Consider the following 72089-nt stretch of genomic DNA (forward strand, 5'->3'; position numbering starts at 1 on the left):
GCATGCAAACAGTCAGGAGGCGTGGCTGTATCGTCCACATACTCAGCGTCTCCAGTTACCTGAAAATAGTTATGAACTTCGACAAATTAACACCTTGAAACACCTCTTGGGAACTTGACAAAAAACTTCATTGCCGCCAACAATGGCAATGAAGTATTAAGGCCAACAATAAACGGACCTCTTGTAACTTGCCTAAACATTTACCGTTGGGTCGCAATCCTTGGACATTCTATTTTGACAAATAATTTATATCCTGGGACCTATTTTAGCTATGTCATCCAGCTGATAACTAAAATCAATGCTCACAAATGATACATTTATAAGCTTGCACAGCATTATTAACGAATTGAAAGAAAAAAACATGCATACTCCAGAGTTCAGACACTTGTACATAGTAAATGTAAGAATCAGAATGACACTTCAGATGAAAATGTAATTGTTAAAAAATACAGCATGGATTTCTTGCCAAATTGAAAATTATACGAGTTCATGGTCTCAAGAAAAACCTGGAGTCTTGATGAGAGATGAATCTCAGGTAAACCCACAGCGGTGCCTAGTTTCGTTATATCATAATTCTGACTTGCTGTAGGAAATGGCCTGCAGAAAGACTGTACGGCCGACAGATAGGACAATGGTACAGTTTCCTTGAAGGATTGTTCCCCCTCCATTTGATGTGAAACCCACAGGCAAAACTTGAAAAAGAAACTTAATGTTAATGATCTCCGGAATTCCACCATTCCACCAGGTGCACCATCTTTAATCACAATGTCTTCTCTCAGTTCTCTCAGAGCATCTTGGATAAGACCCTGACCCCAAATTTTTCCAGTAAGTAGCACTTCAGTTTTCGATGCACTTAGAGAAACAGGAGCCACCCCACCATAAACAATGGAGGCATCGGCAACTGCCCAACTACCTTCAGTAGTCTTTTCGAGGAAAACACGCATTCCAGCATTTACTAGGGCAATATCATCTTCCCTCCGATGAGCTTGCTTGAATTCTTTAACATACTCATACTGTCTAGTCCATGGTAAAAAAATCGAGAGTAAAATCTCATTGCTAGCCAGATCTACTTTGCGGTACCCTAAAAAGAAATCTTTTGCGTTGACTGTTCTGATGTTTCCACTGCAGTCAATCACTTGAAACCTTGCTCCAGCAGCCATCCATAGTGGGTTTAAATCTGATATTGGACTAGCAGTACAGATATTTCCACCAACAGATGCAACATTTCTAATTTGTTTTCCAGCAAACCATTTTATTTGTTCAACAAAAGCTCTACAAGCCGAAGTTTCATGACAAGCACGTTCTGCAGACACCTTTTTAAGAAACTTGTGGAGATCACTTAACCTTATAGCAGCACCAATCTCCAATCCGTCATCCTTGACATTTAAATTGTTAAGCTCAGGTACATGAGCAACAGAAACTAAGGCCTGGTACTTGAGACCCTTTAGCTTCATCTCAATTCCTACTTCCGTGTTACCAATTACAAACTTTGCATCAGGATATTTTGACTTCAAATCCAACACATGTTGGAGTCTGAGGGCGCGATACCACTTAATCCCACCAAATCCAGTCAAACTCAACGGCTTTAATTTCCTCAGTAGAAGCTCCGGAGGGAAAATATGTTCTTTCTCCCGGTAGGAGCTACCATCTATCTCATTGTACGAAACAGGCTTATAAATGCTGTTACAATTTTCAGAGTCTGGCGTACAGTTATCATCATTTATTACCTTCGTTCCACAAGAACATGGCTTCCCAGTAGAGGGGCAAATAAATTCACTCCCTGAAGGACTTTCTGAAGAACAAGGCTTTCCATTATCAACGTACAAGATGTTATCAGTTTTAGCAAAGACTCTAAATGCATCAATAATTGGCCTGTACCCTGTGCAACGACATAAATTTCCACCAAGGCTCTCCTCTATTTGTTCTTCACTGGGACATCCCCGATTCGACCTCAATAATGCATACATGGACATGATAAAACCTGGAGTACAAAATCCACATTGTGATCCATGAGAGCGCGCCATTGTCTCCTGCGGTTCAGTTCAGTGTTCAATATGATTCATCAGCTTTAACTTTTATTTCAATAAGAATTACAACCAGTGATGTAAAATATTATTAAACCTGGACAGGGTGCAAGCCTTGTCGACGGTTCCCAATGCCCTCTACAGTAATGACATGCATTCCTTCTACAGAATAAAGAGGAGTCAAGCATGCATTTACTGCACTGTGTCTGCAGTTTGCATAAGGAGAGAAAATTAGGATATGGAAATTTATTTTCGATGAAGGTGTCAAGCATCAGCTTGATGATATTATATGATTGGTCGGGATTCTCTCATTTCTACTAAATTGCTAGCAGCAAATAACACTTACGTTGTGAATGTGCAAGTTGTGCATATTAGTTGTACTTAATATGATTCCTTGTTGGACATGGGGATAAGTTACAGAAGGAAACGAGGGTAATAAAAAGCTGTTACGATATCAGTTCACTCACACAGTGTACTTTTGAAATTGACAGTTCCGTATGTAAAATTAAAGAAGTATCAGTTCACTCACACAGTCTTCTTTGATAATTGATCAAAATAAGAAACCATCACTGTACAAGCCCCACAACCACCTTCGCCACAGCCAAGCTTGGTTCCTGTCAGACCTATATCTGGAGTCCAGATAAAAGAAGTATCCAGACATGTTAATACAAGGACATCAGATCATTTATACAGCAAACAGAAAACATCTTTGTTTCAGATTTAGGGCGTGAAACCGTAAAATAGGATTTATCCCAGCATCCCGTGCATTCATCTCAATATATAATATGATACTTCTACCATTACACTAATAGTTCACTGAAAAAGCTTTAGCCTTTAGGATGATCATATTGTTAGAGATATATCTAGAAGCTAACTAAGCATGCCTTTCTTCATAATGAAACTGTACCATGATCTACAACTACGTTCCCAACGGTGCTAACTCAATAATTCCAATTCATCAACAATACAATAGCAACAACTCAAGATTGAAGTCCTTATCCAATCATGGGACTTATAGTCACCGAGTATGAGTCAATGTCAATATAATAAATGATGTACCTTGGATGGACCCTCTAAAAACATGAATGTATTCTTGGCTTAAAGGTCAAATGTTCATTGTGATTATCCCACAATATGTTCAGACAAGCAATTAAAGAAGATGCCATGTTAAAGTAAATAGCACTCGTCACTTGCACTATATTATTTAATATAAGAACCAAGAAATTGACTTTCTTCAGCTCAAATCAAGAATGACCCAGTACTATAACTTATCTAATTAGCCCGACAAAAATCAAAAAATACATCATCAAGCAAAATTTCAAAAGTGGGCAGTTAGTTACCTCTGAGATATTCAAGAAGTGTAAAGTGAGCTAATCCATTGGGAAGTATTCTACGAACACCATTAACATAAATAATTGCTTCCTGTTTTGACTCGTCGACACTACCACTTATTACTAAATCATCTTCATCAGTTTTCAACGATCCCATCGTCTGGATTCAAAATCAAAATCACACCAAACAAGTTTGTTTTGGTTTGTGAGTATCTGCTGCTACTCCTCTTTAATAGAACTAAGCGGCACCGCTAATTTTGGTTTCTAATCAGAAGAGAAATGAATCAAGAAGCTCAGAAAGGGAAGTAGGAATATACTGCACGGAAATGATTTGCTGATGTACATCAGATTCAGTTTATTATTAGTAAAAGGGTCGGTTATTTGAATAAATCCATTATTGACAGTGATGTAATACTTTTCTTTTTCTTTTTTATGGATAGCAGGTGGCATTTATCACAAGGGGGTTTGTTGTGAACATCAGAAGATGTTCGCCTGTTGGGGACTTCTCTGAGGGAAACAACGGCATCGTTGATAGAGCTAGCTGTTGTGTTGTGACCATTAGTTAAGCGCTCGTGTATACAAGGCACGATTCTCCAAAATAGGCTATATGTATGGGATGCGAGTGATTCTAGACCAGGAAAAATAAATAGATAAAAAAATTCGGGAATGATGAACACCGGTGAAGCACCGAGACATCAGCACAGGTGTCATGTCCGTGTTATATGTAAGTCGGATACGGGATGTGTATGAGATATCGGACATCCACACGACACACGTGTAAAAATTTATACTCCATTTTATCAGTTAAGTAATCTAGTCTCGCGAAAATTAGTATATAATAGTTAATTCTTCTACACGGGGGATAACCTAACGACGGCGTTTTTTTCATGTATTTGTGTGATTAATATATTTGATATATTATAACATTATAATCTTAGTATATAAAAATTATTTCATTGATATATAAACGTATCCTTATCCTGATGATTTTGAATTCTGCTGGTCCATGCGTTAGTGTCAGTGCTTTCTAGGATAACTCTTTTGGAGTAAATGGTGGGTCCCCTACCACTTTTAAGCAAAGGTTGTGAAATAAGTGTTTTTTGACATTGTATATACTATCAAACCTTACGAGAACTGAGTGAAAAGATTGTTACTTGGACTATGAGGAAATAAAAGGAGCACCCTAAACAGCTAATAATCTGCTCGTTGAAGTGAAATCAATCCTACAAATTGAAAAATTAAAAAAACCATATAAAGTGTTCAATCTTGTTTAAATTTATTATTTAAAACTAATAGGCTCGTGATATAATAAAAAAATCGATAAATACTTGGGCAACTAAGGATCAGCCCAAATCAATTATTATTTCAGCATCTGATCTTCAACCTCCTAGACTTCACTCTAGCATACGCTTTCATATGAAAGATTATCTAAAAGTGTTTGGGGTAAAGGGGGTGTTTCCCTTACCCATGGTGGCATCAAATTAGCTCTTTTCGATGGACTCATTCATTTCGAAAGAATGTGTTGAGCATCAAACTTATTTCATAGCCCTTGCTCTAAAGACATTGTAATTCATATATTCTTCATCACTCTGATGTGTTACATTACATCGTTTAGAACATTAGTTTCATTATACCATGTATCCGCCTTTTGAATAGGAAAATGATTTTTATTATGATTCTGAGTTGTTATAACTTCATCATCGTTTCAAGGATTTCCTAAGGTTGATTATCTTCAGAATCATCATATTCATTACTTGGTAAAGGCATAGTTCTGGCTTTGTTGCTAAAATTCTTCTTATTCATTACTGGGTTAGGGAAGTTTTGGCTTTGATCCATGTATTTTCAAGTTATCCACACCTTTGTGAAGTTCATGGCTGATTCATCCCTTTTTTGAAAATCTTCAATCATTTTTCCTTGAAGTCTTCTATCATGGTACACATGTGTTCACAAACACATAAAGAAATATGATTAGAAGCGTAACTATCCTCCTATTCTTGTGATTATTCTCTTATATACCTTCCACAAGGTTGTTCCTATGCATGAGAATAACCAAAAGAACTCGTGGAATATTGAAAATCACCAAAGGATTATACCTCTATTATGAATGGTAGTTGTTGTAAGAATGAGATTGAAAACCATACTGATTATCATTATTACATAATTGATCTTGTGTATCGTACATGTTATTTCCGAAAGGAAACTTGACTACACCTAAGAGAGAGAAAATAAATATAATAAAATCTAACTAAAATCTAAAAATAAAAACGAAGGTGAAACTTACCACATGTTTGCAGATTTTTCACCTGCTTTTGAAAAGTGGCGAACACCTTGAACGAGTTTCCAAGACCACCGGAACAAAAACAAACAAACTAAAAGCCTAAAAACACTAATGAAATATATTTTAAAACACTAAAATGAGCTAAAATAAATAACAAATCAATTAGCAGCTGCTCCCTAACGACGCTTAAATTTGATGGGTGTCATGAGCGCAACAAATTACTTCATTTATTTCTCACTGATACTGACAACTAATATATCGTTAGTTCTGTTCGTTCTCACAAGGATTTATGTAATTGAGATGTCATTCGGATTAGAAAGATAAGAATGAATGCAATTACTAAGAGAATTGAAATAAAAGACTATAAGAATAAAATATGATCAGAAAGTCATTTGCCGTTTGTTACAGCATTGCCCGGCTGAAACTGAAAAGGAGAGGGTGCCAAGTATACCACCTAATTTCATTTGGAAATTTGCATCGACAAAAACCAATAAAATCACCATGTCAAACTAAAGGTTCGTGTACCTGATTGTGTATAAAGTTTTTCTCTTTTTTTTGCACAATTAATATGTATAGACCAAAGGTCCGTGTACCTGTTTGTGTAGAAGAATTCTTTGACGATTTCTAAAATCAATATCCAAGATCAATCTAGTCGTATCTGAATTAAGAGGTTCTAAATTCTAACAAGTATAAAACTTGCACTTTAGAGTTTTTTCTCTTTCTCTTCCACAATCAGTATGTATAGAACAAAGGTTCGTCTACCTGATTGTTTAGTAGAGTTCTTGGACGATCTCAAAAATCAATATCAAAGATCAATCTGTCGTATCCGGATTTAAAGGATACGAATTCTAACAAGTATGAAACTTGCAATCTATCTTTCAAATAATAAGGACTTAGAATATCTAGATTGATCATATACTCCATGTGTTATTCCTATAAAGATAAACAATATAACGCGAAAAAGCAAAACACATGACACTATAAATTTTGTTAACGAGGAAAATTATTGTTAGAGCATTGATTGGTCGAACTCACAAGTGTTGATATCTCAAGTTTTTTGTCAAATTTATTTGATCAAAACTATATCTTGATTTCTAGTCTACATTTGGCCAAGTCTCGGATTAAGATAGAAGTGTGTAGTTGAGTACCATACATCACTACTTTCTACCGTTTGAATGCGAAGATCAACAAAAGCTTTTGGATAACTTCTTTTAAAAAAAAGGTAAGTGAAGACTGAACCACCTATTACTCAAGTTTTCACCTTTCTATCTATGAGATAATGTCGCGTGACTAATTTAGAACTACATGCATAATAGAAATTTCGAGTCAAGTTTATCTTGATTAATTGTTCTCGAAATATGTTAAGCTTAAGAACATTTGTCCATACTTGATAAATTTGGTTAATAACAACTTATTGTTTATGACCTAGATTATGATTCGAGATTTAATCATTTGAAAATAGCCTGGAACAGTGATATGTGTCATTGATGTTATTCGGGAATGTTTCGAGTCGATTATTAGAGAGATATAGAACTACTGTAAATGTGGATACAGAACAGTATGCATACCAGTTCACATAATGAGACAACTGTTATAAGTCGGAGCTGCAATACATGTACCCAGTACACGTACCGGCATATCTATGGTTTGGCAGTGACTTTTTGGTACGTATACCCGGTATCCGTACCATAGAAAGTCCGTTGACTCGTAAACCAGGACGGTAGTATGCAAACCATAAAAGATCTGTAGGTTTCCAAACCGGAAAGGTAGCATACGCAGTATGCAAACCGGAAAACATTTGTGGATTCCTGAACCCATTTTTTGTCTTAAGGGTATACAAACTCGGTACACGTACCAAGTTATCAAATATAGGTAGGGATCGGTTCTACCATGACTCCCATCAATAGCTAGGATCGGTTCTACCATGTATCCTAAAATATGTAAGGATTGGTTCTACCAAGGTTCTCAACATAAGTGAAGATCGGTTCTACCGCATATCCCAAACTAGGTAAAGATCGGTTCTACCGTAACTCTCAAAATAAGTCAAGATCGATTCTGCCGAAGTTATTACCTAGATTCGAATTAGTCATCTAATGGATATTCAGGGAAAACCGGACCAAAAAGCCTATTGATTTCCTTTCGATTATGAAATAAGTTTCATATATGTACTTCGTTTAAACATATATAATATAATCGAACATAGTTTCCTAGGATGAAATCACACTTATATCCAATACACAATTAAGTAACGAGTTACATAGGTTATGTCGATGTCACATTTACGAAGTTCAAAAGATAAACGTTATACTTCGTAATCAAATAGTGATCCTTGATACTTTGAACATGCTAATTACCAAGTCCGATACTAGAGAATTAAATATAACCTCACATGTTATGTTTTCAATCTTAAATGACTTGAAAGCAACGATAGAATGTAAACAAGTCAAGTCAGTATCACAATACCTCAAGTGGAAGGATGATATATTTGTTGTAGTCGATGCGTCTTCACGATCTTCAGGTCTTCAGAGTAATACTTGTATGTCTTAACATTCGTAGACTTTCAAGTCTAACCTAAAAGAAGTTGGTCTCTAGTACATTTAATCAAGCGACTCTAATTGAGTTTTGATACTAAAATATGACAACCAAAATTGACATATTAATGCTTGATGGTCAACCGAGCAATCCTCTAACATTGGGAGTTAGATTACTGGTAAGTATTGGACTCGATGGTCGTCCAATAAAATTATTGATGTTTATCAGAATTATCATAAATCTGAAACCTTAATTTTGGAGAACTCTTATCCAGGAGATGGAGAGTTGTTCAATGTGGGTGGAAAAATATCGACCAACCAATGGGTATAATGACCTGTTGTTGGTGGTGGAGATACCGGCAGTGTATGGAGAATTGTCCAAATGGTGGAAAAGGATTCACCAAAATATGGAGAAATATCCAAGATATAGATAATTATCCAAAATAATCAAGAAGTGTGGGACCAACCGGCCATGATGGCCAAGTGGACCGTGTGGTCATGGTGGTGTACGGTCCACCATGTTAGACATGCGTCCGTTCTTGGGAATTTAGGCGTTTTTGTTGGACACTTGTGCAATATTATGGATTATTATAAAAGTTTGATCTTGACTGAAACTGTCATTTTTTTTTGCATGAACGAGCAAGTAAGACTTTGCTCACACGTCCAATTTTTTAGAATATTAAAATAATAATATTTCAATACTTATTGGCGTAACTCGTGGGACTAGTTTTTTTTTTTTTTTTTAAGAATTGAGCAATATTTGAAGAAATATGGAAAACTAAGAGTTTGCATGAATGTGGAAATAAAGAGATGTGGATAACAATAATGAAATCAAGAGATGTGGATAATAATAATAAAATAAAATAAAAGAAGTGGAGAGGCATGGGACTAGCCAAAGTCGTGGCATAGCCTGCCGGTGGTCTTGTCCCATGCGCCTCTTTCTTTCTTTTTTATTTTTCTTTCCTATTTTGCATAGATCTTCAAGTATCCTCATTCGTCCATATTTTTGGGTGCTTGTTCGTGCATTATTACTAAGTACACTCGCACCATTTTCTCGAGGCTTACTCGGTGGTGGCCAATATGTTAGAGCATTGCTCGGTCGAACTCGCATGCGTTGCTATCTCAAGCATGTTTGTCAATGTTAGTGATCAAGACTATAAGTCTTGATTTCTAGTCTATTATAGATAAGTCTCAGACTAGGATAGAAAGTGTAGTTGATCTCAAGGACTTCATGGAGATTCATCATACAAGTAGAAGAACTACTCAAGGAACCGGTGGAACTTCTCGACAAAAAGGTATGTGAAGACTTGAACTTATCTGTCACTCAAAAGTCTATCTCCTACTCTTTGAGACAAGAAGCCGTATGATATATATATATATATAGACTTGGATTATACATATTGGTATTTCGAGCCGAGTATACCTCGCCTATCTATATCTCGAAATATGTGTTGGTAAGATTTTCGCTTCGATCAAGTTTATCTTTACCATGTGACGAAAGTCATGATATGTTTCAATCATCTTGAAAATTTCTTTGACGAGAAATGATGTAACAACTATATAACATCCTCTAAGAATGTTTCAATGATTGAAATGAGAGTTTAGATTACATAACCAATGGTGGACATAATTATTGTTTTGGAAACACATTTATGTATAAGTCCTATTCATTGAACCAAAGTTTGCAAACTTTGTTGATCAAGACAACCGGAAGAATGGCATGAACCAAGTCCGCGAACTGCCGAAGTTCTTAAAATCGAGAATTTATGCTGGAGTTGACAAACTACTTGCGTGAAGCTAAGTCCGCGAACTCAGTCCGCAAACCCAGTCCGCAAACCGTCGAAGTTCTCAGACCCGAGAATTTTTGTCGGAGCTTGTAAACTTTGCCCGGTAGCTTAAGTCCGCGAACCTAGTCTGCGAACTTGAGAAGGTTATATATCTGAAGATGATTTCTGAACTTAAACTTAAAACACTAAGGAATGCAGTTTGTAAACTTAAAACACTAAGGAATGCAGGTTATATATCTGAAGATGATTTCTGAACTTAAACTTAAAACACTAAGGAATGCAGTTTGTAAACCGTGGCTATAAAAGTTCATTAACCGATTCAAGTGAATCAAATCATCTTTGCTTCAATTGTGTCTTGTGTAGTGATGTATTTTCAAAGTTGTTGTAGTAAAAAGGTTCGTTGAGACTTGTGAAGGAAGATTATTTTAGACTTAATTTTAAATAAAAATATAGGAAACTTAAATAAAAGTGATATGAAAAATATGGAGAAGACTGGGGCTATGGATTCCACTAATTACCAATATCAAAGTGATTTTATATTCTATAATTATAATTATGCAAATCCTTCATTCAAATTGATTCTAAATATTGCAAAAGCTGATTTGTTTTAGAAATAACAATTGTAAATCGAAAGTATGGGACATCAAAACCCTAGGCTAGCATGCTCCATCAATTGAAATAACAATTGTTTAACAAAAACCATTTTTTTCTATTTATTTATCAAGGCAAATAATCATATAATAATTGCATAAATTAAATAAAATAGAGATTACCACATTTTATTGGCGAAATAGCTTCCTCCGTCGCCCCAGAGGATGGGTTTAACTCATCATTGTATAAACTTGCTCAAAGTATTGATTCATGCTCAAAATTTGTTTACAAAGATGAAATGGAGAGAAAATAATGAAAAATCGGGTATTTTCAACGTTTATAATTGTTGCAAAACACTGTTACAAAGAACGATAAAAGAGAACTGTTGTTGTTGTCTCTCTGCGACCCTCACGTGTCTGTCGTTGTCACTGTTGATAAACGACTGTCTTCGTCAGTCTGTTCTTCGTGTTCTTCAGTTCTGCAGCAGCAGAAATGGTGTTCTATGCAACTCGATTTTTCGGCTCTGTGATGCTCTCTAACTCTCGCAAACTCTCCAGCCCTCCTCGCATCAACTCCATTCACTTATTTATACCCAACAGCACCGAGATATTCCTGAGTGAATGCGAATAATCCCGTAATAATTATGTTTATCTTCCACGGTCTGTTATGAGAATAATCTTCCTTTTTTTAGCTTCATCACGCGTCTGCATGGTTTTGAAATACTCCAACACACTCAGTAAACAATCAAAACAACTTCAAGTCCCTCCAGCCACACGCAGAATTCCCAAAGATAACTCTAAAAATCTCGATAACTCATGTACGTGCATATGCCTTGTTCCTTCTCACTGAGAATCCATCCAATTTCGTTTGACGAAATCACCCATATCCAGCCTGTTAATGCTAGTCGCGTCATCCCAGCAAATCCCATCCATCGACTCTATGTGTAACATGTCCAAAATCCGATCGAAAATTCTGCAGTTTACTGCTCCATTTTCCGCCAAATTTCGAAATTTGAATTTGAAGAAGATGGGTGATGTGGACAAAAATGGGCTACGCATAACCTTGGGTGTCCCTTAGCCAAATCTGGGGTCCGTATAGCAAATGTCCTCCAGGGGTCCAAATAGCATTTTTTGAGCAACTTTTTCCACACAAGTGTATTTCTCCAAAAACACCTACACAAACATAAAAACACCATAATAAGTAAAAAATCAAGCGCTAGCAATAGAGACACTGAGGACAATTCATACACAAAAATGTGTCTATCAAATACCCCAAAACTTATTATTTGCTAGTCCTCAAGCAAATATAAAATAGAAATAAAATCCTAACTCACTGTCGCAGGCATCGTCGATTGCATTTAGCATATGCAATAAGCCTTTAAACCCCTAGGTGTCCCTAGTGGCGGAGTGTTGTCTCCGGAGGGCTTACCAGAGGTATACCCACAAAACCTTTATACTCCAGACCCTAGCTATCTACACAGAACCTTGGAAGGCACTAAATAATCTCCTTGGTTGGCATACTTATTGACTACAGGAGGAAGTACCCTGATGCGAAATTCCAATTGTTGTACACGAGTTTGCACTCAAGCATACTAAAATTCATATGAAGTGACAGAGCTCTACTCAGATAGTCGCACTATGGACATCAATATCCGGAGTCAAAACTAATCACATGGATAGATCAAGAAGATGGATATAGAAAAACATAGATGGTTTTGATGTTTACTAGGTGAACGGTGTTTCTCATATCTGTCTGAAGGCCTCCGCCAAAATGAACCTATCCTAATGGACTGAGATACCGGTCTGACTAATATCAGCACACTGGCATATACAAGGGTACCAGTGGTTGATAATCCTAACTCTAGGTCAACACAACTGGCATATACAAGGGTACCAGTGGTCGACTTTATTGAATTTATTCCAGTTGGTCTAATGGTCTGGTTTTTTTTTTTTTTTTGTATATCAATCACTCTACTTCACCCTAGCATTGGTAACAACTTGAATCGTGAGCCCCACCTAATCACTTAGAGAAACATAGTTTAAAAACAAAACAAAATAAAAACAGAAGTGAAAAGGACTCAACGAGATATGGTGAAACTATCATGTTATTTCTAACACCTGAGCTCTGTGTTTTTATGAATAGACTCTTTAGATGTTGTCATCTAGTCAGATTGGTTCCTCAACTCCTATAACCAAAATGCTTCCATCCACTTAGATTGGTTAGTGCCATCCTTAATAGGCATAAATTTCTAGGCTCTGGAGTTTATTTATTGCAACTAAAAGCTAACAAAAAGTTTCTTCCCCACCCCCAAACTTAAATCTAACATTGTCCTCAATGTTTCTAATGAAAAAGAAATACCAAACAGTAAAGTAACATGAGGAATTAGTAAAGAGAGAAGTCGGAAAGATAGTACCTGGGTGAAGAGAGAAATCAAAAACTAATATACAACAACATACAATCGCCTCGATGGTCAATCAAGGGTAAACAGGGTCCTCCAGAGGGACCTCCTCAATATCATCTGTAGGAAAGGGCTCTAAAAAGGGTTTCAATCTCTGACCGTTAACCTTTGAAGAACTACTACCATCTGGTGTCTCGATCTCAACAGCTCCATGAGAAAAGACAGTGCGAACAATAAAAGGACCCGTCCACCGAGAACGTAACTCCCAGGGAAAAGATGCAAGCGGGTATCATACAGAAGAACTTTTTGACCTGGAGAAAATGACTTTCTTAAGATATTTATATCATGCACAAGTTTCATTTTGTTCTTGTACTCCTTAGCACTATCGTATGCATCTCTACGAATCTCTTCCAACTCATTGAGCTGGAGTTTCCTATGGGCTCCTGCCTTGTCAAGTGAAAAATTTAGCTGCTTAACAGCCCAATAAGCTCTATGTTCTAACTAAACAGGTAAGTGACATGCCTTGCCATACACAAGTCGATAAGGTGACATTCCAATGGGGGTCTTAAACGCAGTTCGGTAAGCCCATAAGGCATCAGTAAGCCTAGACGACCAGTCTTTCCGATTAGGATTAACTGTTTTCTCTAATATACGTTTTATCTCCCTATTGGAAACTTCTACCTAACCACTAGTCTGTGGATTATACGGGGTAGCTACCTTATGTGTAATACCATATTTCTTCATCAAAAGCCTAAAAGGCCCATTACAAAAGTGCGACCCTCCATCACTAATTTAGCTCGCGGTGTACCAAAACGTGTAAGTATATTATTTTTCAAGAACTCAATCACAACCCTATGGTCATTGGTTTTACACGCAGCCGCCTCAATCCACTTAAAGACATAGTCTACAGCGACAAGGATGTATAAGATACCAAAAGAATTAGGAAACGGACCCATAAAGTCAATACCCCACACATCAAATACCTCCACAACTAAAATAGGGTTCAAGGGCATCATGTTCCTACAGGAAATGGTTCCCAATTTCTGGCAACGTTCACAAGTCACACAGTAACTGTGGGAGTCTTTAAACAACGAAGGCCAATAGAATCCACACTGCAATATCTTAGCAGCAGTTTTCCTAGCACTAAAGTGACCCCCACAAGCATGATCATGACAAAAGGAAATAATACTGGACTGGTCACTCTCAGGTATACATCTCCTAATAATCTGGTCTGGACAATACTTAAACAAATAAGGATCATCCCAAAAGAAGTGCTTAACCTCCGCTAAAAACCTAGAACGATCTTGTTTACCCCAATGTTGGGGCATCCGACCGGTAACAAAATAGTTCACTATATTCGCATACTAAGGTAATTGGGTAACAAAGAAAAATTGTTCATCAGGAAAGCTATCCCTTATAGGAAAGGAATCATTAGTGGAACTAACAACTAGCCTAGACAAGTGGTCTTCTACAACATTTTCGGCACCCTTTTTGTCTCTAATGTCTGGAGAAAACTCTTGCAACAAAAGGATCCACCTAATCAATCTAGGTTTTGTATCCTTCTTAGACAAAAGATATTTCAAAGCAGCATGATCAGTATATATGATGATCTTAGAACCTAAGAGATAGGGTCTAAACTTGTCTAAGGCAAACACAATGGCTAACGGTTCCTTCTCAGTAGTGGTATAGTTCAACTGGGCATCATTCAGAGTTTTGCTAGCATAGTAAATCACATGAAGTAATTTGTTTTCTCGCTGACCTAGCACAACACCAATAGCATAATCTGAAGCATCACACATGATCTCAAAGGGTAGGTTCCAGTTGGGTGCCTAGACTATGGGGGCGGTAGTGAGTAAATTCTTAAGCTTCTCAAAAGCCTCTAAACAAGCATCATCAAAGACAAACTTAACATCTTTTGCAAGCAAATTGCAAAGAGGTCTAGAAATTAAGCTAAAATCCTTAATGAATCGACGATAAAAACCTGCATGCCCTAAGAATGACCTAATATCTCTTACGGTTTTTGGGACCTGTAAAGTCTTAATCAGGTCAACTTTGGCTTTATCTACCTCTATACCCTTAGAAGATACGATATGCCCTAAAACAATTCCTGAACGAACCATGAAGTCACATTTCTCCCAATTAAGCACTAAATTCTTTTCCTTACACCTAGTCAACACTAGTGACAAATGATGCAAGCACTCATCGAAAGACGAACCAAACACTGAAAAATCATCCATAAAGACCTCTAAGAACCGTTCTACCATGTCAAAAAATATGCTCATCATGCAACGCTGAAAAGTCGCAGGGGCATTACAAATCCCAAAAGGCATGCGTCTATACGCAAAGGTACCAAAGGGATAGGTAAAAGTTGTTTTCTCCTGGTCTTTTGGGGCAATAACGATCTGATTATATCCAGAATAGCCATCTAAAAAGCAGTAGTGACTATGTCCAGCTAATCTCTCTAGCATCTGGTCGATGAAGGGAAGGGGAAAGTGGTCCTTCCTAGTGACCTTGTTCAATTTCCTATAGTCAATACAAACACGCCAACCTGTGGTCACTCGGGTCGGGATTAACTCATTGTTATCATTCTGGACTACAGTAATACCGGATTTCTTGGGAACAACCTGAACGGGGCTGACCCACTTACTGTCTGAAATGGGGTATATAATGCCTGCATCTAACAACTTAAGGACCTCGTTTCGAACTACCTCTTTCATATTAGGGTTTAGTCGACGTTGCATCTCCCTAGAAGGTTTGGTATCACTCTCTAAATAGATCTGATGCATACAAACAGTGGGACTTATACCCTTAATGTCAGCTATGGTCCACCCTAAAGCTTCCTTGTTGTTTTGAAGGACGGTTACTAGCCTACTTTCCTGGTCACTATCCAAGACGGAAGAAATAATCACAGGTAAAGTCTCAGACGGGCCTAAAAACCTATATTTCAGGGAATCTGGCAATGGTTTTAGGTCCAACTTAGGAGGCTCTTCTAACGAAGGAACTAGGGTAGACTCAGAAACTGGTGGGGGTTCGACTTTAGGTTTCCATCCATTACTAGTATCTAACAAAGGGGTTGAATCTAACAAAGCATTCACCTCATTAATCACATTATCATCATCAAAATCAATCCCAAAGTGAGCTAGGCATTTCTCTAATGGATCTTCTAACAAAGTGTTTGGTAATGACTCCTCGACTAATGTTCCTATCATGTTCACCTCTTCTATGTTCGAGTCATCTAGTTCGGAGGGTAGCTTACTAATATTAAAAATGTTCAGCTCAATAGTCATATTACCAAAAGACAATTTCATAATACCATTTCGACAGTTAATGATCGCATTGGATGTAGCTAAAAACGGGCGACCTAAAATTACCGGTATCTGGTTCTCTGGGTCAGGGACAGGTTGGGTATCTAGGATAACAAAATCCACTGGATAAATAAACTTGTCAACCTCTATGAGAACATCCTCGATCACACCACGAGGAATTTTAACGGACCTATCAGCTAACTGAAGTGTCATCTGGGTAGGTTTCATCTCACCAAGTCCTAGCTTAAGGTACACATGATATGGTAGTAAGTTCACACTAGCTCCTAAGTCAAGCAACGCTTTCTCAACACGGTATTTACCTATTGTGCAAGAAATGGTAGGGGACCCTGGGTCTTTATACTTAGGAGTAGTGGTATTCTGAATAATAGAACTCACGTGACTAGCTAGAAAGGCTTTCTTCTGGACATTAAGCTTTCGCTTTCGCGTACACATATCCTTGAGAAACTTGGCATAAGAGGGAATCTGCTTAATTGCATCTAGTAGTGGAAGGTTGATAGTTACCTGCTTAAAAACCTCCAATATATCATTAAAATTGGACTCCCTCTTAGTTGGAACTAGCAGCTGTAGGAATGGGGCTCTAGGTACAAAGTCGGGCTCAATATGACCCTCATTGGTCTCTTTAGAGACTCTATCAGTCTCCTCAGTTTCTGGTTCAGAAGGGTGAACTACAACATGTTCACTATCAGGCATGGAAACCTTGTTGTCTATCTCTCTACCACTCCTAAGGATTTTAATAGCATTCACATGATCAGATGGTCTTTCACCTACTTCATTAATTCCTCTAGGGTTGGATTGAGTCTGACTAGGAAACTTACCTCTTTCTCTTAAAGACTCATTTATCTGACTAACCTGGGTTTTCAACTCGGAAATAGCCTGAGAGTTAGCTTGACCTATTCTCTTATTTTCTTCTAAACCTTGAGCAACAGATTGCTGAAACTGCACAGTGTTACGAGTTAACAAAGCAAGAGACTCTTCTAAACTCATAATCTTCTTATCCGAAGGGTTCTGAAACTGTGCCAGAGCTGAAGGATTCTTAGTATATCCAAAACCTGGGGGAACCTGAGCATTACTAGACTGACCTTGATTATGGCCCTTGGACCAAGAAAGGTTTGGATGGTTTCTCCAGCCAGGGTTATAGGTTTCTGAATATGGGTCAAACTTCTGTCGGTTATCAAACCTAGTGTTGTTATAAAGAGCGTTGGCTTGCTCTTCAATAACATGGCCTTCCCAAAAAGGCTCATTTCTTCCACTACTACCACTAGAGTGACCTAATTCTAAGGCTTCTAACCTTTTGGCTATAGATGCTATTTTGGCATCTGACTCATGAGATCCTTCTACCCTATTAACATTTCCTCTACTTAGAAGAATTGTTTTTTGGGGTTCCCTACTATTTTACCATTGTTGGGTCTTATCGTCGATTTCATTCAAAAATGACATCGCTTCATCAACAGTTTTATTCTCAAACCCACATGTGCATAAAGACTCAACCATGGTTGTTGTTGAATAATCTAAACCCTCGTAGAGGATCTGAACTAACCTAACCTTCTCCAAACCATGATGAGGACATTGAGATATCAAGTCATTGAACCTTTCTAAGTACCTATATAAAGATTCTCCCTCTTGTTGGGCCAAAGTACATATTTGTGTCCTAATAGACGATGTTTTATGCCTTGGAAAAAACTTATGTATAAAGGCAGAAGTAAGTTGGTCATAGGTTTCAATTGACTCAGAGTCCAAACTATACAACCAAGATTTGGCTTTATCTTTTAAGGAAAAGGGGAATAACCTAAGTTTCAACGCATCATCACTTAGGTTTTTAATTTTTAGAGTACTAGAAACTTCCTCAAATTCCCTAACATGAAAATAGGGGTTCTCATTCTCCTTCCCTAAAAACATTGGGAGCATTTGTAAAGTCCCAGGTTTCAGTTCATAATTTACCTCGGTTTCAGCTAACTTGATACAAGACGGACGAGAGGTCCTAGTTGGGTTTAGCAAAGCTTTCAAAGTTGCCATTTCTGGCACTACCAAAGGACTAGGAGTACTAGGGGTACTTTCCTCACGAAGAGACAGATTCTCAAAACTGAAGTTTCCAAAAACGGGGCTCTCAAAAGAAGAGTCTTCGAGCTCCCCGCCTTCACAAGAAGAACTACTAGGTTTGTCACTAATCAAACGACCTAGAGTGTTTCTTTTCCAATCCCGTTTAAAAACTTCGGGCATACACTAGAAAAACAAAATCAAAAAGAAAAGTCCTAAAACTGAAGGGATGTTCTATGCAAACACAAACAAGGCTGACTCCACCACAGAAAACCTACTGATTTCTATCAGACAAAAAGCATGATGGCTCCACTTAGATTATTTCTAGACCAGCTTCTAATCCTTCGAACGGGAATTCGTTACAATTTAAGCAAACCCCTCTGGAATCAATCCGAGTTAAAGTAAGTTGAATAGAGGCGAGGGAAGCTCGGTGGAGCTTTGATACCCAAGGCCTCACCGGTATTACAAGGCGGCGCAGTCACGCATTCAACTTAAAGTAACCGTCAAGAACTTCGAAGTATGCTTAAAAGAGTAACCAATATCTTTCGAATGACTTTCCTGTTAAGCTCGTTACCCTACCGGTCTTGTTCTAGTCAAAATTTTAGGCTTAGGTTCGTGTTTGGTGTCGTTTTCCTAAGGCGGGCAAGAAGAGAACGGTGATGAAATCCGAACCCTTATCTTGTATGTCCAGTCCTTGCCCTTTACTAGGAAATTAAAGCAGTCGTTTTCAAGTCCTCAACATATATGCATACGAAGGAAAACATTAACTCGCTGACAGGGGATTCGCGAGTGTTTCGAAAAACTTACCTCCTGTACCAGACGGGGGATGAACCTTTGTAGTCGACTCGGGCCACGACTCCTATTTCATGTACGAACCCGAGGGGCCGAGGTGATATCGTAATCACCGTCCTTCTCTGCAAACAGTTTATATATAAACAACCCTTCCGTAGGGTTTAAAAAATAATGTCCCAAAATTTAAAGTCCAAAGTCCAAAAATTCAAAGTGCAAAAAGAAAAAGAAAGTCTAAAAAAAATAAAAATCTACAAAAATAAAAATGTCTCTCTTTTTTTTTAAAAAAAAAATTTCTTCTTTCGCTCCTTTCGCTTTGCCTTTTACTCCAGTCTTTAAGTATTCACCAAAAGCTTTGGAAAAATTTTCTTTCGCTCCAAATTCCAAAATCTGAAAGAAAAAGACAAAAACCCAAAAATGTAAAGAAGAACAAATAAAAATAAAAACCTAAAAAAAAAATCTAAAAACTCTAGCCTAAAGACAAGTTCGCGTCGGCGGCGCCAAAAATTTGATGTATTTTCAAAGTTGTTGTAGTAAAAAGGTTCGTTGAGACTTGTGAAGGAAGATTATTTTAGACTTAATTTTAAATAAAAATATAGAAAACTTAAATAAAAGTGATATGAAAAATATGGAGAAGACTGGGGCTATGGATTCCACTAATTACCAATATCAAAGTGATTTTATATTCTCTAATTATAATTATGCAAATCCTTCATTCAAATTGATTCTAAATATTGCAAAAGCTGATTTGTTTTAGAAATAACAATTGTAAATCGAAAGTATGGGACATCAAAACCCTAGGCTAGCATGCTCCATCAATTGAAATAACAATTGTTTAACAAAAACCATTTTTTTCTATTTATTTATCAAGGAAAATAATCATATAATAATTGCATAAATTAAATAAAATAGAGATTACCACATTTTATTGGCGAAATAGCTTCCTCCGTCGCCCCAGAGGATGGGTTTAACTCATCATTGTATAAACTTGCTCAAAGTATTTATTCATGCTCAAAATTTGTCTACAAAGATGAAATGGAGAGAAAATAATGAAAAATCGGGTATTTGCAACGTTTATAATTGTTGCAAAACACTGTTACAAAGAACGATAAAAGAGAACTGTTGTTGTTGTCTCTCTGCGACCCTCACGTGTCTGTCGTTGTCACTGTTGATAAACGAATGTCTTCGTGTTCTTCAGTTCTGCAGCAGCAGAAATGATGTTCTCTGCAACTCGATTTTTCGGCTCTGTGATGCTCTCTAACTCTCCCAAACTCTCTAGCCCTCCTCGCCTCAACTCCATTCACTTATTTATACCCAACAGCACCGAGATATTCCTGAGTGAATGCGAATAATCCCGTAATAATTATGTTTATCTTCCACGGTCTGTTATGAGAATAATCTTCCTTTTTTTAGCTCCATCACGCGTCTGCATGGTTTTGAAATACTCCAACACACTCAGTAAACAATCAAAACAACTTCAAGTCCCTCCAGCCACACGCAGAATTCCCAAAGATAACTCTAAAAATCTCGAGAATAACTCATGTACGTGCATATGCCCTGTTCCTTCTCACCGAGAATCCATCCAATTTCGTTTGACGAAATCACCCATATCCAGCCTGTTAATGCTAGTCGCGTCATCCCAGCAAATCCCAGCCATCGACTCTCTGTGTAACATGTCCAAAATCCGATCGAAAATTCTGCAGTTTACTGCTCCATTTTCCGCCAAATTTCGAAATTTGAATTTGAAGAAGATGGGTGATGTGGACAAAAATGTGCTACGCATAACCTTGGGTGTCCCTTAGCCAAATTTGGGGTCCGTATAGCAAATGTCCTCCAGAGGTCCAAATAGCATTTATTGAGCAACTTTTTCCACACAAGTGTATTTCTCCAAAAACACCTACACAAACATAAAAACACCATAATAAGTAAAAAATCAAGCGCTAGCAATAGAGACACTGAGGACAATTAAGACACAAAAATGTGTCTATCATGTAGTACATGAGATTTCCTTGCAATTGAACAACTCTTAACTAGTTAATTTTGAAGTCATTTTAACTAGTTATGGTGAAGAAGAACATGGTTGATATGAAATGCTCATATGGCTAACCTTTTGGTTAACTATTGTTGAACCAACAAGTGCATACGTTTGGGTATGGTTAACAAACCTAAAAGCATGCATTGTCAAGTATGTATAACAAGCTAAGTTTTTGATCTAACGGTTGAGAAATATTAGCTTGAATCTAAATCAGGTTTTCATCTAACGGTGAATATTGATTGCTTCGGTACCAAGGTAACCTAATTGTAAACCCTGATTTGAAAGACTATGTAAATGAGACATCTAGTATTGTGCAAAACTAATCCCAATACCTTACGTGTGATACTAGTTTGCGTGCTAGAGTCGATTCTCCTTTAACCTTTGGTTTTCTTCTTCTAAAACCAGGTTAACGACTTAAAGACTTCATTGGGATTGTGAAGCCAGGCCGATACTACTTTTATCGTAGTTGTGTGATCTGATCTTGCATCTTCTATCGTACGAGTACAATCAGATTGATTGGCTTGAGATTGATATCTCCGATAGGCAAGATATAAAAAGTAATCACAAACATCTTTGTCTAATTGTTTGTGATTCCACAACATCTTGTTTCGCTACCATACAATTAAGATTGTTGTGAGGTGATTGATAACTCTAGGTTGTTCTTTGGGAATATAAGACCGGATTATCAATTGGTTCCTGTTCACCTTGATTATTATCAAAAGACGGAACAAAACCTTTAGGGTTTATCTGCGGGAGAGAGATTGATTCTTTGATAGACTTGTCTTTGGGAGACATATTTGTTTATTGTCAAAGCTTGCGATTTTGGGTCGTAGCAACTCTTATTTGTGGGTGAGATCAGCTAAGGGAATCAAGTGCGCAGTTTCCTGCTGGGATCAGAGGTGTAGGGAGTAGAACTGTACCTTGGATCAGTGGGAGACTGGTTGGGGTTCAACTACAGTCCAGTCCGAAGTTAGCTTGGAGTAGGCTAGTGTCTGTAGTGGCTTAATACAGTGTGTGTTCAATTTGGACTAGGTCCCGGGATTTTTCTGCATTTGCGGTCTCTTCGTTAATAAAATTTCTGGTGTCTGTGTTATTTCAATTTCCGCATTATATTGTTTTATCTTTATAATTGAAATAATACAGGTTGTGTGTTAGATCATCAATTAGAGTAATCCAACCTTTGTTTGTTGATTGTCATTGATTGATCCTTGGATATTCGTCTTTGGTACCATCCTTGGTATTCCTTGTGTTTGATTAAAGATTCGTTGATTTCTATTATCTCGAGTAAATCAAAACAAGAGAGAGATATTAACTCCTTGAGATACTTTTACCTAGATTAAGTCTGGCTGTCTAGTTGATTCTCTAAAAAGTATTTCGGAGTTAGTCCATACATATTGCTAAGCAAAATATTGGGTGGTGTTGTTAGACCCCCACTTTTTCAATTGGTATCAGAGCAGGCAAACACGTTTAAGACCTTACAAGTCTGTGTTTGTATCGATCTGACTCTATGGACAGTTGTGATATCTCAGTAAACGTACCACCAGTCTTCGATGGCTCAAACTACCTATGGTGGAAAATTGTTATGCGTACTTTTCTTCAATCACGTGATTTCCAATCATTGGTTTATGTTGTTCATGGTCGGTTTTGGTTCGGTTTCTAGCTAAACCAAAACCGAGATCAATACTATCGGTTTCTAAAAATCTAAACCAAACCAATCCATTAACCATTGGTTCGGTTTTCAAATGGTTCCAGCCGGTTTCGATTTTCCCCAATGGTTTTTGGTTAACCAATAATTATCTCAAACCAAAAATATTACACAAATTTACAGACAAAAAAATCGTAGCTGCCGATAGTATTGGTTTACACAAATTTACAAAAAAAAAAAAATCAAGACTAGTTAAATCTTACTCTAAATCTAGAGATCAAAAGAAGATATATAATATATCTTAATTTAGTTATTAACAAACAAAAAAGAAGGAAAACGGGAAGAAGAAAGTCGAGTAGCAGCAGTGGCTGTTGTAGTTGGGGTGGAGAAGGGAGGCGACTGAGAGAAGGAAAAAGAGAAAGAGGAAGAGTATCATAATAAAATATTAGATTTAGGGTTCCCATTTATCTTCTAAATCAATGGGTAGAATATTATACTTGTAAATCAACGGTAGAAACTAAGTTTAAAAATTAATCGATTTTCCAATGGTTTTTGGTTCGGTTTTAGAGGTCAAATCAAACCAAAACCAACACTATCGGTTTTCCACTTTCTACACCATAACCAATCCATTAGTAAATGGTTCAGTTTGGTTTCTTCATAATTGGTCTGGTTCGGTCTGGTTCCAGTGGAAAACCGAAACCATGTTCAGCCCTACATATATTGTTATTGAGTCACTTGCTGCAAAGCAAAACTCCGACGGTTTGAATGCCATCATGCATGCCATCACCCCAGATCTTCTACACCATGTGGCTTCATGCTTCACGTCTAAAGATGCTTGGGATACTTTAGAAACTGTATTTTAAGGTAACCCCAGCGTAAAGGAAGCTAGGCTTCAAAACCTTAACTCCGAATAGGAAAGCCTTCATATGGCAGAAGAAGAGTCATTTGATGAATTTTATCACAAAATGTCTGAAATTGTTAATGCATCACGTGCATTGGGTAGGACAATTCTTGAAAGGGAAATTGTGATAAATATTCTCAGATCACTGCCATCTGAATACGAATCTAAAAAACATGTCATCGTTGAGGGAAATAACCTTGATACTCTTTTGCGAAATACGCTTGTCGGAAAGCTCAAATTTTTTGATCGCGAACTAAAATCAAGAGATAAACATCACTCGTCTAGTAGTCATGTTACTACTCCTGATGGAAAATATCATTTTCCTAAAGTGATTGATAATAAAAATGATAATTGCTTTGTTTCTACGCTGTCTCGGTTTATACAACAGCTTAAGAAAATTCTTAGACAAAGTAAAAAAAAGTCTCAAAAAGAAGTTTGATCAACCAAAAAGGAGGATAAGAGAGTTCAGAAAAATTGTACTAGCGAAACTGGTCTTGTGTGTTGTAAAAGTGTTCATACTTCCAAAGGTCCAGATACTGAGGTGAATAAGATAACTAAAGCATGGATGAATACTCTTGATTATTGTCCTGAGGATGAAATTTGTGATTGTTCTCTTAATCTCTTTGATGAAATCACAATCGTGATTCTTATACGACATGTCGAATAACTCCGACTGTGTCTCATAAGCCGTGTCAGCAAATGTCACCCGATTATGTATAACTCTCCAGTCATCTTGACACCAAGGGTGATACAGAAAAACACAAGATGCTACCAAAACTCTCGATTTCCTTGTGTAAAAATCAAGATCATCTTAGCATGAACGATCAAAAGCAGTCCTGCACTGCTAAACACTATGTGCAGAAGAAGAAGAAGAAATCTCTTGTGAAATCTTTTTTTCCTCAAAAAATGATTTCTAGAACGGTGCAGGATTTGCACAAATCAACAATCAAGTTCTTCAAAACTGTGATTAAAAGGGAAAAGAATGATGTGCATAACTTTTCTTTCCTAAAGAATAAGTAAAAACTTGGATTAACAAATAATTCCCCCCCTCACGAGATATATCCCAGTCCTATATTGAATTGGAATTATTATGATTTGTAATCTTGTTGTTCATGATTCTTACGTCTATCCCTCTTAGGCAAGAATCATGATTTTCGAGAGGGTTGTGTTGGAATGTGTCTGTTAAATCTCTAGGAGTGTTCGGTTTTTGTTTTCTTGTACCGTTTTTGTATGGTTTCTGACTCTTTAAAAGACTTTTTGTGGAGATAACCGAATTCTGTTAGGGTTTGGTAAAAGGTCTTTTTTGGAAATTCTTCATCTTCATTCCTTTAAAATGAAGTTTCTCCTCTTCTGGATGGTTGATTAAGATTTTTGATTGTTGTTGTAGTAAATAGGATTTGTTTCAGACTTGTGAAGGAAATGGAATTTTTAGAAAAAAAAATTATATATACAAAAATATTAACAATGGGTGCGAGAGGTAACCAAGACACTAGATTCCACTATTATGCAAAATTGAATGATAAATATTTCAAAACTCTATTCAATTCTTAAGTCCTCTTTTATCTTTAATTCACTATCAATCATACAGATTCTCAAAACATTATTTGTAAACCTTAAGCATAGATTATCAAGAGATTAAACCAAGCATAACCTATCAAACTGAATAACAAATAATTAAGACAATCATTCGAATAATTTAAAACTCTGCAAAAGCAGCGATTAGGTGAATTAAATGAAATAGTTACCCATTTATGTTGCGTGAATAGCTTCCTCCATTTCCTTGGTTACGAGGGAATTAGCCGCTCATCATGTTGGAAAACCTCTCAAAATATATCATTGATGCTCAAAAATGGTTTACAAATGATGAGAATATGAGAAATACAATAAAACCGGGTTTGTAACAATTATATTTGTTACAAACCAGAGAACTACGACCCTCAGTGACAAAATAAGACTGTCGCAGCTGTGTCGCAAACTCTGTAGAAAATAAGTCTGCCTGATGTACGACCCACAGTTGTGAGTCATTATTACTGTAGAAAAACGACTGCTGGTGCAGGTCCGTTCTTCGTGTTCTTCATGTTCATCAGCAGCAGCAGCAGCAGAAACCGAGTTTGGGAAAACTCGAATTTCTTCTTCTCTGGCTCTCCTCAGCCCCCCAAACTCTCGACACCTTTCCCAAACTGTTTTGCCTTGTATTTATAGTGAATTGGAGCCAAAAATCCGACCATTGATTGCATATATTCTCCATTTAATCCAAATAAAATTTCCATTTTTTATCCCATGCACGCGTTAAATTTGATCCTGCACGATCCCATTCGACTTATTCATGCCTCAACACTCTTCCAACGCCAGCAGAACTCCCCGATGCACACAAGAACTTCAATTTTGCTCGTGTTACAGTACACGTGCTCTGTTTTGGGTGTGTGAATCATACCGAAAATTCCAACCAAATTTGATCGATCATGTCACCCATACTATGTTCCTTAACCTATATCACATCTCTATACCAAATTTCAGCCATTGAATCGACCCAGTCACCCATAACCCCTTCATTTTAACGATTGAAATTCTGCCAGAACTGTTTAGAAATTTCCCGCCAAAATCGTTTCAAATGGGGAAGAAACTGGTAGTCCCCTATCCAGAGTAGGGGTGTGAATAGCAGCTGCCTTGGGGGTGACCTTGGGGTGCCCCTTAGTAATTAGGTTACCCCTTATCCAAAAGCGAGAGTCCGAATAACACTTGTCCTCCGGGTGCCAAAATCAACTTTTCGAGCCGAATTTTCCAAAAATGTTTATTTCCTAAAATACATAAAAACACAATATTAGTACAAAAATAGAGTTCCAACAATACGGACATTGAGGACAAATTAGACACAAAAATGTGTCTATCAAATACCCCCAAACTTATTATTTGCTAGTCCTCGAGCAAAACTAATAAAAAATAAATAAAACAGAGTTAATCTCGGGAGGGTTTATCAGAGGTGTGCCCACAAAACCATTACTCCAGACCCTAGCTTATCTATGCAGAACCTTGGAAGGAACTAAAGAATCTCCTTGGTTGGCATACTTATTGACTATAGGAGGAAGTACCCTGATGCGAAATTCCAATTGATGTACACGAGTTTGCACTCAAGCATACTAAAATTCATATAAAGTGACAGAGCTCTACTCAGATAGTTGCACTATGGACATCATATTCGGAGTCAAACTAATCATATGGATAGAAAAAGGAGATGGAAATAGAAAAATGTAGATGGTTTTGATGTTAACCAAATGATCGATGTTTCACATATCTGTCTGAAGGCCACTGCCAGAATGAACCTATCCTAATGGACTGAGATACCGGTCTGACTAATATCAACACAACTGGCATATACAAGGGAACCAGTGGTCAATAATTTAAATCTGGATCAACAAACTGGCAAATACAAGGGAACCAGCAGTTGACTACACAGAACAATAACAATTTTTTTATTTTTTTTAACTTAACGGCATGAATAGATCTTTTTGATCCAAGCGCATGCTTCTTGTCAGCAGATTACATGATAGTTCCCACGGGTCCTGCATTCCACGCTTGCTTAGGCGACGGAAACAAGGAGAACACACGCATATTGCTATCCAAGTGTTAATACTTATTCCGATTGGTCTAACTGGTCATGTCTCTCTTTTTTTTTTTTTTTTTTTTAGTAACTCAGTCACTCTAATTCATCCTAGCAGTGGTAACAACTTGAATCGAGTGCCCCACTTAATCACTTAGAGAAACATAGTTTAAAATGAAAAAATAAAATAAAAAAAAAGAAATGAAAAGGACTCAACGAGATATGGTGCAACTATCATGTTATTTCTAACACCTGAGCTCTGTGCTTTTATGAATAGACTCTTTCGATGTTTCCATCTAATCAGATTGGTTCCTCAACTCCTACAACCAAGATGTTCCCATCCACTTAGATTGGTTAGTGCAAACCTTAATAGGCATAAATTTCTAGGCTCTGGAGTTTAATAATTGCAACTAAAAAGTTTATCCCATACCCCCAAACTTAAATCTAACATTGTCCTCAATGTTCTAAAGATGAAATTAAAAGCATGAACAAGGAGAAACGGTTACTATTTGAAGCAAAAGAGTTAAAGAAGGATATTACCGTGTTGCATGAGATTGGGTTACCTCCCAAGAAGTGCTAAGTTTAAAGTCTTCATCCAGACTTAGAAAAGGATTGGTCAACTCGAACCATAAAGTAACAGTCGAAATAACTGTGGGTCTTCAAAACCAAATAGAGATGACCATAGGAAACTGCAGTGAACCAAGAAAATGGACAAGAATAGCATGCCCTTACCTAGTTTCCTGAAAACTATCACTAATTGCGGTTCAGGTTCAGGTTCTATGAAAGGGTCTAAATAGAATATTTTCATTGGCTGCGTTTCTTCATAGATGGGATCCGAATCACTAGGTCTTAGAGTCTATAAAAACTCAAATACGAACTTAGAATCACGAAGTAATAACCTAAATAATTGCGGATCCTCTAAGTCAATCAGATATGACTTACAAAGTTGACCATAATAATGGTCATTCTTAAGAAAATGTGTCGACCTTAATATCCTAAAGTAATTAGGTTTAGTCTCAAAACTTAATATCCGACACATCTGAAAATCATATGTTCCCACAATTGGAAGAAAAGTTTTTGGTGGGAAAACAAAGTCAATCTTGGTATCATAGTCTGGGTTAACCATATCAACCAGAGGATGGGTTTCTAACAACTGAGCTTCTCTATGGACATCATTAGGTTCGGGAAAACATGTATGAAGATAATATTGTAATATGGTTGAGGCATAAATGTCAAGTCCTACACGAGGGAACTTTCTAAGAGTTAAAACACATGGAGAATGATAATCACCCCCAAACTTAGAGTTTTCTGTGTCTCTAGAAAGACTAGTCACAACTTCCCTAATTTCTAGGTCATCAGATTCCTGGAAATGGTCAATTGATTCTTCTAAGTCAGGTTCATCCTCACTCATCTCTACGAGTTCATCTTCTTCGTCTAAGACTATTGTTTCTAAATCGCTAGACTCTAAAACATTATTCTCAGAATAAACTCGTTCCTCTAAATCATTATCGGCTTTGTAAACAGGAAATACTACATCGTCTAAAACGAGGGTATCTCTAGTCAAATCCTCGTCCTTTTGAATAGGTGAATAATTATTAAAATTATTTGGATTTGAACTAGAAATAATATTATCATTGTAAAGCTCAATTGGAGTAACCATTTCCTGATCACTATTCCTACATAAGTATGATTCTCCATTAACACTATCCTCATCATAATAACATGAAAAAGATCGAACCTCATCAAAACAAGTGGTGCTACCAATTTTCACCTTGTCATCTTGATTATGAAAATAACTATCCTCATTTTTAAGGGTATTATTGGAAACACTATATTGGAAAGTAAGATTATTTCGAGCAAGTCTTTCGTTCGTCTCAGCCATCAGCTTGAGGGATTCCTCTATAGAAAGTTCACTCATTATTGTAGTTCTTTCGTCTAGAATTACACTATTCATCTCAGCTAACTTACGCGTCGACTCAGCTAACTCCCTGAGGGACTCTTCTAAAGGAGGAAATAGGAACAGAGGGATCATAAAAATGACTACTTTATAGTTTGATTGTATCCTCTAGAGACGAAGAACTAGTACTATAATCTTCTTGCTCGTAAGACTGATGCATGTGTGGATAGTAATTGGGCTCACCAGGGTATGACCCATATCCTTCCAAATGATGGCGTTCCCAACCACTATTCCCAACATGGTCATAGAAAGGATGATGTCCATATTCAAATTCAGGTCGATAATCATTGTATTGGCTTCTATCATACCAGTTCGACATTCTTAATTGCAAGGGAATTCTACACAATCACAAACAAGGCTGACTCGACCAAATCAAACCTATAGAATCTAGCAAACAAAAAGCATGATGGCTCCACTTAGATTGTTTTCTAGACCAACTTCTATTCCTTCGAAAAGGAATTCGTTACAATTTGATCACACCCCTCTGGAATCAATCCGAGCTAATGTAAGTTGAATCGAGGCAAGGGAAGCTCAGTGGAGCTTTGATACCCAAGGCCTCACCGCTATCACAAGGCGGCGCAGTCATGCATTCAACCCACCGAAACCATCATGAACTTCGAAGTATGCTAAAAAGAGTAACCAATATTTTTCGAAAGATTTTCCTACCAAGCTCGTTACCCTATCGGTCTCGTTCTAATCAAATTTTAAGCTTGGGTTCGCGTTAGGTTTCGTTTTCCTAAGGCGGGCAAGAAGGGAGCGGTGATGAAATCCGAACCCTTATCTTGTATTGGCCAGGCCTTGCCCTTTACTAGGAATTTAAAAACAGTTCAAATTCGTCCTCAATCAATGAATCACCTTAAGGAATACAGTAACTCGCTTATAGGAGATTCACGAGTGTTTCGATGGACTTACCTCCCGTACCAGACGGGGGATGAACCGTTGAAGTCGACTCGGGCCACGACTCCTATGTCATGTACGAACCCGAGGGGCAGAGACGATATAGTAATCGTCGTCCTTCCCTGCAAACAGTTTGTATTAAGGGTACCCTTCCGTAGGGTTTAAAAAAATAAATAAAAATAATGTCCCGATTGTCCAGTCCAAAGAAAAGAAAAAAAAATAAAAATAAAAAAATAATAATAATAATTACAAAAAAAAATGGAAAGTCTCTAAAAAAAAAATTCTCTTTTTTCTTTCTTTCTTTTTCTCTCTTTTTTCTTCTCTTTTTTTTTTTTTTTTTTCTGCTTTGTCTTTTTTCCTTCTCTTTTAGCTTTAAGCTTTGATTCCAAGGTCTTTAGTATCCAACTTCAAACCTGTAATACAAAGACATACCAAAGAGACGTAAAAAGAACAAATGGAATAATAAAAAAAAAAAAAAACTAAAAATTCTACCTAAGCACAAATCCGCGTCGACGGCGCCAAAATGATTAAGATTTTTGATTGTTGTTGTAGAAAATAGGATTCGTTTCAGACTTGTGAAGGAAATGGAATTTTTAGAAAAAAAAATTATATATACAAAAATATTAACAATGGGTGCGAGAGGTAACCAAGACACTAGATTCCACTATTATGCAAAATTGAATGATAAATATTTCAAAACTCTATTCAATTCTTAAGTCCTCTTTTATCTTTAATTCACTATCAATCATACAGATTCTCAAAACATTATTTGTAAACCTTAAGCATAGATTATCAAGAGATTAAACCAAGCATAACCTATCAAACTGAATAACAAATAATTAAGACAATCATTCGAATAATTTAAAACTCTGCAAAAGCAGCGATTAGGTGAATTAAATGAAATAGTTACCCATTTATGTTGCGTGAATAGCTTCCTCCATTTCCTTGGTTACGAGGGAATTAGCCGCTCATCATGTTGGAAAACCTCTCAAAATATATCATTGATGCTCAAAAATGGTTTACAAATGATGAGAATATGAGAAATACAATAAAACCGGGTTTGTAACAATTATATTTGTTACAAACCAGAGAACTACGACCCTCAGTGACAAAATAAGACTGTCGCAGCTGTGTCGCAAACTCTGTAGAAAATAAGTCTGCCTGATGTACGACCCACAGTTGTGAGTCATTATTACTGTAGAAAAACGACTGCTGGTGCAGGTCCGTTCTTCGTGTTCTTCATGTTCATCAGCAGCAGCAGCAGCAGAAACCGAGTTTGGGAAAACTCGAATTTCTTCTTCTCTGGCTCTCCTCAGCCCCCCAAACTCTCGACACCTTTCCCAAACTGTTTTGCCTTGTATTTATAGTGAATTGGAGCCAAAAATCCGACCATTGATTGCATATATTCTCCATTTAATCCAAATATTCTCGGCTGCCAATAATAACGAAAATTTCCATTTTTAATCCCATGCACGCGTTAACTTTGATCATGTACGCTCCCATTCGACTTATTCACGCCTCAACACTCTTCCAACGCCAGCAGAACTCCCCCATGCACACAAGAACTTCAATTTTGCTCGTGTTACAGTACACGTGCTCTGTTTTGGGTGTGTGAATCATACCGAAAATTCCAACCAAATTTGATCGATCATGTCACCCATACTATGTTCCTTAACCTATATCACATCTCTATACCAAATTTCAGCCATTGAATCGACCCAGTCACCCATAACCCCTTCATTTTAACGATTGAAATTCTGCCAGAACTGTTTAGAAATTTCCCGCCAAAATCGTTTCAAATGGGGAAGAAACTGGTAGTCCCCTATCCAGAGTAGGGGTGTGAATAGCAGCTGCCTTGGGGGTGACCTTGGGGTGCCCCTTAGTAATTAGGTTACCCCTTATCCAAAAGCGAGAGTCCGAATAACACTTGTCCTCCGGGTGCCAAAATCAACTTTTCGAGCCGAATTTTCCAAAAATGTTTATTTCCTAAAAATACATAAAAACACAATATTAGTACAAAAATAGAGTTCCAACAATACGGACATTGAGGACAAATTAGACACAAAAATGTGTCTATCAATGATCATTTCATTTATCTTCTATATCATGTCCTTTTCTAGCCTTTCAAGCAAAGAAAGTGATGTATGGACTGTTCTGTTTCGCTCTAAGAAGATTCGTTTTGATTCCTCATATAACGAGATGTGTTATGACAAGTGTATCTCGTCGTCTGATGAGAATCCTTCAGTATCACAGTTTGATAAGCTCTATTTAACCATGAATCTTGTCTTGGATCAAGTACGTGCCCTGAAAAGTGAACTCGAAGCTTCCTCCAAAAGACTTGAAGAAAAGATGGATAATCTTGAATCTAGGATTGATCTAATCGAAGATGAGCTTGATGAATATAGGGAATATGAGAAGAATTCTCAAAGTAAGTGAAATGCATCATAGAAGTTTATTTGTTGCCTAGTATGTCTTCTCTTTGGGTTAGTTGGAAGAATAACTAGTGCTTGGAATAGCAATGATTGTGACTACACATAGCTATTATTTTTCATCTTCTTTTTTAGGTTTATTGGTTTAAATTCTAAAAATATTTGGAGGATGATATTTCTGCAGTATTTAATCTTTATGATTTGTTATATTGCAATTTTTATAGGATATTGGTGTTTACGTCCGTGAACTATGTTTGTCCCATACTTTTTCAAAAGTAAAGTCGTTCGTGTTCGGTATTCACGTACTGGTAAAAGAATGAATAAACTTTTGACAAATACAAAAGTTAAGCCTATATTTTCAATCTTATATGGAAGATAGGTTAAAATATTTTGTTTTCAAGGATTATGTCTATTAATTGTCATTATGCAAATAGTGATTGAAGATAGAATGAATCCTTGTGTATTCCGCAGTATTGATCATCCCTGATCCATATTTTATGTATTACTGTGAGGCTCCGTAATATATCTTATGTTGATCATTATACAACCAAGTTGATTTTCTTAGCTTAGTTATTGTTCTGTGAGATATGTTATGTCGAGCATATTGAACTAAATTAATCATCTTGTTTGGTTATTTAGTTATTGCTCCGTAAGTATTCTTATGTCGAGCAAAACAAATGACAATTAAATTGATTACTTTTGTAATTAGTTTGTTATGTATTCCAATTAGATTAATTATGGATTATCTTGTAATTAATCTAGTTGAGTATTTTCGTGACTCCATAAGGTTTTATTGTGTTGAGTATATGAACGGTTAAGCTAATCATTATATTATAGTTAACTTAGTCGTAGCTCCATAAGTTATCTTATGTTGAGCACAGTCAATTGAATTGATCACTTTTTGTGTTTAATTTGGTTGCGTATTCCGATTAAATTAGTCATGGTTTTACTTGTGATTAATTTGATTGAGTTTTTGGATATAGAAAATTATTCTCATGGTTTTTGGTGTCCAATAAAAATCCTTCTTTTCTTTTGAAATTAAGGTCGCTCGTTGTTGTTCTTTCAGGAATGACATCAAATGGGGGAGAGTTCTTTCGAACTTGTGCTTAATGGTCATATCTTGAGGGGTGTGCGGCTGTGGAATTTTAGAGTAGTTATCTTGTATCTTTAAACTCCTTGATGAATGCATTTAGCTTCGGATTTATGATTGCATCTAAATTAGTTGGTATGTATTTTTCTTTTTAGTCATAAAATGTCTCTTTCTGAAATTTCATTATGATACCGTTCTTGTACCTTTGCCAACTTTATTGACAAAAAGGGAGAGAATTAATATGTAGTTCACACTACAAATACATATGGTTTTCAGATCATTGTGTAAGGGGGAGTGGTTTCCATGTGAGATGGAGTATTGACTAAGGGGGAGTGATACATATCACCATAGTAATATTGTTGAAGTTGTGATACAATTGGACTTTGACACTGTGTAATAATACTATGACACTGTATAACAATGATCGAGAACGATGCTTTCTCATTGTTATAGCTATGGATCTTCAAAAATGGTGATGCTAAACTTACAACCTTTGGGATCATTGGAGTACTTGGAAGTGACGAAGATTTCGAGGAATGTTGAAGATTAGACATGTGGAATAGGAGCTACTAAAGTTTCTTTATATTTTTGTATTCCATATGTATTGGTAGTTTTGTCACTAAAATTGAAAAAGGGGAGATTGTTAGAGCATTGCTCGGTCAAACTCACATGCGTTGCTATCTCAAGCATGTTTTTCAATGTTAGGGATCAAAACTATAAGTCTTGATTTCTAGTCTATTATAGCTAAGTCTCGGACTAGGATAGAAAGTGTAGTTGAGCTCAAGGACTTCATGGAGATTCATCATACAAGTAGAAGAACTACTCAAGGAACCGGTGGAACTTCTCGATAAAAAGGTATGTGCAGACTTGAACTTATCTGTCACTCAAAAGTCTATCTACTATATATCTTACTCTTTGAGACAAGAAGTCGTATGCTATATATATAGACTTGGATTATACACATTTTGTATTTCGAGACGAGTATACCTCGCCTATCTATATCTCGAAATATGTGTTGGTAAGCTTTTCGCTTCGATCAAGTTTATCTTTACCATGTGACGAAAGTCATGATATGTTTCAATCATCTTGAAAATTTCTTTGACGAGAGATGGTGTAACAACTATATAACGTCCTCTAAGAATGTTTCAATGATTGAAATGATAGTTTAGATTACATAACCAATAGTGGACATAAGCATTGTTGTGGAAACACATTTATGTATAAGTCATATTCCTTGAACCAAAGTTTGCGAACTTTGTTGATCAAGAAAACCGGAAGAATGGAATGAGCCAAGTCCTTGAACTTCCGAAGTTCTCAAACCCGAGAATTTCTGCTGGAGTTAACAAACTACCTGCGTGAAGCTAAGTCCGTGAACTCAGTCCGCGAACCCAGTCCGCGAACCGGCGAAGTTCTCAAACCCGAGAATTTCTGCTGGAGTTTGTAAACTCTGCCTGGTAACTTAAGTCCGCGAACCTAGTTTGCGAACTTGAGAAGGTTATATATCTGAAGATGATTTCTGAACTTAAACTTAAAAAGATTAAGGAATGCAGTTTGCAAACCGTGGCTATAAAAGTTCATGAACCGATTCAAGTGAATCAAATCATCTTTGCTTCAATTGTGTCTCGTTTAGTACATGAGATTTCCTTGCAAGAACAACTCTCTAACTAGTTCAGTTTGAAGTCATTTGAACTAGTTATGGTGAAGAAGAACATGGTTGATATGAAATGCTCATATGGCTAACCTTTTGGTTAACTATTGTTGAACCAACAAGTGCATACATTTGGGTACGGTTAACAAACCTAGAAGCGTGCATTGTCAAGTGTGTATAACATGCTAAGTTTTTGATCTAACGATTGATAAATATTAGCTTGAATCTAAATCAGGTTTTTATCTAACGGTGGATATTGATTATTTTGTTACCAAGGTAACCTAATTGCAAACCATGATTTGAAAGACTATATAAAGGAGACATCTAGTATTGTGCAAAACTAATCCCCACACCTTACGTGTGATACTAGTTTGCGTGCTAGAGTCGATTCTCCTTTAACCTTTGGTTTTCTTCTTCTAAAACCAGGTTAACGACTTAAAGACTTCATTGGGATTGTGAAGCCAGACCGATACTACTTTTATCGTAGTTGTGTGATCTGGTCTTGCATCTTCTATCGTACGAGTACAATCAGATTGATTGGATTGAGATTGATATGTCCGATAGGTAAGATACAAAAAATAATCACAAACATCTTCGTCTCATTGTTTGTGATTCCGCAACATCTTGTTTCGCTACCATACGATTAAGATTGTTGTGAGGTGATTGATAACTCTAGGTTGTTCTTCGGGAATATAAGACCGGATTATCATTTGGTTCCTGTTCACTTTGATTATTATCAAAAGACGGAACAAAACCTTTAGGGTTTATCTGTGGGAGACAGATTGATCCTTTGATAGACTTGTTTGTGGGAGACAGATTTTTTTATTGTCAAAGCCTGCGATTTTGGGTCGTAGCAACTCTTAGTTGTGGGTGAGATCATCTAAAGGAATCAAGTGCGCAGTATCCTGTTGCGATCAGAGGCGTAGGGAGTACAACTGTACCTTGGATCAGTGGGAGACTAATTGGGGTTCAACTACAGTCCAGTCCGAAGTTAGCTTGGAGTAGGCTAGTGTCTATAGCGGCTTAATACAGTGTGTGTTCAATCTGGACTAGGTCCCAGGGTTTTCTGCATTTGCAGTTTCCTCGTTAACAAAATTTCTGGTGTCTGTGTTATTTCAATTTCCGCATTATATTGTTTTATCTTTATAATTGAAATAATACAGGTTGTGTGTTAGATCATCAATTAGAGTAATCCAACCTTTGGTTGTTGATTATCATTGATTGATCCTTGGATATTGGTTTGGTACCGTCTAAGTTATTCCTTGTGTTTGATTAAAGACTCGCTGATTTCTATTAGCTCGAGTAAATCAAAACAAGAGAGAGATATTAACTTCTTTAGATACTTTTACCTAGATTGAGTCTGACTGTCTACTTAATTCTCTACAAAGTATTTCGGAGTTAGTCCATACAGATTGCTAAGTGAAATATTGGGTGGTGTTGTCAGACCCCCGCTTTTTCACAACATACCTGAAAAGTAAATCTAAATAACTTATTGGATTTCTAATTGTGTTTATAGCAACTTCGGTTGGTAATAATAACCCATCGGCTATTAGAATTTAGATTGAGTTTAGAACATAATGAATGAGTGACTAAGAATGAATGCAACCACAAAAGAATGTGTACTTGCATGGTGTCTTAGTGGAACTTTTCCTCGATCGAATCTAAAATAGTTGTCGTATCATCTTCATTTGGTTTTTGTTCTTTCAGCACAATCGTCCCGACACGAATCCATATTTACGACATACAAGTCAAAAAACTGACTGATCGCTTGTTAGATTGCACAACTCTTTTTTGTTTTTTGAAGGTGGTCCATGGGTTGAACAATTTATGCTGCTTGCTAACTTAGATACTAGTCCTGGAAATGTGTAACAATTTGATGTTGCGCTCGAAATAGGAGCCGACTGCCGACAAATAATTAAACCCCGTCCTTGAAGTTCCCATTCTTGGTAAGGGGTTGGGAATGGTTAGAGATGAAAATTCATAATAATAAAACTTCAAATAATTTTTTTTGGCGTAGTACTTTTAAGTACATGAAAGTGATGCATTTAATTCGAAGATTGATGATACGAGTGGGACTCGAGGAAGAAACTGAAGAAAAGCAATTAAAAGAAATTTGCAAAGAGGTCCCTAACAAAAAATATTCAATCAAGTTTTTCTGACTTCATAGGGAACTTTAGTGGTTGGTTGGTTGTGACGCCAAAATCAATATTACGATTCACTGACTGAGAAGTAAAATTCATTGGTGTAAAGATGAAGAAGATCATGTGTCGTCTCCTTGTATCAAAATTAGACTTTAGTATTAAAATTAGGTAAATTATTAAGCTTAAATTATATAATATTAAGCTTACTAAAAGGCGACTTACCATTCTTCTCTACATGTAAGTTGTTAGGGTGGTATTGAATTCTCCTTCTAATTCTTTCATTGGGTATCGTAACGATTCATGAAAAGATGAGGGTATCCAAATATACCTCAATCTAAAATATTTTTACCTATAAGTCCTTTCTCCGATAGTGATTGTTTATGGACTGAGTCGAGACAATACAAATAATCGGTTCACATTTCATGTGATCGTCTATAGATACGAGATCGAGACAATACGACAACAAGATAACTTGTGTGATTGATTATGGATACAAGATCGAGATAATACAACAACGAAGTATGTTTACTTGATAAAAGGTTCGGACTTAACCAAACACTATAGGATTGCTATCAAGTAAATAGGAATTAACGTTTGTGTATTTTACTCCTAATCATAATAAAACAATTATAATTGCGGAAATAGAAAAGTAAAAGACACGGCAAGATTTTGTTAACGAGGAACCGCAAATGCAGAAAAACCCCGAGACCTTGTCCAGAATTGAATACTCTCAGGATTAAGCCGTTATACAAAATCTAAACCAACTTCGTATAATTGAGACCAATCAACTAAATTTATAGTTCACCTAGTTCCGTCTGTATCCATGCGCCTCCAACTTGCAATAAGTCACGCACTTGGAACAATTCCTTTGGTTCGTATTCCAAACAGTAAAGGAACAACAAATATGTTCGATAACAACTCTTTTCAACCAAGTAATATGAGTTTGACAAAAGGCTCTTCCGTTTATCCCAATAGACTCCTTTGTCAGGTCCTTAGATCTATCCAATAACAATTACCAAAGTAACTGTCAAGATTTTGCAATCAATACTTTAAATCACAAAGAATTGTATTGATGTCGATGTACACAACTAATCAATCAAATCTATCACAAAGATAAACCGATTGTAGTTGGATCCTTTTCCAGGAGAAACAAGTATTGTGCACACCAAAGTTTATGAACCCAAATCAGAAATCTTCTTCGTCTTCAAATCTTCTTTGATCTTCAAAACACCTGCACACAATCAAATTGAATCTCTTGTGATCAATCACACACACAACGGAATCTGTTAACAATGGATTATCACAAGACTTCTTTAGAACTACAAACAGTCTAAAGATCCTCGTCGAAACTTCGATCTAGTTTGTGTGAATCTTATATCTGAATAGAAGATTCTCAAGCATAAACAAACTAGGTGCAATCAAAATTCAACAACCGTTAGTCAATCAAATCAATCGAAAACTAATAATAAACTACAATTATCTAGTTTTCCACCAACGGTACTAATAGAGCTTATCAATCCCAAAGAAGTCTTTAAACCGGGCGGCTGTAAGAGATTTCGCCTAATTATGTTACTTTCCTCTACGAATAGGCGGCTGCACCAGTAACAACATAACTAGGTAGTTTTACTGGCTCTGAGGATTAGTTTGCTTGAAATACAAATGTAACGGACCGGAAAATTTCGCCTTTGGCGCGTTGACCCGCAGGCTGTAACTCCCCCGATGCGCCATGATGAAGCTACGTTCTGGACCTTAAATCTAGGCAAACGCATATTCATTCGCCTTTGCAAGCATGCTCGTGGAGCATGATGCAGACAATTTAGCTTCCACACCGTTCCAACTCACCCTTGATCCGCAAAGGGTTTATTAAGAAAATAAAGACTTTCCTAAAACGGCAAAAACGACCTTTTGAGGCCCTAAACGATGGAATTTGGCTAAATTCTGGTGACCATGTGGATCTACAAATCACATGTCTTGATCTTTGGTATGTTTCTCATCAAAATGGACTCCTCTTGAGCTAAATTATGACAATCGGTTTTTTTAGCCTATGTCGAACGCCTTGATAGGAAGTATGAGCATCCGGTGAATGGAATGCAACTTGCCTCATCAAGTTTGGCCACAATCATCTCTTGCGTCGAGATACCGAGCCAGATGATATGATAGGCCAGAATATCGTAATCATCTCACAATTAGATGATATAAGCATCAAAGTGCTATATCGGCAATGTTGCAACTCATTGCGGCTACCTATGTACCCTTCCCTACTCTAAAGGGATCAAGCACAGACCGTAGTTCATCACCGAAGGGACAGAAGCTTAAGCCAACTCGTTTGCATGGGCGTGGCCAAGCAATAATGTTAATGGCCTAGTCCATATAGGTCAATCCGTCAAAATGTATCCAAGTGTTGAATACTTGGTCTGCGGCATGGCATAGTGATGCCCATGCTTAACACGCTCATTGATAAGGCGACGCATCTATAAATGATGCCTAAGCATCATTTATACTCTTCCGGATAATCTATGAAGCTTACTTGGTACATGGCCCGCATATGTACCTTCAACCAAATACCCCTCCCTATATATGTTAACTTGCAATTTCTACAAGTATGGAAAGAGGACCAAATTGATATGCCTGCTTCACTGTTCATTCACAATGATTGCGTTCCTTCGCAATGATTGCTTTCCTCCGCAATGATTGTGTTAGTTCGTAATGATTGCGTTACTTCGCAATGATTGTGCTTATTCGGCGATGATTGTGTAACACTCGTTCGGCCAGCCCTCTCTGGCCTTATGCACAATTATTGTGCGATATTGGCTCTACGCCAATAGCCTCCATAATACATGATTACGCTGCGATCTCGATGCCACTTACCCAACTAGCCTAATGCATCATAATGATGCAACATTGGACTTTTTCCAATATGCTTTCCTTGGCACCAAATATGACCCCGGGCCAAATGCATCTCACTGTGCAAAGGAAGCTTTGGATGAAGCTTCATCACAAGCAAATGACGCATCTTTTAGCATGCGCCATGCTAAAAACACGGGGTGTTACAACAAACTTCAATATTTATAGACCAAGGAATTTACAAAACCAAATATTCTCAAAGATATGCAATAAACACAAAATCGGTTTTCATAATTCCTGTATATGCTCTGTCCAATTAATGACTGAAATCTCAGTAGAAAATCTCTAACTAGTAAATGCACATTACTAATTTTTATTTTCTAAAGATATGCATTTTAATTGCTGGAAATTAGAAGCATATAAAACTAAAAACCTTAATTAAAAGATTCTCAATTTATTTCGATATGGGATTCTCCCTTAGCTATTAGGGAATATCTTTGAACAATAAATGATAAGAGTTACTGCACATGTTCAAAGTATGTCGACATCTCTACTCAGTAAATCCTTTTTCATATTTACAATCTAGGAATTGATTTGCCACACTTCCAAACAAGTTTAGAATTGGTTCATCTGACTTTCAAGAACTATGTGATTAATTATCTTATCAAATCACAAATCATGGGTTTCACGGTTCTACCAAAACAAGTTTCGCTTCTACCTCCATGTGGGTACTAGAATTAGTCACGCTAGTTACCAAAACTTGGGTGACTAGGTACTAGGATCGTTTCCCACATATATATGGTATCTAACTTGTATTTGTTGCACATGTCCATAGGATCGGTTCCCAATAACTAAAAACTTGTTGCACCTATTACAAGGATCGATTCCCCTTTTCTGATAGGTTGCACCTCTTACTAGGATCGGTCCCCCAATGTCTAGAGTTGGTCATACCAATTACAAAAAATCGATCATACTATCTCATGTGATTACTTAAGATCGGTTTCGCTAACAAAAGTCATACCAATAGATAAGTCAGGCCTTGTGAATAGTTTTACCGAGAACATAAGCAAGTCATGAGCGGTTATACTAAACACACATATTGGTAATCCAAAGATTTGCAATAAACAACAATACCAATAAGCCTATCCATTTCCCTTTCGATTCATAAAACAAGTTTATGAATTGTACTTCCTTTAAACTAATGTAAAACATTGTTTCCTGGGATGAAATATTCACTCGTACCCATACATAATCACAATAGCATTCATACGATTATGTCGATGTCTTATATACGAAGTTCAAAAGATAAGCGTTATACTTCGTATTGTATTCCTTAATACTATGTCTAACTAGAGTATAATCACTCACAGCTTCGCAGTTATGTTTTTAATATGCATGAATTGAAAGATACGTTAGGTAATGAAACAGTTCAAGTCAAATATTACTAACCTCAAGTGAAAGGATGATGTCGTCGTCGTAACTCCTTACTTCTTCACATTCTTCAAGTCTTCACATAATACTTGTAATGTCTCATATCCTAATACTTTCAAGCTAACCTATACGAAGTTGACTCTAGTAAATAATCAAGAGACTCTTTAAATGAGTTTTGGTTCACTAAAATATGACAACCAAACTTGACATACCAACGCTTGGTGGGTTCAATCGAGCTATGCTCTAACAGTTCAGGTTCTGCATCCCGACGGATCACCAAAACTGCAAAGATACATGTAAGGGTTTTGGATTAAATTTTAATTTTCACATTTTATGTAGGACTAAATTAAACTTTTATTACTTTGAAAAGTAATCCAGTTTTTGCAGTCAATTTATTGATGACCAGGAGTACCTCCAGAAATATATTCCCATAAATAAGATATTTACCACTGTTTGTTACCAATTAATTTCATACCATAAAAATCTTAATCTGCATCTACGAGGGAAAAAAAGTCAGTTTCACTTATGGTACTCTTTCACGAAATTGTCCTTTTAAAGTCGCATTGATGAAAAATTTCGATTTCATCGAAAATCAAATGTCAAAATGTAATTCTAATCCATTAATTCTAGGTTAATCCGACAATCCGATTCTCATCTTTACATTCAAATTTCAATTATTTTTTTGCATTTCTCTTTCTCTCAAGATCTCTGAAAGAACATATACTTAAGACTTCTTTTATAAATCACAAAAAATAAACAACAACAATGGTAACCAAATAATTTCCACCATTAAGGCTAAGGTAATTGTTTGAAAGACGATTTAATAACAGTAACCATAGCTGCGTTACCATACACGAGAATGCAAATATAAATACTGGTCTCAAACTTTTTTATTTATTTATTTATTATGCCCATTCAATATTCATTCATAACAAGGAGCAATTACACTAGATTCAAGTACATCAACAACAAAGAAAAACAGGTACTAAATACAAAAAAAACGAACAATAGCTAATACGCCGAGAGGGGAAAGATCAGTATACCACAAATGTATCTTGTAAAGAGAGAGATTTGTTAGAATCAGGAGAAATGGTTTTCGTATTAACATCTAACCATTTTGAACTTTAGTCTTCCTGAAGAAGAGATGCCTTAATACTGAAGTAATAAGGCCAAAAAATTGATAACAACTTTGATCCTTCCAATACATGCACGTTCCGCCATTGAAAGTTAAATCTAACCCAAATAGGAGAAGAACTGTGATGTACTTGAAAACCCATAGTACCAAAATCAAAAGAATGCCATAAAGAATACTGGTCTCAAACATGAAATTCGGTCTCCTAGTCAAATAAATAAATCGTGTATCATATTGTCACATTAATCATCCCATTAATCGATATTAAACAAATAGAGGTGAACAATCCCACCCTTGTTATCTAAGGCCAAGGCCAAAAATGCTACCGATGAACCGCTGCCAATAGAATATCATGTTACTGGTGTTGATCCACTATTGTGGAAATAATGCATTTTGAACTAAAAAAGATAGAAAAGATAATGGGTGGGCTTCAGAAAACAAAGATTTAGGATAAACAAAAAGCAATTAGAGTTCATTAACAAGAATCGAACAACTTTATAACAGCTTTAGAAAGAGTAAGTCTTGGTTTGTATTAGCATTAAACCTGGCCATCCGCATCCCATAAAGCCAGTAGCAGTTTTACTGTATCATGGTTGCCTTTTATCAGCCAACTTATCAATTTTATACTCATTCAGATACTGACAACACTCCTCCAAAGAAGGATGTGGAATTTTCTGATAGAAACAAAAAAAAAATGTCAATCAGCAATACAAGTGGAGAGTTTGGATTTATTCAAGAGCAAAGCCGAATTGATTTGGGGATTGATTTACTGAAGGATGTGGACAAGCTCTTGAGGGTGAAATTAATGGAGAAGGACTAGATTTGGAAATTGGGTTATGTTGGTCGGATTGATCCATGAAATTAATATGGTAACTAGTGCTGGTGAGCACAATCCAAAAAGCAATTAAAAATACTCTACCATATCTCACCTTGATCTTGTTACTCAGATAGCTCGTCCATCTGGCGACTTACCTCCGCTTACCAATCCCGATTAATCCAAATATTTGTTTCACATTGGCCACTTGTGGTACTCTTTGGCTACAAAAAATATTATACTATTAAAAAAAATGATTATAAAACATACTAGCATATTTTTATTATACCCCCAAAGAAAGCAAAACATGGTTAGGTGGAGAAGTTTAACACTTTAGGGTTAGACGGAAAATTAGCCATATGGGATATAGAAAGTGACGCAGACAATTAGGGTTTTCCCACAAACACTTTTGGCTTGACAAATTTTATACAGTATGTCATTTACAGCAGTGAAAAAAATTACCTAAAATATTTGTGTTCCAAATCTGTAAAAATATTATGGAGATATATTTTAGAAACCTAATATAGGGGCTTCACTTTCCTACAAAGAGGATTCACTTGAATTCTTAGTGACCAAAAAATTGGTTATGAGATATCTTAATTAAAAATAAATGTCTAAAATACCTTGTACCTAAAATAAAAACTTAAAAACTAAATCAAAACGTAGTCCTTCCTAATTCAACAACTCATCTTATTCTCTTCTTTCTCCTACTCTCCTTCATACCGTAACCCTTTTTTTCCATTTGAATTCGTTTCATCGTCTTCCATGGATCAACGATTCGAAAAACTTACAATATTTGATTAAGATCTCTAGTAAAGATGCGGGAGAACAAAATAGACAGTGATGGTAATCAACATCTCAATCAACCACCCGACGATCAAATTCATCACCAACAACTGAATCAAGAAATTAAAGAATCACGATTTCAAACTCCTCACCAAGAACTCTTGGTTTATGTTAGGTATTAGTCGATAAACCCGTCCTTTTTTACTCGCTTTTGTGCCTAAAATAGGTTAGATTGAACGAAATCAAATTCAAATTAGGGTAACTTGTGTTTCTGAAGGTGTTACGGTTGGCTTTCCTAACTGTATTTATAGTTTCTGAAGATGTTACGGTTACGTTTGGATGAATCCAAACCGTAAATCTGATTTGCATGTGGTATATTGGCCAGGTTTTTCAACTGAATTTTCCAACCGTAATTTGTTACGGCTTGGTTCGAATTTACATCTTGAACCGTATATTGTTTACAGTTTAGTTCTCTATAACATAGCTAACCGTAATTTTTCCTAAGTACCTTATCCCATTTGTTATGGCCAGTTTCTATTTTCTTAGTGAACCGTAATCATTTTACGGTCTGTTTCCGTATTGGCTAATCTAGCCGTAAATAATACCGAACTCTTAAAAAAATTGATTGGCTTGTGTTTACCAATCCATCAATACTGATTCCATAATCTCCATTATATCATCCTCTTCCACCGTAACAGGGACATGATGTAAATCACGTTTTAGTAAATCCCATTCTAATTGCTCATTCAAATTTAAAGGCCTCTTGAAATCATAAACCCATTCTCCAATGGAATGGAGTGTGAATTACAAGTTCTTTATCTTTTACCTATTATTTTTGTGATTATCGTTGCTTGTTCATTCCGTTTTTAGTGTTGTCTTGACTCAAACGAGTAGCTTCTTAATGTTGTCTCGACTCAAATTGTAGAGCACATGGTATTTTTGCCGTTTTGATTCCAATAAACTATGTTTGCACGTGTTATTTTTGTCGTGAACATTTTTTTTATATGGCTTCATTTCAGCCTCCTTATTTTTCACCTATGATTTGAGTATAAATAGAATTTTCACTCACATGGGTTTTGAATTAAAATTTTGTTTTTCACTCTCATTAATTTTTTGAGCTTATAATATTTACCCTGAAATTTTGTGTTTTCACTTTGCCTTGACATGAAAACTCCTTGTATCAAAAGAAAAGTGTTTTTTCAAAAAGGTTTTTCTCTCTCCCTTCTCTCGAAACTCTAGGAAACACCTCTTTATTATTTTATTTTTTTAAATAGTTAATAGTGATTTAGAAGTTGATTATAATGAATATTCACTATGAGAGTGATTTTCTCTTCTTTGTTAGAGCGATTTTATTTTCGCTATTGGGGCGATTCTATACACACTTTCATAGTGTTTCTTTCTTTAAATTTGTTTGTGATTCGTTATCTTGGGTACATGTACATATGCGATTCAACGCGGCCAAGATCGAGTTCTTCATCAGAAATATAGATATAGGTTTTCCGGGTTACTCGCTACACATGAAGAATTATTGGGAAAATTACTCCTCTCTCATAGGAGCACATCTTTTCAAAGAAAAAAACAAATCAAAATGGTCGAATTATAATTTCGAATACCATTCCTTCTCCAATCTCTATGTACAATAATTGGGTGTTGTCGTTGTTGTAGATCGCTCTTTCTCTTCACGATTTATTCGCGCGTTGCATCTTGCTTGTATCTGTTTCATTGTTTTTGATGTATTTGTTTTCTTGAAAAACGTTTCTTTTATGGAATGAAATACTTATGGTTTGATTATCCAAAAAAAAAAACGGGGAGAGAGAAAACTATAACTTTTAAGTTATATTAGGGAGATATAACTTAAAAACTACAACCTTTAAGTTGAACCAAATTAGAGAACTGAGAAAACTAAAATTTAGAAAGAAGATTTAGGGAGATATATTAGGGATTCTAATTTATCACATTAATTTCAGAAAAACAATGTTAATTTATATAGTAGTTGTTTTCTAGGAATATTCCATATTTTTTATGGTTAAAAAATCAAATTCTTTATATAAAAACAGAGTTTTTTCGAGCGTTGTGGTTAATCGGCGCTTCTGGTTGATTCTGGCCTCACCAAATTTTTTAAAATGAAGTTTTTCACAGTGTACAAATAGAAAAAGTGTAAAAGCCCCACGTAATCTTTTTTTTGGAAATAAATTTTTTTGTTGCCAATAAAAATTTATTCCGAAGAATAAAATATTACCAAAAATAATTAAGTCATCACGGTTTCGCCCAAGAACTAAATTAATCATGCATCAATCAAATAATCAGGAAATCAATAGCATCAGAAATTTAAAAAAAAAATAAAAAAAATATGTCCAATGTCCTGTTACAATTCTTCGAGTTTGTTTTTTCCTAATTATAACTTCGTTCTATCAGTTAAAATCAAATTGAAGCTAACGAATAAGTTAATCCCGATTATTACACTTCCAATGATGAGAAACTTAAAAAAAAATGATTAAATTGATCGTGGGTACTAACCTTTCGATTGGACGATATGTCTCTCTTGCGAATGACATTATTATTGATCCTGTTTGACAAAAAAAAACGCAATCGTTAGAATTTGAAACTGAAAAATGGAAGCAAATATCGACTAGCATACAAAAAATCCAGCAAACAAAAAACGGGCTCATACAAAACAAAACCCGAGCAATATTTCCGAGTTAGTAAAATTATTTTCATGTTACTCTTCTTAATATTGTTTATACCATAATTAAAATAAAATATATATAAAATAAAGAAAATTTATAAATAAGGTAGATACTCCCACTTATGGAGTTTATTATATTTGATAATAATAATAAAAAGGTGGATTTTAAATATTGTTATATCTTGATATGCCCTAGATTTTTTATTCTAAAATGTAAGTATGATGATATGGAGATAACAAAAATATCTAAATTTTAAAGATTTTGATGGGTATCACGATTTTATTCTTTAAATAAAATATTTTTTTACCTATTTTGCGGTTTTGTTTTTCTGGAAATTTCGCGCTCATGCCATCTATATAAAGTGCTCCAGCAACATTGGCGTCATGTTGTTTCGGCAGTGAGTTTTTTCCCGGCTAGGGTTTTTTTATCTTGCTTTTTTGATTCATATTTTTATTATTGTTAATACTATTAGTAGTTAATATCCGATCTTTATGATGTTGTTTGGTTTTGGTTTGCAGATGTTGGTTGTGCTTCCATTTGCTTCAGGCTTTAGTGCCGAAAATTAAATCAATGATGCCGTGTAAAAATGAGGTGATGAGTTTTTTTTTGCAGTGCTACGCATTTTTGTTGTTCCTACGCGTTTTTGTTGTTCGCTGTTGTTGTTTTTACTGTTATGTGATCTATCAATATTAGGAAACGATTTAGTCATTGTGCAACTTCTTTTTTTCTTTAAAGCTCTTGGTGCAGTTGTTTGTTTCTTCTTGTGAACCGATAAGGTAAGGGATTCCTTTTTCATATTAATATTTGTTACTTCCCTATGGTTTTCCTAGATTTTATTTTTTCGTTATCAAAGTCAACCTAGATACTATTAAAAATCATGATTCTTCTACTTTCTGCTTGCAGGTTATTTATTTGCATGATGCTGCTGTATGATTCTGCTTACCGTACCTGATCACCAAAATTACTTAATTACTTAATTGTAGGCTTACTTTTTTATTTTCCATTCCTCTTAGATATCACAATATGCTACATTGTGGACATGATGATATTAGTTTTCGAGTGCTTTCTACTTATTTAACACCACCAACTCTTTGACTTCCTGCTTGGTTACAACGGTATTGTTTAATGGTAAGCTATATAAGATGTGTCAGACATTCGTGGTTCAGAACTTAAGTATTTTCCTGCTTCTTTAATTTGGGTAAACCTCTTTGTGTTTAATGTGTTTCATAGTTGATCTGAGACTCTATAAGAGTATCAGTTTACATATCGACATCAGTCGCAACAACGAGTTACCAAAATCCACACGAATGAGAGGATTACACGTTCTCTGAATTTAGTTAGTATTTTATTTGTTTAATCTTTGTTGCCCCACATGCCTATATGATTAGACACGTAAATCCTAGCCCAATTCAATTGTACAACTCCTTATGGTGACGACAGAAGCTGAAATAGGAGTTTTCAGTACCCTTCAATGACAATAACATCCCATCACAACAGTTCTTGGATGTTGTTTCGAGATAATCTTTTGATTTTGTCGGGTAAATTTGAATTTTTGTTTTTGTATACAGCGATTAATTGGATTTCAAAGAATAGGTTCAATTCAATTAATTTCAAAGAGTAATTTATTTTTTCAGTATAATTCTAATAAATAATATGACAACATAATAGATATTTTACAAAATTGAATCAAAAGATAATACCACATTATCATTTTCGAGTTTTTTTTTTGTGGTAAATATAAATTTGATTCTAAAAACTCCAATGAACAAGGATATATATAGAAGAAAAAATATTTTTTTCTCTTAAAAAAAGAAATTATATCTTTACATTTTTTCTTAGTAAATATAAAACATTAATTCCAAATAGAGCACTATCTCCATGTATAAAAACGCTTGGGAAAAACCAAGCCTCATTCTCGCCGTCGCTTGAATGCTTTTTTTTTATGGATGTTTATGTTGAATATTAATCTGATATGTGGATGTTGTTTTTGTTTTGCGGATATATTGGCGATTGGTTCTCTCATTTGAAAACTGCTCGGGTGAGTTTTATTTTCTTATTTCGAATTCTTCATTCAAGTGGGAAATTCCTAGGATTTTATTCTATGATAAAGTTTCAATGATTTATAAAAAAAAAATTGTAAAAAAAATTCTTCTGTGTAGGGTTTATTGATGAATATACGAGATTTGTGTCTCTTACTGTTTTCCAGGTGTTTATATCGTTGACGTGTTGGAGTTATGTAACTCAATTTTTTTCTTGAACGAATTCATATTGATTCTGATGTTTTTTTTAGATATGGATTTTCAGTGCAAATGTTTTTATTTTTGTGATTTTATGATGATTATTTGATTGGGCTTTTTTTCGTTGAAGAAGATTTGGATATCAGTACCACGAGGGTACTTACGATTCTATATTTTCCCGATTGTATTTGATATTGAGATGATTAACAAGTCCATAGTTTCTAAATTTGTTTGGCGATAAAATTCCTGATTCAATGTGTGGCTAAACCGCTCATTGCCAATTATCTTAGAAATGGTTCTGGTTCATTGCTTTTCAATAACTAAATTTACCTTCTCTTGCAGCTCTCTTGACATGGTTTCTTTCATGTTGTTTGCATGAACTTTAGAGAATGGAATTAGTGTTCTTATTTTCCAAATTCATACATCTTTTTTTATGAAATAGCAATGCTGAACCCAAAGATGAAGACCTTGGATTTGTGTATGAACCCATAGTGAAGGTATTAATTTGTTAAGTTTCTACATTTCAAATTCATCCTATATTGTATTGTTTTGAAAAAATCACACTCAATTTGCTCCTTGACTCAAAAAGATATATTAATTCTCCATGTATTCGCTTGGTTGAGTTTTACCTGTGATTTGATCCAAATTTGCGCTTGATGCAGGAAGCAACTAGCAAACACAAGTTTGTAGCTGAAAAAGGTTAATAATGTGTCTCCAATAGCCGTTTGAGCAGGACATCACCTAAGAGGTTGTATGGAAATACCCTGTGGAGTAGCCCCAAACAGTCATTTGCTTAGTCCGACTCTCCCACAAAAGGTATTGTTTTAATTTCTACTTCAAGATTCTCTTTTTTTTTTTATTTTACTTGCTCATAGCTTATGTAGTGGATTCTACTTCAAGATTCTCTCTTTTCTTTATTTTACTTACCCAGAGCTTATGTAATGGATACATGTTTAGCGTATTGGCAGTTGGGTCTTAATTTTTCTATGAATTATTAAGAGGTTGATATATTTATTTTCTTGAAGCTCTTTCGTCCGACTGAGATATGATACACGCTCACCATTTAGTATGATTTTTTTTTATTTGGTTACATTAGGTGTACCTTTCAGGCAGACATTGTAGAACGAATACATATTTTTGCATATGCTCAACACTACATGAGGTACCTTTACGGATAACTCTTATATTTTATTACTGTTCTTGCCATCAAAAAGGAGATCAGTAAAAAATAATATGGGTCAGGGATTTATTGTGCTACATTTTTTTTTCTTTGGTTGTTTTATGTCACCCCGCAGACTTCTCCAAACTACTTTCTCTTGAGAACATGACGGCTGTAAACAGACCAAATTGAAAGTGCTAATACTTTAATGGGTTTTATGGAGTTCGAAAACATGGACAAGATCTGAATTATGTAAAAAGCGCGCACCAGATTTCGTCTCGCTTGTTCATTTTTCTCCATGTGTCTTCTCCACTGCTATTCAACTTGCTAGCATGGGTAAACATAGTAGTGACAAATCTGTTCGTTGTTTATCCTCATGTTGTCTTTTAGTGAACCCTACTCAAATCCTGCATAAAAATTTATGGCTGAAAAATAAGCACTCGACTAGACCTCAAAGTTAAGGTTTTTTCATACATGATGGTATCAACAAAACGTGAAGTGCGGTAGACAACTCATAAAAGAGTTACAGGGATCGACTAGAATTCACTCCGTAAACAAATGTATATCAACCCCACATTCTAACAAGATAAAACAATATAGGGAAAAATCACGGTCATGTAGCTCTAGATTTAACTGACCTTCTTTAGTACCTGGCGGAACTTCATAGTTATTTCTATATTCTGTTCTCATTTGGTTCTCACTTTATATTTGACAAGAAGCGCGTTTTATTTAAAACCACGCGGACCAACTAAATTCGTGTATATGAACAAAATCGGTGGGAGGGTCTTTTACGACCGCCCGTGGCTCTTCCACCATCGCCCAGTATAATTAGGTTTTCTAAAAATTATTTTACAACTTATTTACTCACATTATCCTGTTTTATCTTAAATAAATATAATATTTTATATTTTAACTTTATCCTAAAGAATATTTTATATTAAAAAAAGAAAACAGTTGGACCCTAGAAAGCCTTCATTTTGCTTTGATTTTCACGTTTGTCCATCTACGTGACTTGCTAAAAAAAATATTTGGTACCAAAGGAACTTCCCTAAGATTCCCATTACAAAGCTAAACTCAGGGAAAAGTAAAACTAGAAAATTGTTCGAATTTTACATTTCAAAGCCGAGAACATGCTATAATTATTTGGTCAACCCAATGGTTTATTTTGGTAGCTTTAACTGAACAGGTAGACTTTGATACTAAGAGTTTCTGATGATTTATTTTATTTTATTTAGTATTTTCAGTGATTTAGTTTTTAAAGTTTCATATTATACCAATCACTTTAGTTGTATAAGATGTTAGATGATTTGTGCAAAAGAATTATTTGAATCCGGATGATTTGTACCAATGAATTATTTGAGTCTCGAAGATGTACACTAAACCATAATAACTTTTCTATTGAGAAAATTTTCATCTTACAACATTATATTATTGTAACAGTTTTCATCTTAAAAGTCCTAATTTTTTGTGCCTTAACAGTTAATAATTTCGATGTAGCTTATTGTCTTCTTATTATCCTCGCTAATTGTCATCTCACATGCATCATTATTTTTCCACTTATGATTCATACAGGTATATGATTTACAATGGTTATATGAGTTTTTTTGCAAAGTTCTTCAATGACCATGACCATGAAAGATGATTTACTTTAATTCTATTTTGTGGATCTTACTAATTGGGATTATTGATTTCAAATATTTTTTGCGCGCTTTATTTGTATATGGAGAATAAAATGTTTAAATCGAATGCTCGTGTAGTTGTAGTAGGTGTCTGTAAAACTGGTAAATCATGTTTATAAGTCCCGATGTTAAAGAAAAAAAATCGTGTGGTTGTATATTTTATTATAAGGACTTTATTAGCATTTGAGTTTTTTGATATTTACATTTTTAGCATAAAGAATGGTCCTATGGATGAAATCCGATTAATGTAAATTGATAATGAGACAACTTACAAACCTTAGGATCGTCGGATATCGTTGATTAGGATGAAATTGGGATGGTCGGATGCAACGTTTGTCTCTCAAAATGTTATCCGACCGTCCAAAGTTCAAAAATACCGTATGTTTTGTATTTGTGATTTTATTGTCTCTGTATTATTTAATTCTAATTTATTCTTAGTTTGATGATTTCCACGTAGAAACCATTTTTAGGCAGAGGAGAGAAAACAAAAAGAAAACCCATTAAACAACCAAAAAAGCTCATTGCTCCCAATTATTTTACCTTAAAAAAAATACCCAACACAGTCACATGACTTAATTGAGATTAATGAATACTTAAAAATCAAGTAACTGTATTTTTTTAGGGATATTGTATCATAATTTCGATAACGCTTTGGCTGATGAAATAAAAAATAAATAAATAATTGAGTGGACCAACAGAGACGAGAATATATAAAATAAATGCATGAGCTTTAGAAATTTAAAGAATGTCAATGCAATGAAAGATTGGTGCGATAACACTCTTTATCAATTTATGAAACTTGAATAAATACCATATGCTTTGAAGATGTCTAAGGTTTCCTACGAGTCCCATATTACATAAAGGTTTTCATATTTTTCCAAGAATTTCCTGATTTCTCCCTACTCTGAAATCATATACAAACTTAAAACATAATATGAGTTTAATTTCAAATAGTCCATTAGACTACAAATTCATATTGGATTCTAGGAATTATAAAACGTGAGACTTAAATATCATATGAAGCATTATTATGGTAAATTTTTTTTTTTTTTTATATTCGCGTGAAAACGTGTAAACCTTTATTTTAGGAAAAATTCTATTACCCTCTTTTCTTTTTTTTTTAAGCAATTATACTACATTCTATTAGTTTTTCAATAATATCCTCTTATTTATTTGCACTGAAATGAAGTTAAAAAATGATCAAATATTTGACAACCGAAAACCAGACCCGTGCGTAGCACGGGTGACCAACTAGTTGAGGAAGAAACGTTAATTTAAGATTTTTTTTTTTCAATTTAAGATATATCGAGTTATTATACTAATTTCTTTATATAATTTAATAATATTTTAACTAATTATGAGCGCTCCAATATCTTTGTGGTCTTTTCATATACAAAAACAAAATCATAAAATGGAATAGAAATAGTTTTCATGAATTACAGTTAGAAAATATCGGCAACACCACATCCTGTTGAACCGGTCAAATATACATTATAGATGGCCCTCTTGGCAGCTGATTTACCATCTTCGACAGTTAAAGTCGAAATCCTAAGGATTTTTAAAAAAAAATTGAGAGAAAATTATTGTTTTGGAAATAATGGACATTAAACACATAGAGGTGAAAGATCCCACCCCTTGTTATCTAAGGCCAAGCTATCAATGATACTGATGAACCACTGCCAATAGAATATCGTGTCACTGGTGTTGATCCACCATTGTGAAAATAATGCATTTTTGATAGAAAAGATATTGGTTGGGATTCAGAAACAAAAATTTAAGATAAATAAAAAGCAATTCATTAATAAGAATCGAACAACTTTAGAAAGAGTAAGTCTTGGTTTTTGTTAGCATTAAACCTGACCATTCGCATCCCATCCTGCCAATCAAAGTTCCACTATATCACGGTTGCCTTTATTAGCCAACTTATCAATTTTATACTCATTCAGATATCGACAACACTCCTCCAAAGAAGGATGTGAAATTTTCTGATAGAAACAAGAAAGAAAAAAGTCAATCAACAATACAAGTGGAGAGTTTTGAATTTATTCAAGAGCAAGGCCGAATTGATTTGGGGCTTGATTTACTGAACGATATGGACAAGATCCTGAGGGTGAAATCAGTGGAGAAGGATGCTTTAATGACTGCTGCTGCCACTGATTTCTTGTGACTGAATGGGTATAAATGTAGAGGATTAACTTGCCTTTCCATGTACTCGATTTGTTCCAAATTTAATCAACAATCGACTTGAAACTATCTTGTTTATTTTACCAAGAAAAAGGGGAGGCGCATAATATTTCTCATGAAGACCATACTTTTTATTTGAAGTAAACAAATTAATGATCACGTTTTTGTCTTGATGACATGCGTTTGCTGAAGAAAATACTTGATTCTTTGAAATTTATAACCAAACTTGAAACATAGTTGAAATACTTAGTATTGTTTTTTAGGTTATTCGTATCTTTATATTTTATTTTGCAAAATAACAAGAAATCATTTGTAAAAAAATTATGATATATGCTAGCCACATTTGTTTGGCTCTATATATATTGGTTTTTTTTCTTCATAATTTCGCCTTTTTAGGAAAAACCTCCCATATGCATTAATAAAATATAGAATCGATCGTTTTAGCTAGTGTTCTGGTATTTTAATATCAAAGTGAATATTTTTCGAACAATATTAACAAATATATACTAGTTGTATGCACAAACACATGCATATATAATATGCATTACAATATTTTTGATGACCTTAGCAAAATGGGCCAAGATGAATTTTTATTATTGATGAGGCTGACACATGCTTTACAAGGGAATTTACATATTTCGCGTTTTTAGAAGTCATAAAGACTCTTTAAATTTCTTTTAATAAATCTCCACAAGCCACGATAAACTTCGAGAGAGTATATCCAAATATCTGGATTTATATAAAGTTCCCCTAAATATTTCATATTAAAAGTCTATCAAAATCTCGATAATTCTAAATTCACTAACCCTCTACAAGTTTTACGCGAAAACCATATAGAAGAATTGAAACATAAATACAATTCGTATTTAAATATATCATCTTACACTATTTTTAATAAAATATCAAATAGTTAGTATTATATAAGAAAGAAACTTTCATTCAATCTTATAAAATACCTTAGACATATTAAGTTTTAAGACAACTTCATTAATCAAGTTATATTCTTTTTCATGTGATCAATCATTTCACAGGCTATAATTTTGTTGTCATATATGTTTCTTTGAGGTATACAAGTAGTTTGGAAAGGTGAGATGATCATGTGGAGAATAGGTCGTTTGATTATCTTGGCTAAAAGTTTTGAAATGATTTTGCAGTTTATGTTACAAGAGATTATTGGTCTGAAGTCTTCTAACGTTTGGGACATTCAAATGCATGTGCATTTCTTTTTAAAGATGCAAGCCCCATATGTTAACTTGGTAATACCTTGATTCAGAACCTGAACGGTTACGAGATTGACCATGACATTTTCCATAGACCTAGACTAGAAGTATAAAACAAATATGACACATTCAGAACACTTAACTACATAGTTACGTAACACAATCTGATGAAGAAGTCTAACTATTTCTTGTCGATTCCTAATAACATGCTTAAATAGCCTAGTTTGGATTAAGATTAACACATCCAAACCATTTAACAATATACAATCTACATATTGCAAAGATGCTATGATCCAAATATTTAAACATTCCTCAAGAGTTTTTTCAAACTTATAGTAACACAGTTCACAAATGTATAATAAGGTCCATGGAACCCACTAAATGTCAAGGACTTTTATAGACAAGCAATGACAAAAGTTGACCATCATAAGCTTTCTTAGGACATAATCTGTGGTATGAGGCTTCATCGAAATCATCATTTTATATTTATATTTATATCTTGCTAGTAGTGTTTTTGGCGATATTGTTGTTGATGGTGTCTTTGGATATGTTCTCGGTACTGGTGTACTTTAAAGGTTTGTGGATCTTGTTGTTGTTGTTAACCGACTTCGTCCATAAACTTATTAAAAAAATCCCTTAAATCAGATAATGTTTTTGGCAATATTGTTGTTGATGATGTCTTTGGATATGTTCTCGGTACTGGTGTACTTTAAAGATTTGTGGATCTTGTTGTTCTTAACCGATTTCGTCCATAAACTTATTAAAAAAATCCCTTAAATCATAACTCGACTAGTGTTTCAAGTGCCTTGTTCAAGGAATAAAAAATAATATTTTAAGTTTGAGTTTTAAATGTAAATAAAACAAGCATAACTAAACACGAAAAATGAGAACAAATAAAAGTTAAAATGGAGTAATAGAACGAAGAATGAAAGAAAAAAAAATCCGTTCCAATAGAGCAGATCTAAGTAGAAGAAAATTCAACTGCCATCTATTTCTTTTGTCCTAAAGTTTTAGAGTTTGAGGAAGGAAAAAAGTTTTAGATATGAAAAATACTGGTTTTAATGCATTTGCACATGATTTCATTGTTATTAATATGTCTGAGGCGGATACACGCACATTCGACTGACAAACACGGCTCCGAAAGAAGTGTCTATGGATCGATGCTACCCACTAATGGTAATAACATACTTTTCCATATTAGCATTTTTCCCGAAAATGTTAAATGTCCCCAAAAATCCCCCCTCATGATGTATTGTGTTCCCATTAGTTCATGGTATTCAACCATGAACCCACCACGACGCAAAATGATTCAAAGGCTTCCGGTATCTAGTGTATTAGATGAAGCCACATCATGGGAAACGATTTTGGGAGGACGTGTATCCAGGGGCGGAGGCACATAAAGAATGAGTATGCAATTGTCCATCCTTGGTTGCGAAACTCCTCCATTGAGTATTTATTTCTTTAAGCCCAAATTTGAAATTTAAGCTTTTTGCGTTCTCTCTGGAAATAACTTTGTACCCCTTGGAAAAGTTACCTATATTAAAACTAAACAAAAAAAGATACCTATATATCTATTTACTACGAACACTTGAAAAACAACCATGGAGGCATGAATAGAACATACCACATCATTGATCATTCTTTAAAGAAAAAATGTTAGAGTAATTACTGTTAGTGTTATTTTGAAGTTTTTTTGAGTGAATATCATCAAGAGGTAGGGTTCTTTTGGAGTGAATCATTTGCGAAGCCGTTTCTGGAATGAGTTGTTGAACAATTGTTTACTAACCTACATTGAGCAATAACTTTTTTACAAAATTAGCAATGACAAGATTATAACGCGATTTCATGACACGAAAACACGTCGCCGGTGTTGTTGAATATGAAAAAAATTGTTTTTTTTTCGGTAAGGCATAAAAAAGTATTTTTTTGGGTAATCATAATGGGAAGTTAAACACAAACTACTCAACCAGCCACGAATACAACAACCACATGACCAACAACCAAGAAGAACAAATATGATAACTATCTGGGTTTGATGGGTACCACCAATTTCAGGATGGATTAAAATCAATACAGATGGAGCGAGTAAAAGCCAACCAGGAGGTTAGCCTGAAACTGCAGGTGCATGATGGATATGCCGAAATTCACAAGGAGCGGTCATAATGGCTATGGCAGCACCAATTGGGAAAACGTCAGCTTTGGTGGCAGAAATGTGGGCTCTTCTCCTAGCCACTAGAATGGCTACGACAAAAGAATGGAAGCACATCCTTCTTGAATTAGATTTTACGGCGCTGGTGACGATGATTAATCAGGACAACTCACAAGCCCCTTTGATCATTCAGACAATGCTGCAGGAAATCCACTACCACCTTCGTCAAATTTATTGGTACGTAATTGCACACGCGTATAGAGAATCAAACCAGGCGGCAGATGGATTCGCAAACTACGCAGCACTGAAACAGTTACAAGCAGGAAACAACAACAACACCAACTTGACCACAAATATATGGGATTATACATGCCCAAATTTCCTTAATGTAATTGTAATGAATGATTCGATGGGGACCTTGTACCCAGAAAAATAATCTCTTAATAAAATAACTACTTCTTTCAAAAAAAAAATAAAAAAAAATTGGTTTTGGGGGCTTTATATAGAGAACAATGCAAGCATAAATTAGGGAACAATGCAACCATCAAAGAATTCACTAGCTAATATATCTCTTGCATTTGTGTATTTGTTGCTACGAAACGCTACTGGGTGTTGTAATACAATCTTTCACGTGTATCAAAAAAAGAATGAGTCTTTTTTGTTTTGTAGTATATTTTTTCATTTGCCCAACTTTTTCAAAATCCTGACTCCACGTGCATGTATCAAAGTGGTCTCAGCCGCACAGCCAAACCTCGAGGACCATAGCAAATGCAAAACCTCGGTCTAAGATCGTCAACGATATTTTCCTCCCTCTTCACGCCAATCCACACCTAAAAAGATTGCAATTGGAGTACCAAAAACAGATAGGAAACACGAGCAATGGCAGCAGCAACTCTATCTCTGCTCAACATTTTCTCTATCAAAAACCCTAACAATCTAAAATATTTCTATTCCCTTTCACTTCTCCCTCTCAAAGGACTTCATTTATGCAATAACCCTAGAAAATTCACTAGTTCTGTCACAATTTCTTCTACAGAGCCACAAATTTCTCTCAATTCTACCAGTGTCAATGAAGAACTCGAAAGCTATATTTCATGTTCGATGCCTGGGAAATCACGCAAAGTCGCTGTTCTTATTAGTGGTGGCGTTGATAGCAGTGTTGCTCTTCGTCTTCTCCACCATGCTGGACATTCTTGCACAGCGTTTTACCTCAAAATATGGTTTCAGGTAATGCATTTTGATCTTTGTTTAGGTTACACATTTTGATTATATTGTACTCTATTGTGGTCTGGGTTTTTACCCAATCAAATCCTTTTAAGCATTTCAGTACTCTTCATTCGATCCTGACATTTTGTTGATTTATATAGGAAGATTATGAAAACTTTTGGTCAGCTTGCCCATGGGATGAAGACTTGAAGTATGCAGAAGCTGTTTGTAATCAGGTAGCAGTTTTTACCTAGTATGTTTTCGTAATTTTGATTTCTCTGATTTTTCTGCGTATTTGGGGTTAAAATTTAAACTGTACGAATTAATCTAGAAGATCATGTCTGTATTTGCATTTCTTACTCGTTTTTCCTTACCTGTAGATTGGCGTACCTTTGGAAGTTGTTCATTTAACAGATGAGTACTGGAAGAATGTGGTAATGAATTTCATCTGCCAGAGTTTTTCCTTTCGTTAGTTCTTTATGGTTTCACAGTATGGATATACACTCATTTTACCATATGTCATTTATCTTGAACTATCATTACCACCTTTCTTTTGATGGAGTCATCTTCTCTGATATTTCAGGTGTCTTACATTATCGAGGAGTATCGATGCGGTAGAACTCCCAACCCGGATGTCCTTTGCAATACTAGAATTAAGTTCGGTATGTAGCTCAACATACTACTTGAAGAGTACAACATCCATTGTCTGTCTCTGATTTGTATCTATCTTTCAGGCGCTTTCATGGATGCTATTAGCACTCTGGGTTTTGATCATGTTGCTTCTGGACATTATGCACGAGTAATTCATTCATCATATGAAGCAAATGGAACTTCCCGCCTGGAATTATCAGGGGACATGGTACCTAAGCAACTTAATTTACTTTAGTTGCATTTACTCTTTTCTTTAGTTGTAGTTTTGCATTTTGGTACTCGTGGTTGGTCACTTGGTCTTCGTACATCCTGGAATTGTGTTTTGTTCCCCCCATTCCATCTAATTTTTTGTTGTTACCTAAACAAAGAGAAAAGCAATTTACATTGTTGCTGCTGAATCAGTCGTTACCTGGTTCATGCTTAGTACTTTTCTTATTTTTCCTGCTCTCAGTTTCGTGTTTCTCATACTGTCCTCCCCGAAAATCACTTGTGTGGTTTTGCTTCTTCCTTTAGTTTGACATGCTTTGTTTAATTACCGAGAAGTCGGGTACTTTTTTGAGACTTAAGTACTAATTTAGAACAGTTCAAATTTTCAGGTCAAGGATCAAACGTACTTTCTTTCTCATCTTTCTCAGGGGCAGCTTAGACAACTACTTTTTCCTCTTGGATGCATCTCAAAGGTTAGAAATATTAACTATGGCACATAATTTCTTCTGTTCAGATAATGGTGATTTTTAGTTGCAGAGGCACATAATTCAGGAAATAGGACTTCATTGTTAGATAATAAACACCTCCTTGGATTAAATTCGGGTTTGGTTGCGTATTATGTAATTGTAATAAGTGAAATATGCATTTTTATTAGAGAATGAATCTAAACTTCAGTTTAACTAGTTAACATATTCAACAATCCTATGGAAACTTAAATTCCTGGAGCTACTTATGTTACTAGTATTATTTTTATAAATCTAATACAAAAGCTTGTGTACTGGTTACCATATTTTCACCAAAACTTTGTTCACGTGAGATTATCAACATAGAGACTGCAATCAGTATATCGCACCATGATTCACCAAAGACCAAGCGGAAGACTGCATTTCTTTCCTTCGGCAGCTCTATTGTTTTCCTTCAGAAAAGAGAAAAGGGGTATTCATCAGACTACAAAGGCAGCATCTTTCTCTCTTTTTTATCCCTTGTTGTGAACCTACAAAGGGGGTATGCTGTATTAAAGCACATGATTTAGATACAAGCTACCTCTCTTATCTTTTGAACCTTTATGAATGCGTAAGCTTTTTATGCCTTCTTTTACCATTACATACTCATAACCTGGTTTTTAAAAAAAGAATCTGATATTTCGTGTCACTAGGGCTCGTAGGTCATACGCGTTAATGAGATGACCTTAACCGATCCTAATCCTACTATGTTTTTTTTGAAGCATAATCCTACTATGTTAATCTTACAGCATTGTGGAATCTTTGTAGGACGAAGTGCGTAAGTTGGCTACAAAATTGGAGCTTCCTAACAAAGAAAGGAAGGACTCACAAGGAATATGTTTTCTTGGGAAGGTAATTCTTTTTTTCTAGTGACTTCTTGCTTAGGAAACTAGAGGTTCTTCAACGTTGTCAACCCCCTGGCATTCTTCGATTTGCTCCCTATGTTTGTGATGGAAACTTCCCAAATACAAATACAAATCTTTTGTGAAATGAGCTCAAAGTTTTTGATTCTTTGTTGCCAGCATTTCAGGTTTAGCTCAGGAAGTCGACTTTTAATATATTTTACAAAATTATATGTCAAGCCAGTGTGTCTTTAGTTCATGCATTCAGGGATGAACTGGAAGATGCAGCATGAGAGGGTGCAAACTAATAAACTTTCTGAAAATAGTTTTTTCTGTATAAATAATGATGATTTAAATTTCCTGATTGTATTAGCTGTTGCGTTAGTTTATGGCAGTTGTTGAATTAGTTTAAGCTTCCACTGTTGGTTAATTTCATCTTCGATTATGCCAATCTTTCAGCAGTTCTTTTTTTTTTTTTTTAAATTAATTTACTTTTTAAATTACATTGCTTCACCATTAATTTTCAGTTTGCTTATCAACTTATGTCGGTATGCAACAGTTGTATAATTTCATCCTTTTTGTGGAATGTAGATAAAGTTTAGCGAGTTTGTTGCAAGGCATATCGGGGAGTTGGAAGGCATCTTACTCGAAGCTGAGACTGGAAATTTCCTCGGCAAACACAGGGGATTTTGGTTCTACACCATTGGTCAGCGCCAAGGTCTACGCCTCCCTGGTGGACCCTGGTATGTTTGCCCCTAATTATCAGGCATCTCGATGGGAATATATTGGGACTGTTAGGCGTCAACTGTAGTACTTTCAGGCTTGTTTTTTTAGGAGTGTTTACATTCCTATTTGGGCTTACTGATAGTTATGTTCTATATAACCCTGCATTTTCTGTAGGTATGTTGTCGAAAAGGATGTTGAAAACAATGTGGTCTTTGTATCGAGAAACTATTTCTCTTTTGAGAAAAGAAGGCGAAGGTTCCGCGTCGGATCACTGAAATGGCTTAATGGGCCACCAGTGGACCAGTTTGACCAGCTTCTGTGCAAGGTGCTGAAACCTCCTTTTTTCTTTACCTTCTATTCTATCCACGTTTGATGAAATTTTAGACTCTCAATGCTCATAGATATTGATGAATATTCGTCTAGCATGTCTCCAGTACCTTATGTCACAAAGCTTAATTAGTTGGTACCTATCAATCAATCATGTCAAGGACTTCTGATCATTCAAGTAATCTTATTAAGCAATCTTTCAAATACTCTAGATTGCTAATGGAAGTGAGACATTCTCAGGTACGACATGGGCCCAGCTTCTATAGTTGCAGCCTAACAATGGAACCAGGTGAAGACTGCAAGGAAGATTCTGCTGTTGTCCATTTATGTGAAGACGATCAAGGATTAGCTGCGGGCCAATTTGCTGCCTTCTACAGGGAAAAAACCTGCTTAGGTTCTGGTGTAATTCTGGAATCTTGGGACGATCAGGGTTTCCCAGTTTGTGATAAAGCTCTTGAAATTGCTAAAATGAAGTACAAATCAAAACTCGGGAAACCAGTTAAGATAATGACGAAACAAGAGCCGTCTTGTCCGAGGAACTCTAAGCAGAAACACATTGTTGAAGAGCTTAACAAAGAATCCATGGATGTAACTGAGTCACATATACAGACATCTAAAGAAGGGTTGATGTCTAGTTCTTCTCTAAATTTGTTTCACAAACTTAAAGAGAAGCTCATGTGTATATTCTAGGTCGCTCTGTAAATTTGTAATAGCTTTTTTCTTGTAAAACGTAGTTTTAATTGGATACCTCTGAATTTACTGTGCTGAGAAGTGAAATGGTCGATGGTCCAAGAGATCAGAAAGGCCAAAGTTTTGAAAATCTGATTATGTGCAGGGCCTGGAGGCCAACAAATACAACAACAAATAATACTATTACCCTCAGAAATATTATTGGATAATATTTATTGTATCATAGGAAAAAAAAAAAAAAACTTTTTATTAGTAGTAATTGCAACTTTTGTTGATTGAATTAGAATTTGTCAATGCACCTCAACCCAGCTACATCCAGGGGTCTTTTTTACCCCTATGCATCTGATCATGTCTTCCACATTCTTAGCATCAGACCATCTGTTTACACTAGCATATATGTTGGCCAAAGCCCTAAAAGAACCTAAACTTGCATCTCCAGTAGTAATTATAATCTGGCCTATGCGGTCGCACATCTCACTATCCCCATGGATTTTATAAGCATTAAGGAGTGCACTCAACACTGATCCATTTGGTGCCACTGGCATCTCCCTGACAAAAGCCTCCGCTTCGTGTAAGAGTCCAGCTCTACCATACATATCAACAATACAAGCATAATGCTGCATATCTGGTATGATCTTATAAATGTCTTTCATAGCTTTGAAAAAAACAAACCCCTCTTTTACAAACCCTCCATGGCTGCAAGCAGATAACAAGCTAAGGAAAGTGACACTGTCAGGTCGGAAGCCATTGATTAACATAAAAGAGAAAAGCTGCATAGCTTGTTTTCCTTGGCCATTCTTGGCCATACCATTTATCATGATGGTCCATGAAAACAAATCCTTGCATCTTAAACCTTTAAACACCTTAATAGCCATTTCCATGTTACCAAATTTGACGTACATGTCCAGTAAAGCATTCCACAGGTGACTGTAACCGCCTATCATTAAATCATGTCGCCCTTCCATGTAAGAATGAACCCATTGCCCCAAACTGGAAGATCCTACAGAAACGCACACAGATAAGATAGTGACCAGAGTAGCATCATTGGGCTTAGTTTCTCCTCCTTGAATCATCATATGAAAATAACTAATTGCATCTTCATAAAACATTGCTCTTGCATAACCACTGATCATTGTAGTCCAAGAGATAACATCTCTGCTAAGCATAGACTCAAACAAAATCCAAATATTATCATCACCAACTGAATTCCTAATACTATAACAGTGAACAGATTTCCCAAGTTAACAGCTCTCAATACAGAACAAGCTGATAAAACAGTAACTAAAGTCATTGAATTAGGACTAGAATCAATCGATCTAAAGACTTCAAGAGCTTCCTCTTCATATCCATTTTTAACTAGCCCTTGAATTACTGTAGTCCATGACACAATATTAGGAGATGACATATCATCAAATGCACGACGAGCAGAAAGAACGTCGCCGAAATCTGAATAGAATCGGATAAGAGAGTTTTGAATGAAAGTATCAGAACCATGACCAGATTTTACACTACATGCATGGATTTCACATCCTTTTCGAAATTCATGCAGTATGGAACATGCCTTGAGTGAATAGGTGTAACTGAAATGGTCATGGGTAGTTGGTTTTTGATACATTTGATTGAATAGTAAAACAGCATTTTTTGGATATTTTGTGAGTGTTAGAGTTCTTAGAAGAGAATTCAATTGATTGGGTTTCAGTGTTGTTGTAATGTGAGCTTGAATTTGTTTAAGCTGTTGAGAAGTTAGAAGAGAAGAATTGCATTTTGTACGCATAACTTAAAACAAAGCCAACACTTCGCACCAAAAATGATCATTTTTATCTTTAAAAAGAAAAAACACCTCTTGGGCTTTGTACTGGGCCTGGGTTTGGTTAAGTCCAGGTGCATAGTGAAGTACGAGAGTTTGACTTAACAAAACAACTCCTGGTTGCACAGGATAAATACTCCTCCATCGTATAACACTTTCATTTTCTCTAATATCTCAAAAACCAAGTAGAAACTCTTTTTCTTTCTCACCTCTGTGTGTATCTTTCTCAATCTAGGGTTTCTAAATGGCGATGGCTGGGCGTTTCGGTTCAAAACTCTCACTCATCAGTAAGGCTTTGCAAACTGATGCACTTGTTACACAGAGACCAGCCCTTCAACAAACCTCTGAGGTAATAATAATTTCATTTTTGACTATAAATCTTGTTCCGATTATTAACTTGATCTGTTCTATAAATCTCGTAAAGTGAATTAGATTTAGTAATATGTGAAAATTATTTACTTGATTTTTGGTGATCTTTTGTAAATCTGAGATTTTCTGTTGTCGTTGAATTTAGCTTTCCTTTAATATTTTCCCCAAATGCCTTTGTTACAAGGTCCATGTTAAACTCATGTTTATTCTCTATTGGGTTAGATTGTTTTGTTCTGATGGCTGAATCCTTTTTTTTATAGGTCGTGAGGAATTATGCTACTGCCGCAGGAACCAAGGAGGCAAAAGTTAGGGTATGATACTGTTGTTTTGTTTTTTTGGAAAAGCTTGTATGACAGTTTTTGGGTACATTTACACCAATGAAGCACGACCATCAAAAAATTGTCAATGTAGCGGTGGCCTCGTTGTTTTGTTTTGGCAATTATTTTATCTTGTCTATGTTACTGTGATGGTTTTAAGCAAAATTTAGAACTCATATACCAATGGAACTGTTGTTGTGAAAGGAAAAAGGAAATTCCAACAATTGTTTTCTGTGTTAGAGCCTAAGAAATTTCAAGCCAACACCATTTTAACACTTCATCAATAGTTTTATTCTAAAATTAAACATTAAGCATGGAAAGATTAACCAACATCATTGTAGAAAGATTATCATCTAAAAAAATTAGGTTCTGTACATATGAGGTACTGGGCTAATGGTATTGATTTAATGGAATATTGTTTTAACTAGCTTTTTAAAGATTAAAGTGTATACAAGCATTGCTATACCAACTGAAGGAAATAATTCACCTTTTCCAGCTTCTGGGCAAACTTCAGTTAAATTATTAGCTTAAAGGAAATTAGAATTATCTGTATGTGTTTGATGAGCTGCTTGACTGACACGCCGCCAGATTCTGTATGGAATGCATCACGATTCTATCAGACCTGTACATGACCCCTCTTTCCACCACAGTTCTCATTTGTGCATATGCAAGCATGATAACTTTTCTATTGTGATGGGATCTTAAGGTTATACAACCTCCAATTGCTCAGCTGAACTAGTGAACTCTAAATTTCCACATTGAGTTGGTATCGCATATCATCCAACTGCACTTGCTATGACTCGATGAGCGTGGATAGCTGTAGCACCTTTTGTATCTGGAACTGGGAGAGTTGAATGTTAGAGGTTCAGGTGTCAATAGATCAGTATTATTAATTAAAAATATTACTGTTCTACAATTTTTTCTCCTAGAATAAGCAGTAGTATAATTATCACTTAATCAAAAATCGTTTTATTGTTTCTGCCATCTGGAGTAAATCCTTCCACCGATAGTCTAAAGCTTGAAGTTTTGATCGTCTTTGGTTTATGTCCTTCTTTAATTGCATTTCAGGTGCCTCTTGCTTTGTTTGGTGGATCTGGCAACTATGCGTCTGCTTTATACATCGCAGCAGCAAAGGCCAATGCAGTTGAGAAAGTTGAGGCTGAATTGCTAGACCTTGCTGATGCTTCAGCAAGAAGTCCAATGTTTTCACAATTTACACAGGATTTGTCAGTGCCCAGAGATACTCGATTGAAGGCGATAGAAGCAATTACTGCCGACGCCAAGTTTTCAGATATTACAAAGAATTTCTTGTGTAAGTACAAATTTCTTTGAAGAACTTATAGGTTTTGTATTGCTGAAAACATAGAGTCCTATGTTAGTTTGTAGAGCTTACCAGTTCCACATCCATGACACTGGTATTTTTATATGGCATCAGAGTACTAGCTTTGGACACTAAATCTGTCAGGTTCTTGACTTATACATTAGCTCGTGTGTTATTGTATATGCTAATTATGCTCATTCCAGTGACCGATTTATGGAATTTGTTGGTACGCAAGTTTCATGATGTCTGTACTGTGTTGTGTTTTTCTAAAGCTTATTTGTATTGCTGCGGCAACTAAAAAGAGGACTAGAAACTTGCATCAATAGTTGAAGTGGTATTGATTTATTTTCCCATGGAAAGAAGTGCTGATAAACAAGGTGGCTAATGAGCTAGGAATGTATGATGTTGCTGGTGTTTGAGTTTAAAGTAGGAAAAATCTTTTGGTCGTTTGAACTTGGGATAGCTGTCCTACACAACTGACTCAGTATCACTAGAGCATTTTATTATGAATTATGAGCCACTAGCATAAATTTGGTCTTCATTTTTTTATGACCATCAACCTTTTGGGTCAACAAACATTAGTCTGCTCCTGAAGAGTGTCCTTTTCTGGTTTCATGACATCTTCTTTAGACTGGGCAGTGGGTCCTCTTCAGTTTTCGTAATTCAGTTCATTTAATTGTTGAAGCCTGCTTGTGAGTAGGGTAATGTAATAAGTGTCTAAGTTAAGCTAGATTTGGCTTCTACGGAAGCCTCATATAGTCATACTTATGCCATCTGTGATAGATGTATATGTTGTATTCAGTTTACTTCTGTTACAGGTTTATATGCTTTATTTAGTTTACTTAGATGTTGTAATATCTGACATGCATGTTTACAAATGTGTGAATGGCTCTTATCTTTGTTTCTTTGTGCGATATAGTTCGTATTGTTGCTAATCTGGCGATTTCCTCTTATAGCTGTCAAACTACAAACCATGAAATGTGTCATAGCTATCCTATATCACCGCGTTTGTTCAAAACCCTTAAATTATTGTGCTTTTCACTTTGTATCATCTGTTAGGTTTCGTTGCATTTCATAAATTTTGTGCATCATGGCATTCCTGAATTATTTACTTTATTTTGTACTAGCTGTTTTGGCTCACAATGGGAGGCTACGCCACATTGATACTATCACAAAGAGGTTTGTGGAGTTGACCATGGCACACAAAGGAGAGGTGTCTGCCATTGTTACAACTGTCATTGTAAGCCCACTTTACTCCTCGAAGTGTTTATATTCAGTCCAACTTCTAAGAGCAACATGCCTTAGTATATATTGCAGCTTGTAACAACATAGAGGGTATGAGTTTTTAAGGTTCAAGGATACTCGATGTTGACAAATAAAGCATATCAATGACTAGACTTATGTGGATGTTGTTTGCAACTGTGTTATTATAAAACCCTTAATTTATTTGTTTTTTCTTGTTCTTTTCCTTTAGCCTCTGCCAGCAGATGAGGAGAAACAGCTGAAAGAGACACTGCAGGAAATTATTGGACAGGGAAAGAAGGTTAAGCTCACACAGAAGGTAAAAATGGACTCACTTATCCAAGTTCTTGGTTTTCTGTTTTTTTATTGGTATCATTCTGCTGAAACCAATTGACACAGTTTGATGCAAAAGTCTGACTGGTAGCACCTTCTTTTATTGGCAGATTGATCCCAATATTCTTGGTGGACTAGTGGTGGAATTTAGTCAAAAAGTTTTTGACATGTCTATCAGGACTAGAGCACGTCAAATGGAAAGGTTCCTTCGCGACCCTATTGACACCCTTTAAAAGATCATGCCAGTTTCTGGATGCAGCACCTTCTTTTTTTCTTCCAGATTTACTTGTTCTTCTGCATGCCCGGCAAATATCTGAAAAAGAGAAAACATAGATGTGTTGCTTTTTGAAAATGTGCAGAAGATTGAACTTTGTTTTTGAACTTTGTTTGAGCTGGTGGGCTTGACCCATCCATCCATAAAAATAAAAGTTTTTGCTGGAAATTTTTCTCAACGACTGTCCTAGTACTGTTGTTTCTTAATTAATTGAAACATATTACGGCAGATTTGACATGACATTTTTTGTGTATCAAATGTCACTTAAAATAAATTCACCTTTTCAAGTATGTCACTCAAACCAGATTGATCTGACAGGGATGTTCTGTTCAAAATTAGTTAAGTAAATCCATACCAGCTATAATGGTGCAACCTTAGATATGCATCTGAAAATTGCTGATAGGCTCTATCCTTTTATAGTTAGCTCAGAATACATTTAGGGTCACTAGTAAATAATTCTATAAGCCCCTTATCTAAACCGTAAAAAGTTACGGTTAAATTTTTGAAGCCAATCGTAACACGCTAAAGCTAATTAAGGGTGCATACGGTTCGGCTTGGCTCTTGCCAAGACCGAGTACCTCCTTAGATTTGGTTCCAAAATTTTGGACCGGTACCTGTATCTCGGTTCTGATACTGTTCGGGACCAGTACGGTACTAGATATGGTTCCGGTACTATACTCGGTTCCAGACTTCGCAAATTTTCCTGTTAATAAGGACCTGTCTTACTAAGCATGTATTGACAGTATTGTTATTTGTTAACAATTAACAACTAACAAGAAGTAACAATACTATTAATACTAGTAAAGAAAACTATCAAATACCAAGTCTTAAAAAACTGAAAAAGTAACAAGTACGATAAGAGTCAAAGACTGACATACAGTCACTCACACATTCACACACACAATTAAACAGTACTACAGTAGTAAGAACTAAGAAGTAGTAAAAGAGTCCAAGTAACAAGTAGCAGACTAGCAATAGCACTGAGTCACTGACTGGACATTGGTGGTAAAAATGTAGCACTGGTGGCAATGGAAAATACAAAGCCTTGAATATCTATTGATTCTATTCCATGTCAGCAGCACTGGTGGTGGCATTAATGTTGATAGGACCAAGTAACGCTGCAAAAACAAGTAATAGAAGTTAGTAACTATTAGTCTCTATCTATTACTGCCAAACACAAGTAATAAACTAATAATGTAATATGTATATCTGTTACCTTCTTCACAAGTAAAGCAGAAGTTTCAGTAAGTAAATGATACAAAGCAAAGCAGATTTCAGCTAAAGAGAGTAACTACTTATCAACCCATAATATGAATTCATAGCAGGACAGTGCAGTAATGGTTATCAACTCATAACATGAATTCATAGCAGGACAGTGCAGTAATGGAGAAAATTGAATCCCTTCACACATACAGAAACATAGATGCATAGAACTAGCAGAATTCACCAACTCAAAACACGAAAGCCAGTATTCGTTCACAAGTACAAGCCTCATACTACTACACATTTCATTACAAAAAGGATAACTCAATCAGTGCTTATTTGAAGTTTCGGCACCATCAGTGTTTATCTCCACCCCCAACACACATTTGCAAGTTTAAAATCAGCACATACAAACCAAGGAAACTTCTAAAAAGAATTAGAGCTATCAAAAATCAACTATCAGTGCAAGTTTCTCAGCTTAATCCAACTATTCAGTGTTTATGCGCACCCACAACATACATTTTCAAGCTTATAATCAGCACATAGACACCAAAGCAATTTCTTCCATATGTCTGTAGGCTCAAACCTAATTTTTTGAAGAACAAAAAAATTCAATTAATTCACAAATTAAAACGATGATCAGTAAATACAATTTTAAAACCAAATTCAACGTCTGGGTTACATATGAACTGAAAAATAATGAAAAATCAAAAGATTATGAAGATAGGATTCTTACCAGTTTGGTGGAAATACAATCCAAGCCAAATCAATCAACTCTTATAGAGAAGGAAGAAATCTTTTTGATATCTTAATTACAAATCTGATCCAATATCAAGGAAGGTAGAATTATTAGAATACAAATCAACACTACTTCAAAACCCTAGGTTCCAAAAATCAAAATAGAAGAACTGAATCAACTGATTCAACACTTACCCTTGGTTAACAATTTCTCCTTCTTCTTCTGGACCGAGAGGTGGTAAGTAATGGAGAAGAGAAAATTCAGAAGTCTCGTATCTGTAATGGAGTTCTTCACTTCTTCTCCTTCTCAAAGAGAGAGGATACGGAAAAAAAAAGGAAAATGAGAAGAGAAACCCTAGCCCTATAATGTTCGATTATATACCCCCTTTAATCTAACGGCTAATACTGATTTATTATCCACTAAATCTAACGGCTACTACTACTCGGTACAGTCGGTACGACACGGCACGGGACTTGTATTGGACCGTGTACCTGTACCTCCCAGAGACCGGTTCCTTTTTTTTGGACCGGTACCTGTACCCCCTTCCTCGGTTCGGTACAAAAACAGGTATGGTTCCATCGATTTCGGGACGGTCCGTCGGTCCGGCTCGGCTCCTGTGCAGGCTTAAAGCTAACCATAACTTTTTTTTTTTGGTTTTTCGAAAACAACCGTAACTCATATTTTTGGTTTTTCGGAACCAACCGTAACTCACTAAATCCAGCTGTAACTAGTTATGGTTGGCTTCTGAAAACCAAAAAACCAACTGTAACGAGTACGGTTGGCTTCTGAAAACCAAAAGTCAACTGTTACTGGTTCTAGAATCGTTTTTTTTTTTCGAACTTGATTGAGAAAAAATAACATACTTCGATCTCATTTGCAACAGATTGATTTTGGGTCGTTGATTAGAATTATTTGTCCTTTTCTTTTAGGTTTGATTGATGGAAGGGTTACTGATGATGATTGATTTTGAATTGTTGTTGATGATGATTGATTTGGGTTATTGTTGAATTGTTGTTGATGATGATTGAGTTTTGTGTGTTTGTTATTGATGATTAGAAGTAAAGAGTTTTTTTTTTTTTTTTAAGGTTTAATTGGTCACTCCCTAACCAATAACGGGCACGTTATAACACCATATGGGTCCCTATCGAGCTAAAATAGACCAAACAAAACAAAACCAACACATTTACCCCATTCTACCTAAACTGTCCAAAACACCCTTACGTCTATTTCCTATTCGATTAACCGACACTACTTTTCACTCAGAAACTATCGAAAACTTCCCTCAGAAACCAGATCTAAAGCCATTTTTGATTCCTTCTTCTTCTTTCTCCACAAAACAGTTAATCAAACTCGTAACAAATAAATCTAACCTTCCTCGAAAGGAAATTAGGTTGAAGTTTCATTTTATTTTGACCTAATTTAATGTTTTGAAGAAATACAGAAATGGCGAAGAAGCAAGAGAAAAAGTAAGATGTAAAGAAGAAAATTCTTAAGAAAGTGGTGGTTAAGAAATCTCTGAAAGGTAAATCATAAAGACAAACTCATTTTGATTTTATTTACTGATTTTGATGTTGTTTCAT

At 35.6% G+C, this 72089-nt stretch overlaps 4 protein-coding genes and 1 long non-coding RNA gene across 5 annotated transcripts in view; 3 read left to right on the plus strand and 2 right to left on the minus strand.

Annotated features, from left to right (window-relative positions):
* LOC113320865 (xanthine dehydrogenase 1-like) overlaps positions 1-3887 on the minus strand; it is an 8066-nt gene extending 4179 nt beyond the window's left edge. The window contains exons 1-5 of the mRNA XM_026568760.1: positions 3365-3887; positions 2554-2653; positions 2122-2230; positions 507-2030; positions 1-59 (exon numbers count right to left, since the gene is read on the minus strand). The exon at positions 1-59 is cut by the window's left edge and continues 184 nt beyond it. Of these exons, the coding sequence (XP_026424545.1) occupies positions 1-59; positions 507-2030; positions 2122-2230; positions 2554-2653; positions 3365-3512 (1940 nt within the window). The 5' untranslated portion in view covers positions 3513-3887. The remainder of the gene's footprint in view (positions 60-506; positions 2031-2121; positions 2231-2553; positions 2654-3364) is intronic.
* Positions 3888-49055: 45168 nt separating this feature from the next.
* LOC113321578 lies at positions 49056-51019 on the plus strand. Its single transcript, XR_003346767.1, has 5 exons — positions 49056-49162; positions 49704-49858; positions 50024-50177; positions 50458-50523; positions 50657-51019. It is a non-coding gene; the product is annotated as an uncharacterized LOC113321578 (long non-coding RNA).
* A 7554-nt stretch (positions 51020-58573) lies between these two features.
* On the plus strand, positions 58574-63090 carry LOC113320329 (tRNA-specific 2-thiouridylase MnmA-like). Its single transcript, XM_026568244.1, has 10 exons — positions 58574-58979; positions 59120-59194; positions 59339-59392; positions 59542-59620; positions 59693-59817; positions 60206-60289; positions 61088-61171; positions 61753-61904; positions 62062-62212; positions 62455-63090. Exons 1-10 carry the CDS (start codon positions 58632-58634, stop codon positions 62902-62904), a joined length of 1602 nt encoding a protein of 533 aa, XP_026424029.1. The 5' UTR covers positions 58574-58631; the 3' UTR covers positions 62905-63090.
* A 104-nt stretch (positions 63091-63194) lies between these two features.
* Positions 63195-64037, minus strand: LOC113324352 (pentatricopeptide repeat-containing protein At5g66520-like). The gene has a single exon (XM_026572669.1). The coding sequence runs from the start codon at positions 64035-64037 to the stop codon at positions 63195-63197; it is 843 nt and encodes a 280-aa protein (XP_026428454.1).
* Positions 64038-64876: 839 nt separating this feature from the next.
* On the plus strand, positions 64877-68855 carry LOC113322635 (ATP synthase subunit O, mitochondrial-like). Its single transcript, XM_026570763.1, has 6 exons — positions 64877-65060; positions 65341-65391; positions 66466-66709; positions 67846-67958; positions 68193-68279; positions 68404-68855. The coding sequence occupies exons 1-6, from the start codon at positions 64956-64958 to the stop codon at positions 68524-68526; spliced, it is 723 nt and encodes a 240-aa protein (XP_026426548.1). The 5' UTR covers positions 64877-64955; the 3' UTR covers positions 68527-68855.
* Positions 68856-72089: the final 3234 nt, after the last annotated feature.

The sequence above is a fragment of the Papaver somniferum genome, chromosome 11 (genome assembly GCF_003573695.1).
Source record: "Papaver somniferum cultivar HN1 chromosome 11, ASM357369v1, whole genome shotgun sequence".
NCBI classification, from domain to species: Eukaryota; Viridiplantae; Streptophyta; class Magnoliopsida; order Ranunculales; family Papaveraceae; genus Papaver; species Papaver somniferum.

Excerpts from the sequence above, each read along its gene's own strand:
- LOC113322635 (XM_026570763.1), top strand. The coding sequence starts at position 64,956 with ATGGCGATGGCTGGGCGTTTCGGTTCAAAACTCTCACTCATCAGTAAG. Across the intron at positions 65,392-66,465 it reads CCAAGGAGGCAAAAGTTAGG|GTGCCTCTTGCTTTGTTTGG; the intron begins GTATGATACTGT and ends ATTGCATTTCAG. Across the intron at positions 68,280-68,403 it reads AGGTTAAGCTCACACAGAAG|ATTGATCCCAATATTCTTGG; the intron begins GTAAAAATGGAC and ends TTTTATTGGCAG.
- LOC113320329 (XM_026568244.1), top strand. The coding sequence starts at position 58,632 with ATGGCAGCAGCAACTCTATCTCTGCTCAACATTTTCTCTATCAAAAAC. Across the intron at positions 59,195-59,338 it reads CAGAAGCTGTTTGTAATCAG|ATTGGCGTACCTTTGGAAGT; the intron begins GTAGCAGTTTTT and ends CCTTACCTGTAG. Across the intron at positions 59,393-59,541 it reads ATGAGTACTGGAAGAATGTG|GTGTCTTACATTATCGAGGA; the intron begins GTAATGAATTTC and ends CTGATATTTCAG.
- LOC113324352 (XM_026572669.1), bottom strand. The coding sequence starts at position 64,037 with ATGATCAGTGGTTATGCAAGAGCAATGTTTTATGAAGATGCAATTAGT.